Below are 72,089 nucleotides of genomic sequence, written 5' to 3' on the forward strand. Positions count from 1 at the left end.
CTCAAACGTGCTGAGACATGATTGGTCTCTTTTTGAGTCACCATGCATTCTGACACTGTCATGAGTGGAGGCCCACAATCTTGAAAGACTGTCGATCGGGGAGGTACAGTCAGGGGAGGCAGGAGAGGCCGAGCCTCACCAGCACGATGAAGAAGAAAAAACAAATAATTATTAAGTAAAGTTATTTTTAATTTTAGCACTCTGGTCTGTGATTTATGATTATTTTTTGTTTGAATACAATAAACTCCATGATTTAGTCAAGAGTGATGGATTTGCATGCTTTTTTTTCAAATACGTGGGCATGACGTGGACTGTGGCTGCTAGCAACCCAGCCTCACCTCAGATTGCATATTCCTTCACTAGCTGGTTGAAGGGGCTTGTATTGACAAGTGCCTGTGGTTCAAATTTTCATTAGTTGGCCAGTATTTAATGTTCTTCTGTGGCATATTTAGTTTTGACGATGCATAAAACCTCAGAAAATGAGCTTGAGGTGAGGCAGACACTACCCTGCCTCACCAGTGATCAACCAGTTTTGTAACTCTCTTCACTGTTTCAGGCATCACACACACAGTGCCATTGATTGGCTGGCATTGTCATTCTTCTTCTTCATTCAAACTGTCACTGAGTTGGAACTGAACCCATGCTGCCTACACTGAAGTCAGTGACCTTTCATCCATCCATCAAAGCTAGGATGCAGTGCACACTTCGGCCAGTTGATTTTTTCTTGGTATAAAAGATGCCTTTGTTTTCATGTCCATTCTTGCATTGTCTCTGACTAAAGCTATTTTATAACATCAATTGGCTCGTCTACAATTAAATCACCGAAGAGCAGCACCAGTGATTGGCTAGTCTTGTCACACATTATTTATTGGTCGCTCTCCATGTCTACCAATACATGCTACAGCAACGAGTGCCCTCCACACCTGTATACCATTGGTTTGGGTTATTTTATACTTTCACTTAGAAAGATGCTTGAACTGAAACACTGATTTAGCATGAGCGCAAATATGCACATGCCACCATGACCTAGTGCACAAGAGAGGTTGGAAAGGTGCACATATTGCTTTTCTAGCATTGCATAAAGAGTGCCAAAACAATTGTGTATGTGTGTTGGTTGTCGGGGGCAGTTGGAGAGAGTTGGGTCATCCTGTTGCCTGGTAACAAGGACCAGATTGACAAAGGAAGAGCAATTTAGGACTCCTTTCCCCTGGAAATCAATACAACAGGCCTGATGTGATGATGTGAGATTAGCCAAGGGAGAGATGCAACATATTTGGCAAGGCTTACTTCATAATGTACACAGGGCAGAGAGGGGTGTGTGAATGGTGGGAGATTGCATCTAAAACACTGACTATAAAGCTGTAATCTATGGGTACCTTTCCTCTGAACACTCGCTAAAATTAGAGTTTTAGTGCTTCTGTCTCCGCCTCGATAATGAGAACTTTAGTAAAGCTAACAAAGATGGGGAAGATGGAATCTGATTTTAGACTTCTAGTATAATACCACCTGTCATACTGTCTCTAATATAGCCCCCGGCTGAGGGAATATGGGTGAATTCTGCAATATTAGAAAAGTCGGAAGGGAATGCAAGTTGAGTAAATCTTCAGGACAGCTGTAGACATACATTCTTTCTTCATGTATAAAACATGATTGCTGCGATGTGCACTCTTACAATTACAGCACTTTCCCGTTTGCGGTGCTGAATAAAGCTACTATATGTGTATATAGGAACACATTTTAATGGGTAGGACATTGCCAAAAACCCTCTTCTGTAGGTCAGGGTGACAAGATATGCAAACAAAGTAACATTTTGAAAACCAAATGTGCTGTTTTTGGATCTAAAAATAACCACCATGATTTAGAAAACCGGAATTTCATTAACTCATGCAAACATTTGAAATTGTTCTTGTTCAACTGTAAAGAGTATCCACATTGGTCGGTCTACATGCCAATCATTATACAGCGGCAATGATTGGACAGTTATTTCACTCTATATTCAATGGCCATATCTAATGTTCAGTCATAATGTAGAGCACCAGTGTGTCCAGTCAAGCTCAGTCCTTATTGGCCAATCTACTGTACATGTCAGTTAGTCCACACAGCACGAGGGAGTGGCCTGCATGCCAGTTCAGTTTACATTGGACACTCAAGATGCCAATCATAATGCACAGCACCAATGATTAGCAAGTAAAGTCATAATCTTTACTGGTCGATCTCCATCTCAAATATTACACGTAGCACCAGTGGCTGGCTGCTTAGCAGAGGTGAGCAATTTACAAAATGTTGCTGGTCTGTCAATTGTCAACCTTCCGTCATCATCAAGTCTGTCATTTTTTCAAGCCGAACCAAATTGTAATTGTCAGTCCGTCATTTTATTTTATCATTTCGTCACCACTATTTTTGGACAGACAGACAGAGGTGGGCATTTCGTCAATCTGTCATTTGTCAACAGTAAACAAAACTAGCATCCGTCAGTGACGGACAGAGAGATAAAAAAAAACCATTCTGTCAGTGTTTAATTAGTTTTCATAAAGTTTCTCGTCATTCATCATGCATCAGCAAAACGGGTGTCCGTCTGTCAGTGACAGACTGGTAGACCGTCCATCAGTACTGACGCAATGCCCACCTCTGCTGCTTAGATCACTTTCTCTTCATTCATCAGTCTACATGTGATTGGACTTTTTTTTAATCCGTTTTTGGGTCAAAACATTTAATAAAATTAATTGGTAGGGTAACTAACTCTTCGCCGGCAAATGCTCCCAATATTAACACTGCTTCTGAGATTGAAATGTTTGACAGATTCCACACAGAGAGACATAATTGCTTTTAATGAATGCATATATTTCAATTATGTCAAAGAACATCTAATTATCTAATTTGTACAAAAACTATGCTTGGACAGATTCTGAGAAGAGAAAGAACTCTTGTTAAATAGCAATGACACATTACAATGCTACTGTGTGAAAAAGTAACAGAATCCTCATTGACTGCCTCCTTCGATGACTTATCACTACTAATGTGCTGATTACATGATGGTTTTGACAGCAGCACTGAGCACTGATAAGAAAGGTAGAAAGAAGAGAGCCAGTGACTAATCTGGAGGACTGAATGATGAGATGCAGGATTTCAAAACATTCCCACAGGTTTTCCCCCGACAACTTGAGGTCCACTGTAACCAGACCCCTGTGAGGCTGGACGCTGGGAAGCTCTTGATGGGCTGGAATGTGGCTCCACAAAAAGTAGAGAGTAAAGACATGGCCAGGAATTTGTGGAGTCCTGAGCCAGTGGGAACCAAAAACCAGGAGAGGGCTGTTGTTACCTGTGTAGATGGCTCTGTCATCACATGCCCTCTGTCCAGCGGGTTAGAGACAGGAGATGCAGGAGGAGGGGGAATGGGGCGTGAACAGAGAGTGGGTCTTCTCTACACTGACAGTAGGAGGCAGAATGTGTCTATAGATTCCAGAGGACTCATTGTTTATATGCCACCAGAGAGAGGAAAGAAGCGACATCATCAACAAACACGGTGGGTGCAATGCAAAATCGAATCTCCTTCAAATTAAAATCATGACCAGACACATTGAAAGCTGACCTTTCTCTGGCATGCGGTGGGGAAAAAAAAGAATAAGAAGATGAGAAAATAATTCAAAGCCCGACTCACAGCAGTGCAGTTGTGTTTGGTATCTTCTAGATCAGGTCCATAATCAATGCATTGATTTCTAGCCTGGGAAGCAGTCAGGCAGAAACCCAGGAGGAATGAACTCCATAGTATTTCTACTTGTCCATCCCTTACTATGATGAGGCAATCAACCCTAATAAGCTCTATTTCTCTCTCACTCTCGCTCCCTGTCTAACACTGGCCACCATTTACCAGCGTCTGGATCATTAGTCCGCCTGGATCGGCCCTTCTGGACTGATGTCTCAGTGTCAGGACCTGCCGCATTAGAGCGCTGCTCAGGTGCCATAATTCACCTCAGTATGGGCAAGGGGTCAATAGAGAGATGAGGCCCTCTGGCTATTATCTACTCACAGAAAGACAGTGAGTTTGTGTCAGGGTCATTCAGGGTCATCATTGTTAAACAGCAGCAGGGGGAAGTGTTTGTATTAAAATGAAATGAACAAGCGCAAGGAGGTTTATTAGAAGATTTAAATTGGTTTTCTGGAAGGCAGAGAGGGTAGAAAGCTAATGATTTTAGAGCTAAGAGTTGGGTAAATAGTCAATTATCATGACAGAAGATATGAAATGAATGGAATGGAAAATAAGAAATCATACACAATAGAGATGGGATCCAACAGTAATTCAAAAGAAGAAGACAATTAGGAAGCGACTGACCGCGTGCGATGACGTTTGCTTTTGTAATTCTTGATCAACCGTAGCGTTTCTTTGCTGTTTTCCATCTTAAATAGCATTAATATTCATTTCTTTAATTAATTCCAAAAATATTTCTGTTTCGCTGTCCCCCCAAAACATACCATACTTTATCGTCCGCCATTGCTTTGTGACTACAAACGTGACGTAATCCTGTGAAAACGTGCAATGTGTATCCGGTCTTGTCAGTGTTTATTCAGTGTTTATTCGCAAAACCTGTTTCCATAGCCAAATTGGCATTTTCCTTTTTTTCCGCTGCGCTTCAAAATCCACCCCCTCAAGCGTAAAAACTTTTTGGGTGAATGTTGTGCCCTTTTTTGAATTTCTAGCGTTTCCATTCAGTTTTATTTTCGCATTTCTTGAAAATTTGAATAAAATGGGTGGGTGGAAACCTCACTACTGTCACTTGTATTGTGGTATCTCTAAAATGATGTGGAGTTAAAGCTGTTGTGTAGGCTTAGTCCTCAAAAACATGCAGCACAACAATCCTACCAAACAATCAATTGTGTCATCCTTTGATCGTGTATTACTTTTCACGCATGCAAGAAGGTACGTAGTAGTCTCGCATCTGGTTAAATTATTACGGTTTGTCCTCCATCATATTAACCAGTCCAACTTGCTGGCAGCCAGTCAAGTTGGCCGACCATCAGCTTGGTTTGCTCAGACCTTAGGGGTAAAGCTGGGAACAAGTAACGCAACCCGGAAATCTCACCAATGTCACCACCTGTGTAATGTGGGTCAAAACGATGCAGCCCCTGAATCGGAGTACAACCTTTTAAGTGGAGAGTGCAGAGGTTGTGTATTTGGTTATATTTGTGTGTGTGTGTGTGTGTGTTTTTTCGTATTTGGTCAATTACTGCCATTACATGCACACTGCAACTTTGCCTTCAGCTGCCTTTGCAGGCATTCACAACATTTTGATAACAAGGGCGAACCAGAGGGCTCTGGCTGGGGCCCAGTTTTCACTTTGCTTGAGATACAGCAAATGGTCATTCATTCGATTCTGTCGGGAAATTTGATCAATGTCCACAGAGCAGGCATTTAAAAATTGCCCATTGAAGAACACAGTGATTCAGTCTTGGCAGCGCCAGCGACTCAAATATCTGTTAACAGACTGCTTCCTGGCAGAGTTACATCAGCTCTGGCACCAGCCAGGCACACAGAGAGACATTAGTCAGCACTATCCTTGCTATCAGACTACATTGCCTGGTGCTGTATCCGGCCAGGCAGGGGCATGCCGATCAGCTGATAACTCATAGTTTGTGACAGTTATTGTAATCTGGCTCTCTTAAGCGGTCATTATGTATTGTAGCGCTACAATATCATGATCACATGCTCCTGATTTTACGGTGACCCTAATTTTGATAAGCAAGGCCGCGCATAAGCATGTCGTTCTTAAAATACACGTCTTCAGCGGCAATAGTTTGCTCAAGTAGTGTTGTTGTTCCACTCTAAACGGTAGAGTCTGTCTTAATCTCAAAACTCATCTCAAAACCAATCTCAAGGCCATTTTTCTTGAGCGTCTCATTTTGGAATCAAATCTAGTTCAACTCAACCTTGTCTTGAGACTGTATTGTTTTAGCTACATATACATTCATGTTTATACACTTGTCGGACATCTCTTTTTAAACAGTTCCCAGATGAATAATTGTGAAAGTCTTGTTTATGTATTTACCTTTGCTTTATTTATTTTTTATTCATTTATTATTATTATTTTTTTACAACCTTCATTATACATGCCTTAACCTCGTATTAGTCTCGACTTGATCTTATCTTATCGATTGTCTCGCATTGGTCCTGATTAGGTCTCACATCCTCAAAAGCTTATTCTACATTGCCAGTGAGATTTTTCTGCCTTTTTCGGGTTGTTGCCCGGACTGGTTGAATTGGAAGAGTGCAAGAAATAAAAAAAACTTGTGATGATAGGCGATGAAGTAGAGCTTCAGCTTTAAAGCAAAAACTCAGATGACCGCCAAAATAAAATAAAACATCTAACGCAGCGGTCCACCATTGTTGTTAGTGTTGGCGGCGTTAACCCATCGTCACAAAAGAGCTGGGACAGCCATGTCATGGTAATGAAATCACAGTCCTTTCTGTTTGTTGGACAGTTTAAGGAAGTGAAATACATTTCATTTAACAGATTTAATACCTTTGTAGCAAGTGATATGATATTATCTGACAGTATTTTGAAACTATGGTGAAAATATTTCCATGTAATTGATTTAAAAAAAAGTTTGAAGCATTTTCTAGTTATATTTGGTAGTGATCGTAGACCAATTATTCATTTAAAAAAATTAATTTAAGTCCTTTTATTTCTGAAATTCTAATTTAAGACTTTATTTTAGGGCCACGTGGACAGGTGCCAAACAGGGGGCATACAACGAAAAAATTAGGACTTCTAGTCATCACACCAGTGCAATTTATACCAAAACATCTACCAACCCTCCTCAGGCATACCACACTAAAAGTAATTCCCAGTAACATGTTTGCACAGACAGGACCGCTTCTCTCGATAGTGCCCATTATTCTGCCACAAATTGCTAAATGCCCGGCGAGGTGACAGCGAGAAGGCGAGGAATGAATACCGTGCTTGTAATCGGAGGTGAGATGTGTCACGCTGCCGAGTGTTATCACGCAGCACAGCATGGTATGAATTCTGCCATTTCCCTTCCACGGGGCCATGACAGAGCCCTCCTTTCTAAAGGGCCCCCGGGGCGGCAGGAAGGGGAACCCAGAGGAGCGAGCACAAAAGGAGGAGAAGCGGCTCGACTCGAAGCTGTTGATAAACTTTGAGAATAGTTCCCTGTTGGTAATGGCTCGCTGGCCTCATCGTGAAAGACTGAAGACTGAGGGAGTGCAATTGAATGCTATGCTTAATCAGAAGCAGCTGAGAGACGGACAACATTTTGGAGAACAAGTGCTGTTGTTTTTTTTTCTTCTCTCTTTGGCCAGTGGTTCCAATTAGTATTACAATCTATGTGGCCAATGCAGGAACTGGGAGTCCCGCAATTTAATTTAGAATGATACGTCTTCAATAGGCAATAACTTTTACAGCATGCACTTATGTATTATGAGGACCATATTTCCTAAAATGAGCCAACATGTTTTTTTTTGCCTTTCATTAAATCCCTTATTTTTTAACATCCTGACATGGCCTAATAAGTCATCTTCACAAAGTAATGCTTAAATAATTACTAAGCCCAATTTTGATGGCTGAGTACTGTTATGCATTCTCCCCACCCCCCACCTCCACAATACAATTCTCTAATTAACATATTTTCATTATCCTGGTAAATGAATAATTTAGAGGCTCCCTAATAGACATGAATTATTAGACTGTGGTACAGTGATGGATTTAAACAGGCCCTACACTCAATTTGTGCCTCAATCCCTCCCAAGGTGACATGAATAATTAGTAGAAAAGAAGCCGTCCAATTAGTCTTTTTTACAGGTCTACGAAAGTAAATGTTGTGGTGTCAAATGACCAGCACCTTTATAAATGCTTTCAACAAAAGTTGCACACTCACGGTAATGTTTTACATACCACTTTAACACAGGAATCAATAACGAAACATTTATGATATTACACTTAGACCTGTCCAATTTTTGTGTATTCATCCACTTTGCTGTAGCTTGCATTTCGGTTTAAGTCTTGCTTTAGTACACTATTAGACTAGAGGGACAAGATTTTTTTTAAATAAAAACTGGGCGGGACACTACTGTACAATTCAAAATCAGATATAGCCTACAATAAATTCTCACCTGGAACTATTTATAACAAATTTAATCATTAGTCTGTCTGGTTGTGTTATTACTTTAGCTAATGCTAATTCTGTTTGAGAATCTTTTTTTTTTTTAATAGTGTGATTTAAAAAAAAGTAAAATAAAATATTTATTTATTGTCACCACCTATCTGGCAACACTAGCAACGACGGCCCCGGACACAGAGAATGATTGAGACTCGTTGTGCACCAAAGATGATAAATGTTGGATTCAAAGATTATCTTTTTGATGAAATCGTGAAAAAGAGAACAGCAACATGTAAGATTTGAAACGTGAAGATAAGAGACACAAACAACGTCTCAGACTCATCTATCAAACGCAGGTAAGCTAGCTGTGTGAAATGTGAAGCTAAGCTAGCTAGGTTAGCTTAACAGTTAAGTTACTACAATATGTGACCAGCAATTGGTGAACTAAACATAATTAAGGTCAGTTATGCATTTAATGGAGAAGACTTATTTGCTGTATGTTATGAGTAACACAACATTCATTCTTCTAAATGTTTTAAGAGTGTACGTTCATTTAATGAATGAATCCGAATGTTTATCTGTTTTTGATTACCTCATTTGAGCTATAGCCTACTGGCTTTTTCAGTTGTTTTTTTGGGGGTGATTCATTGCTCGTTATGTCTTTGTCCTTGCAGGTGTCATTTCAGAGCTCTCCATCTTTTTTTTCTCAGCTGTCACTTTCACTCTTCAACTTCCACTTTTCTTTGGCGTCCCTCCGCTTCTAAACATACTCTGTCAGTGTAAAATGAAAATAAAATGATTTATGTTGTACCCCCTCCCACTTGTTCGAAGTAATGAGATTCTATATTTCAAATCACTTGACAGACGGATTGGAAATTAAGGTTCCTTAGATAAGTAATGCCTTTTTGATGTTGGACTGTGTGAATAACTCGCAGAGCCTGATTGATTTCAAAACTCTCGTGACAGAGTGTGCTCGGCTGTGGAGGGGAAACAACATGGTCACACCGCCGTATGTCACCATATTAGTTCGTGTGGCGGGTCCATCTCACACAATCTTGTTGCCAGGAAGCCTAATTCTCATTCATTGCAATTTATTAGAATAGTATTGGGTCGATATGTACAGGAGCAATTGTAGCCAAACTAGGAGGAGACCCATGCATAATGTAAGAGTGGGCGTTTCATCTGGAAAATTACGGTCGTGCAGGTTTTGAATTACAAGTTGGACACTGTTTACCGTCTTTTCAAGCCGTTTGCTTGCTGTGGAACACCTTGATGATAAGATCTGCCATAATTGAAACTTTTTTTTACCCACATACTTCTAGGTTTTGGGGGGAAAAATTTGCCTCTTGAGTTGCATTTGGCATGACATTGCGCGAGACTGCTGAGACTTCAGCTACATGAGCATCGAATGGAGCGACTTTTTTTTTTTTATTGCAAAGCGGCATCAACCGACAGTAGAAGTGAAAAAAAGGGCCATTAATGTCATGTGTCACGTGTGTAACATTCACACAACAATTCTGCTGCTCTTCTCGGCTTCAAGCTTAGGCAATAATCGAGAATTAATAAATTATAGGATATTTATTGTATCTTAGGTTAGCTCTGTCAAAGAAGTTTTGTTTTTTCACTTCGAAGATACTGAGGCAAATAGTGCTGCGTCACATGTGTGACTCACAAAAAAATGAATTTTGTAGTCATACTAGAAAAAAGAAAAAAGAAAAAAACACCTGTATCAGCTGTGCGGGTTACGTAATTTCTGCATATGACCTTCATGCCAGGACAGTTCCTCACACTACCTAATACACTTTCATCGCTCTAGCTTACCCACTGCTTGCCCCCCCCCCCCCCACTGCATTCGATTTGTGGGAACAGACAGCTGTCAATTGCTTTAGAGGAGACAGAGTGAAAATATCGAACAGCCGCCTCCCTCACAAGAGACATCGCCGCTGACATAACAGTGATTCATCAGAAAAAGTGCTTGATGAGCACAGTGTCTCCTCACCCATCTCTATTTGTCATCAGATAGAAAAAGTAAAGGCCAGCAGTTGTCGAGTGCAGGTGTCTGAATGAGTGCTGTTAATAGTAATCTATGTTGTCACATGCTGCTAGAAGACGGAATTTTAAAATGAGACTGATTATGCCAGTGTGTGTTTTTTAGAGGTCACATTGATCAAAGGGTGTCAGGGATAAACTCTGGGTTTGCAAATGATGTGAAGCATTGATTTGAATGAACATTTCATTACTTTTTTTTTTCAAGACAATAAGGTTTGTACTGGTTACTCGTCTCAGAAGCTTCTGAGGAAGGTAGCAGCAGACGCTAAAACCAGTAAAAAGGTACCGAAAATACAAACTTAAAACTCTTAAAAATCGTATTATTGTCTAAATTAGAAGACAAGATGGACGTTATAATATAAGCTAGAATATTTGTATTCATAATTATAATTAATCTTTTCTGTAGAATCAGCTACTTATCACAAATAACTGACACGACTTCCTTCTAATTCATCCCTGCAGTTCCACGACACTCTTATTTATTTATTTACACAGTCCGACGCTGCTTCATAGAGTGAGGTGTTACACTGCGCAAAATTGGACGGTCATTAGATAAATGCTGGGCTTTTTCCCGCCCGTCGGACGCTCAGCGTTTCTGGGGGTTATGGAACAGTGGGCCGGCCCATACATTCGGCTACTGTGTGATGATTGGATGATATGTTCGAGGCGTAAAACTGTATGGATGGACACATTTAAAACAACTTTATGTGAGTGGTGTCAGTCATGTCAGCAATGAAGCTGATAAACTGTTGAATTCATTCTACTACATGCTAACCCTATTATCCCAAATAATCATATAGTAAATACTAGGGGTGTTAGAAAAAAATTGATTCTGCAATATATCGCGATATTACAGCTCACAATTCTCGAATCGATTCGATATGCGGCTGAATCGATTTTTTAAAAAAAAAATACGGAAATATTCAACAAAACGTCTTACTTAGGGTTAGGATTCACACATTAAGCAAGGAAGAATGTTATATTAATGGAACATTAAGCCTTAATATTTTATTTCAGTGCTGTTCAAACATGAAACAGACTGCAACCTGTTTGTTAAATGCAGTGGCTCAGTTATAAGCCTGAATTTTCAGATAAATAAATAAATTTTCATACAAATCTTAGTGTACATGTACAAGTTTACTGATTAGTATTTTCTAAATTTGAGTAAAACTTTTTTATTTTTTTTGTCGCAATAATCAATTTATAGATTCTTATTGGGATTAATCGGTATCAAATCGAATCGTGACCTATGAATCGTGATACGAATTGAATCGCCAGGTACGAGGCAATTCACACCACTAGTAAATACATAAGAATGGCTTTTTTCATCACTGTTTCTCTGCAAAACAGTGGGCGATCTCATTAGGCACACATTACATGCTACTTACGTGGGGAGGGCTACTATTAAAACTTTAAAAATCATGAAAGAAATGTATAATGAAGTACAAAAGTAGCAGTTGTAGTGACATAACAGTTCAGGATCACCATTCTGGTGCATGTTATTGCTGTTCAGTTAAAAGTAGCTCTGACCTGACCTCGCTTGACATGCAGCTTGAGTCTCCACCGTGCTGGTTGGCCGGCCTGGCGTGGAGGTGTTAGTCAAACGTGGTGTGACAGTATTGAGTGCCGTCTGTTTACCGAAAGGAGTTCAGAACACGATCCGCTAAACATATATTACGGCGGATCGATGGCAACTCCAGAAGTCTTGATATTTGTCCTGCTTGCTCTGCCACTGCGTACATGGACACCAATAATTGTGCTGAGCATTGATCTAGTGTGAATCTGGTTTGAGGCTGAACGTTTCAAGCAAATGGAAAACAGAGAGAAATAAAAGTGTATTTGTCTCCTGGGTCTCAGCTCAGCGTCATTATAACCTTAGTCATACTTCATACTTTCTTCCCTTTCATCTTTGACACACTCCATCTGTGTCTCATCAAGTGAAACCTCAATATAAATACAGAGCAGTGCACAGGGCGCAATGCATTTGAGACGCAGCCCTGCCGTACGCGTGTTACTTGTGAAGTGTACTTTCTAATCATACGCAGCTTTAAAAAGGTTTCAAGCGTAAAATACATTTCAAAGCGAGCTGCACACCAGAAATCACGGTGCAAATCGAGAAGAATAGGGAAGTAACACGGTATAGGAGCAGAGCGGAGGCGCAAACAAAATGAAACCACAAGATATGGGCGAAAGTATTGGGACAATGTCAAAAATACAGAAAAAAACTGGTTTTGTCTTTGTGAGGTCAGGTTCTTCCACGCACAACTCACGGAACTTGCTTTGTGCAACAGAAAAGGTCCTTCCCCAAACAATAACATTTGAAGCATATAATCATCTTTTCTTGTGTTATTATTATTATTATTATTATGCGGCATGGCTCTGTTTTAGAGTGGTCATCTCCCAAACCATGAGGTTGTGGGTTTGAACCCCGATTTGCTCCCAGTGGACCTGGCAGCACCCTGCATGGCAGCAGCCAACCATTTGTTTATGAATGCGTATGTGAATAGGAGAATGTGAGGCATTGTAATGCACTTTGGGCACCGTATGGTGGAGATAAAGCACTATATATAAAAGCAGTCAATTTACCATTATTATTATTATTATTATTGTTGTTGTTGTTATTATTATTATTATTACAATGCTCGATACATTTTCAAACCAATATAGTATGATTACTTAACTCGAGTAGTCACCGATACCATATACTGATACCACTAGTTATTTTGATAAATAAAATATCCACACAAATTTAAAAAAAGAATAATGGCAAATTTCAATTCTTCTTATTTCTAATTTGTAGTTCCTACCTTGAAAGAAGGCCGGGAATCGGCCAGACGGGTTGGATTCCTGGCTATGGACGGTGGTTGACTTTTGTCAGGAAGAGTATCCAGAGCCGAAGCTAGAGCCAAAATTAGGATTGTTTCTTTGACTGTTTTACACAGTATATTCTGTAGACTCTATAATATGGCTAATATTTACACTTGGAAAAGAGTAAAATAAAGAATTGAAAAAAAAAAGGCAATCACGGGTTGAGGAACGAACTCAGAACCTTCAGCTTGGGAAACAGCCACACTACCACCTGAGCTATGCCCCTCCTACTGTTTGCTTATCTCCAAGAGGAGACCAAAAACATAATTTTCTCTTTCTTCCTCTTGGACATAGGAAGATTCCAGCTGACATGAGCGATATACTAACACACAGCAGGAGCTGCGTGGCTCAGAGAGTGTCTCCCAAGCTGAAGGTCGTGAGTTCGTTCCTCAACCCTATGAGTAGCTTTTATTTTATTTATTTTTAAAATTCTTTATTTTTACTCTCTTCCAAGTGTAAAAAATGCTCTAAAACTGAGTCTATTTTTCCCCACTCTAAATAGAGTCAAATTTCAATACTGTGGCAGGCACTAACACCAGTATTGAACCAGCACTGGCACCAGAGCAGTGTGAAAGGATTATAAGACACCTCGCTTGATTGATTGATTAATTAATAGATGATGCAGATTATATATAGAATATACACTGTAGATGCTGAGGTACAATCACAACAGGTAATGCCCCCATTATGTGGCTACTGCACGTCCGAGCACAGCCGCCACATTGACCTCCTAAGGGGGAGCAGAGTTCAAGACCAGCTGACCCCGAAAAACTCCCCATCAAATGCGAACAACAAAACAAGTGTGCTCCCGTCTGGGTTGTCATTTATGCTGAGCAATGCCCTGACATTCAGTTTGCTCAACCTGCGAGGCGTGTGGGTGGACAAGGGGGTCACTCTGTGGGGAGGGGTCTCTAGAAATGAAGTGTGTCCTAAGGGGCTCTTATCCCTTCTTCATCGATAGTGTGCAACCATAAAGTCAATCAGCATACAAACAGGACATCATTCAGTCAAACTTTTTTTTTTTCCAGGGGAACGGCGCTAGAAGTGGCCAGAATCTAATAAAAACAAATTTCTTTCTTCAGAATCGGCTCCCTTGGCCCCCATTAATACCCCCCCTCCTCCTTCTCCTCCCATTCTATCCCTTCCATCTCATCAGGTCTCTACTTCACAGCTTTTCTCCAATTCTCACCTGTCCAGAAACTCCATCAACACCTCCTCCTCTCCCTCTGTGAAGGGTTCACCGCTTCCGATCTCCCGTTGTTTGCTCCGAATGAGCTTTAACAGCTGTATAATCTGAAATAACATTGCCACAGCCGATTCCTGCGAAAAGAGAAAAGAAAAAGAAGAAGAGGAGGTGGAGGAGGAATGGGGGGGGGGGACGGGACCGAATATGTTCCCAGCTAATGGATGTTCCCTGGATGTGTAATGTAATAATTTTGGTGAAAAGGAGCAGGAGCCGGAGCAGAAGGGTATAAGGGAAGGGGGGGGGGTGAAAAAAGATGAAATGGATGGATGAGTAGGGGAATAGATGAATAGAGGGCAGGGTGAGAGGCGGCCAGTGAGAACGAGGGGAAAGCAGATGGAGCCAGAAAGAGGTTGGGCTGATTTAATCTATTTGCAGGGCCTGTGGTCGCTCTGCTCAGACCTCTCTGACAGGCAGTAGGGGATTTGGCAGAAAAAATTATAATCTCATACGCCTCTCACACCACATTGGCAGATGGCATGCATATGCTTCTTCCTGCCAATAAAACCATAGACTATGAGATACTTGTTAATGATTTTTTTTTGAAGGTGAGCACTCAGTTTGTTTGTTTTTTTCAGGAACAAACCCAAAACAAATTCCCCTCTGCTTACACTCAAAGTGAGCATACGCTGTGCAAATTAAGTCTGTTTCTAGGCCAATTCTGAGATGGCTGACTCACTTTTAAATTTGAGCCATGGGTTTTCACTGATGCCAAATTGTTACTTTTGAAGTATGGTATGTTTTGTAAAATAGTAGTACAAGATAGGGCTGGGCGAAATGGCCCAAAAAATTAAATCCAGATTTTGTTTTCAGTCATTCAGGACGATAACAATTTTAATCGATTTTAATCTAATAAACCCATTTATTTTTTGTTTATTTCAATTTTCAAAATGAAGATGAATCGAATTAATTTGATTGTATTGCCCAGCCCTAGTACAAGGCAAAAGAACCAAGTAAATACATAGATGTTCGCTTTAATGAGCAAAACTGTTTTTTTTTAAGACCTCTGGACTTTCAATATATTATTAGAAATGGTTTTCAAGAGAGCCTAACTGACTGTATGCACATCGTATGAATTTCTGACGTGTTAGATAATGGCTGTTCTCCTGCACAGGTGTGAAATTTGACACTCACTTCTCCCACCCTGCTGTGTTGAAAGCAAGCATTTTATGCGTCACACCACATACTGGTGCTAATGTCGTCGCGCATCTAATTGAGGCAATATCCCACATTCACTGAGTTCTGGCAAATTAATTAGTTAATGTGGCTCAATGCTGAATCTGCTGGTGTTTCTGTTTTGCATGTCTCTATGTACAGTAGAAGAGGTTGAAGAGAGACAGTTACTTTGATGCTTTTGTTGTTTTTAGCATAGCACACCAGACAGCTGAAATTGTCTTCTTCTTCTGAATTCATTCAGTCCCAGCCATTTTCGCTGATGCAACCACTTCCGCTCCCGGGTATTTTACTGGATTTTAACTGATTTTGAAAGGCCCACAGACTATTGTGTTCTATTGCTATAAAAACATGGAACCTACCAAAAGAAAGATTAGAGTCTCTACTTTCATCAGGAAAAACAGTATATTTGTATCTGTTTCCATTTTCAGCAATTAGCATTAGAATATAGCTAAGTTTCATCATTATTCACAAACCTGTTGAAAACACTGGAAAAAAGAGCTTGTTGCAACATGGCCCTGGTAGATCTCGTATACTCTGCTGCCACCTGCTGGCCGTTTTTTTTGGTAATAACTACCATTGCTGTAAGCGACCTCTTCAGGATAGAGGCTGCATCGGAGCCTTCTGCATGCTCTAGCATAAAAAAGCCCTATCGCCCCGCCGGACGGGTCCCATATGCCCGCCGGGGTCCTGGTGGGGTGGGTGGGGGCTTGGTGGGCCGGTGCGCCTCCTGCCCCCGCCCGGTTGGGGGGGGGCCCCGCTGGTCACACCTCTTAACTCACTACACTAGGTTTGCACAATACACTTTTATAGACATATAGGGCACATAACACACTTTGGGGGGTGGGGTAGGGTGGAAACACCGTCTTCACCCTACAACTCCCCTCCAATTTTAATACACCACACAACTTGTGGGTGGGGGGGGGGTCTTGTGGGGGTGCCATCGGTTGTGGGCCGCAGTATAGAGCAGTGCTGCGGTCCCCTGTCCGTGTCGCCACCCGCCCCCCCCCCCGCCCTATCTATTTTTTTTTAATGCACCACATACACTCAGCAACATGCTTGGGTGGCGGGTGGATCGGAGCGTGGGAATATCATTTCCATCGGCTCCGGTTCACCTGCTCCTAATTTTAATGCACCACACACACACACTTGTATATACACTGGGTGGGGTCACATTCACGGTTTAGGGGTAGAGTTCGCCAGTCCGCGAGCTGGCGGACTCAGTAACAGGGGTTAATTTTCACAAAGAACGCTGGGGTGACGACCGGGGCCTTCCCCCGCTGGGCCTGGGGTTCGGGGGTGTCGGCCGCCCTCCGGTGCCCCCATCTCCCCCTTCTGCCCCCGGTGTTCCGTCCTTCCACACGGCGGGGGGTGGGGTGGGCGCGGCTGCCCTCTCCGCTCCGCTGCCCGGCCCCTCTTCGGCGCCGGTGCCTGGGTGCGGGTGGTCCCCGGGGGCTGGGGGTCGGGGGTTGGGGGGCTGCCGGTAGGTCGGGGTGGGGTCGGGGGGGGGGGGCGGCTTTGTTGGGGGGGGGCGGTGGTGGGGGTTGCGGGGTGGGGGGGTGCTGGGGGTGGGGGGTGTCTGGGGGATTGGGGGCATGGGGGCGGCTGGGGCTGGGTTGGGGTGGGTGGCGGGGGTGGATGGGGGGCGGGGGGTTGTGGGGGGGGCGGGGGTTGGGGGCCGGTGGGGTGCCTGGTGGGCCTGCAGTGCCCCGTCCTGCTGCGTTGGGCCGGGGGCGCGGGCCGGGTTGGGGCGGGGGGCGCTCCTGCTCCTGGGTTTGCTCTCCGGCCGGTGGCCCTGGTGGGGCCCGGGGGTCGTCCTTTGGCGCTGCCGCGGCCTGGGGGGCCCTGAGGTGTTGCGCTTGCTCTGTTCCGGCGGGGGTCGACGGCTCCCCTCTTTGGTGGAGATTTTCATGCATGCCAGATCCACCACACCAGCATCTACCGAAACTCAGACACAATCTGTTTCCTCCTCAGGTTATTGAATCGGTGGAGGCTGGTGTCTCGGATCTCACGCGGCTTCGTCTGTCCTTCCTTCCTTTTCTCGGTCTCTCCGTTGGTCTCTTGAGGCCTCCCTGATTTTATGTTTTTTGGATTTGTTGGGGTCTGGATGTTTCTTGGGCTGGGGAGGAGTTCTGGTGGGGGGTGTCTGGTCGGTGCTGGATTTCACCTTCCTTGGTTTTCTTCGGTCCCCTCGGGTCTCCTGGTGTTCGATTTAGGTGAACGGTATGAGATTTTTTTTTTTCTAATAGGTTTTCTGGTGAGCTAACAAACACACGCACGCACGCACGCACGCACGCACGCACACACACATACTCACCCACACACACAAAAAAAAAAATGTATGTATGTATGTATATATGTATATATGTATGTATATATGTGTATATATATATATATATATATATTTAAAAAAAAAAAAAAAAAAAAAAAAAGAGCAATGATGATGACATTTCCGAATGAACAATACTGAGCTCTAAAAAAAAAAAAAGAAAAAAAAAAAAAAAAAAAAAAGGAAAAACAGTATATTTGTATCTGTTTCCATTTTCAGCAATTAGCATTAGAATATAGCTAAGTTTCATCATTATTCACAAACCTGTTGAAAACACTGGAAAAAAGAGCTTGTTGCAACATGGCCCTGGTAGATCTCGTATACTCTGCTGCCACCTGCTGGCCGTTTTTTTTGGTAATAACTACCATTGCTGTAAGCGACCTCTTCAGGATAGAGGCTGCATCGGAGCCTTCTGCATGCTCTAGCATAAAAAAAAAAAGAATACATAAAAAACGTATAAATAGGTTTTTGGGACCATGGCAATATTTAAAATAGAACGTTTTTCAATGTTTTTGGGAGCAAATTAGTTCATATTTTGCCATTTGGCAACAATTTTAAAACCGACCATCTTCTACACAACAGACCAATACAGTCTGCACCACAGTACCATAAACCATAGAATAATTATTCAGGGAAGTCTTTCAGATACATTAACATTGAACCTTTGCTTAATTAAATATAAGCACAATAGCAGACTCATCATTCAGATCTGTACCATACAGGCCTACATACACTCTCTCCAAGCTTTTGGAGATTTTATTATTGGATATGGCAATCTCTGACACTGCAGGCTCCAGGGCATGACTCACCATGCACTCTCTGCCGCCTCCTCGCTGTCCACATCAGGACTAATTCCCACTTCCTTCTTCCTTCTGTACCTAGCGCTAAGTATCCTGGGTGTTGGATGTCACTAACAGCACTTACTGAGACTACAATATAGCAAAGATGCCTGCAGCTGCCTGACTGCCGGTCCCTGGTGTGGTCAGAGTAGGAGGCCGATTGTGGCCGAGCCATTGATCGAAAAGGAGTAATGGATCTGGCTTAGGATGATAATGCATGATGTAATTGTCAGAGGGGTTTAATTATATGCTTATTACATGAGGAACCGAGTATTCACGCTCCATGCCCATTTACGGCGCACAAGGCCATAAGAAAGAGGATCTTTTTAAGTGCTAGTGTACTGTAAGCATCCACAAACTGCTGTGATTAAACTGTTTACCATTTATAAGAGTAGCAACACAGCTACTAATAATGGAAACAATTATTTTGGTCCTGCTTTGTATGTGAAGTTTGATAACATGCTTTTCCATTCCCTGTTCTGACATTAAGCCAAGTGTGAGGGTCCCAGTTAATCTACATTTCTATCATGGCACGCAGCCCCTTTTATCCCTCCATCCCCTCATCCCTGCAGGCCATGCTGAAGCGTAATGGTGGCCTCATCGCATGTCTGAGTGCATACGCTACGCTGAGCAATGCTTTTCAATTACCTGCGCCGGAGCCCCAGACGGAAATACATAGCACACAGAGAAATAAAATATACCTCATGTCATTTAATTTGACAGTTGTCCTTTCCCAGCTATTCAATAGAGGTCATCACATGTACGGCTGGGCTAGCACATTGTGTGTACAGTAAGCGTGCAATTGGGTGTGTTTTTATTTTCGATACAGCTTGGAGAAAAAAATACTTAGTGGGATTCTGTACTCTACTCTTGGAAGAGTACTCTACTTCCGGAATCTGGAGAAAAGCAATATTTAATTTATATTAAAAAAATTGAGTGCATACACTAAAATGGCCCCCCAAAAAATTTCGCACAATATTTCCTGCAAAGCAGACCCTCCAATTATTTGTTCTTAGGGTCAAAATTAAGAGGAAAACAACACAAATGAAAAGTATAACAGACCATGTCAGGTTCAACCCATTTTTGAGACTTTGGCTCCCACACTATCAGGAGGAGTTAAAGGAAAGCAAGAAAACAGAAAATAATGTGAAAAAACTGCAGAGAGGTCAATGTATTCAAAGTTATGCTCACTTAGCAAGTGGCAACGCAAGATGGCCAGCCTCCATACAAGTAGTTCCTGTACTCAAAAGACCAAGATTCCTTGCGGATAGAGCATGCGCAGAGCACAAACCAATGATTCTTTCAAACAAGTTATTCTGATCGTGTTTATATAACCACATTTTCAGGTTAGAAAAGCGGTAACCCAGAGGTCTTATTCAGGTTTAAAAAAAACAAACAAGTAAGAGCATATTTGGGCTTTTGGGCTTTTACATGGCCGTTCAAATGGACGGTTTTGAAAGTGTTATTGATGTAAACGTAGTCGATGACGCAGCAATAAGAAATCTGCTCAACCAATCATTATCCAGTAGGGGTTTCCATCATCCATGCTGAACTAGTACATCTTAGTATACTAGTTTTTTGTTTTCCATTGGAAAAGTGTAGACACCAAGTGAAGCTATGACAATGCAAGTGGGAACCTTAGTGGTATTTAAGCAAAATGTGTTGTAGTTCTGATAAAACTGCTGCTTTGGAAATCACACCCTAAGGAGAAAATTATATTTATTTAAAGGACGGTAACTGGCCATTACTCTTCAACCCCCCCCCCCCCCCCCCCCCCACACACACACACACTTAATTTCATCATGATCCTTGAGAGTAATCCAGTTTCTCATTTAACCCAATCATTAGCAGAAATAGTTGACATCCCAGTTGGTACATGCAGTGCAGTTTAAAAATGGATTGTACATTAAGTAAGTAATCACTACAGTGTTAATTTCCACAGTCTCTGAGTAAGCATGCAAAATGTTTTATCAACAGTAACTCCCTGAGGACATATTTAGAATACAGTCTCATTGGAAAACAGTTAACTGCTTCTCAATTGATTAATAATGTTTGGGACTGAAAAGTGTCATCTGTGCTCTATAAGTCATGACCGATAATGCTCGGGCCAATTTTACCTGCTAAATAAATCTCATTAATCACGTTTTCCTTTTGGGGAGGGTGTTAAAGGAGGAAACATTAAGGGTTGAGGGGTGTGGGTGTTGTAGGAAATCTCCTGGTGTCCACCCATGTTGGAGGTTGCATTAATGAGCTTCAAGTCAAAAAGGGGAGGCTGAAGCCTGATGTTTAATGGCGTCCTTCTGGAATAGACATTTGTGGATGTGCTGATAAGAGAGGGTGGGGTGGAGGGTAGAGACAGAATACATGAGTTGTTTTTGTCAGAGGTGAAACAGGACACCTCTGATCTCTCATGCACACAACATAGAAAAAGATCACTAGCTTCCACTGCCGTCGTCAGCCCTGTGAATCTGCTTCCTGCTACAACGTCCTGCTGGGCTGCAATTGCAGTCTATGAAGTTGGCCGGCCCCCAGCTTGGAAGCTATGCATTTTTTCGGGTTCCTAATTTGGAATCAGCGGCTGTGCAACAAACACAAATACGCCTGATTGCACAGACAAACTTTGTGGGAGCAGATAAGACAACGCGACGTCGCTAACATCCAGTCGCTCGGAGGTTACACTGTGGCCCTATTTGCAGCGTTTAGCAATTATGTGCAAAAGCTCGGATCGAATATGGAACAACAAACACAGGCAGTTATCGTCTTATAATCTCATGTATGGAAATGAGTGTTTGATTTTCTCTTCATGCAAATGAGATTTTCAATTATCTTTAAAAAAGAAAAAAAGGGGATTGGCAGAGGGTTCCAGGTTTGTCTATTGTGCCGTCCCTTCACAGAAATAATTTATGAATACCTAAATAGCATTTCACATTGAAGATAATTATGGCAGTGGGGGAGTGAGGAAAGAGGGGTGGGGGTGTTAGTGAGTAGAGTGAGTGGCTTTTAACATGCAAATAAAATGCACCACTTTGTTTTCTCTTGCAGAGATCAATCATAATTGGGCAGGTACACACAAAAACCGGGGTAATTTGATGACCCGTTTTAGTTTTGGCTCACACACACCCAAAATGAGTGATGGTATGTCCTACAGACCCATCCACCCAGGTAAAACAATACAACAGTGTAATTATTGAATAGTATCCACGCTGGCGGATATATTTTACCGCAAACTTACCTTGACGAGACCAGTGTGTTTTGATTCTACATTCACACTAAATTGACTTATGGTTTGATTGCCATAATTCAATTTTTTTCCACAGCACTAATATATATATATATATATATATATTTCACGTTTTCCCCTTTGCACTGGCATGATTCATATCGGAATTTGACAACTTGGGAGCAAAAAATGTAAAAATTATGTCACTTCAACAATGTAGTGCAAAGCCAGCCTTAGACCTGCAGGGTAAATCCAACCACTGAAACTATCTTGTTCCATTGGGATCTGCTTTTCAAAAAGGTGCAAAAAATAATTGAACGGAGTTGCACTGTGATCCCTTGTCATGGGCAAATCCTTATCACAGGTCGGCTGAGTTAAAAAGATAAAGGTTTACAACAAGGAGCAGCTCCTTGTGTGCCGCTAATGAGCGCTCCAACAGCGCACTGGCAGAGGCGGAAGCCATCAGGTTATTAAGAATGAATAGTGTACACTACCACAAAACAAATGTGTTAGTGCATCACATAACTAGACAGAGGATACAGTGGTTTACTGTACATAGGATGTATCCCATGATTGCCAAGCCAATTAGGCTGCACCAGGGGTTGATGTAAACATCTTAAAGCCTTGGCTTTGTCCTCCCTTAAGGGCTTGCAGGTTGAACACGTGTCTTGGTCTTGGTTGCCTTTTTCACCCTCCCTGTGGATTTTGTGAGCATCTGTGTCTCTAATGTAAGTCCCCCAGGGACGGATCCTTCAAAAAGGACTAGTGAAATACACCGGAGAAGGACATTCAAAGTATACTAGACGACTTGAGGAACTACCATGGCTGATGGATCCCTTCAAACATACCGTGCAGTACACCATCTTGGAGTACAGTTAGGGCCTGTCAGCACGTTTGCACATGCATGTGCACACATCTTGTACAAGGGAACAAGGCTTGAGGGAGTGTTAGAGGGCATTTAAAAGTGCTAAGAGCAAAAGGTGAAAAGATGATAGGAGATGTCTGGATCTCCTGCACTTTAGCAAAGCTATATAGTGAATAAGCGTTCTTAAACTGGGCATACAATCTGAGAATCAAGACTCGAGTTATAAAAACAAGAGATATAAAACAATCAAATGAAAAGACATTTTAAGTACCAACCAAAAAAACAAATTAAGCATACCTTCTTGTGCGAAGTGATGCGCCTTATTAAGCATCATACCGTTGCATGACTGGACCAATAATCCTGTTAGCATTAAAATTTTAGGACCCAAGGGAAGCCTGAAAGATCATTTTCTTGGATTATGGACAAGAGTTTGCAAAACACATTACCATCATCTACAGAAATGGAATCAAACTGTACCAACTGAATTTACTCGAGTCTCAAGTTGAACTCTACATTTTACACTCATCTTTTAATGATGAACGTGCACAGTGAGTAAGATTTGTGTTTACACCTCCATTTGAGCTGCAGGAAGTGTTTACAAGCATATTTCCACTGTAGCAGAGGCTAATTCTGGACGTATCAGCCTTCTTTGACCTGGTTTTGAGGAGCCAAAGATCCCAAAGATTGAAGCAGTTCATCCCTCTCGTACCATCCCTTTGCTTCCTCTACCATCATCTCTGTTTTTCATTCCTCCTCCTGCATCCTATACTCTATCCATCCTTCCTTTGTCTGACCTCATCCCTCTGCTAAATCTCCTTCCTGTCAAGTAAAGCGTCAGGTACACGGAAGTTGTGAACTTGTGAGGAGTGGAATCAATAAAGCAAGGACACGCCGAGCAATGTACACCAGCAGCCGGCGCGAGGACGGTTACCCGCTGGCCATAAATCGGGCCATCCACCGGGCAAAGAGGGTCGTCATCACCCTCCTCGTCACGGGAGTGTGTGTAAACAATAACATCAGCCGTCCCATCCCTGTCAGTGCAACAGATAAATCCATATTAGCAGGATTGAAGAGGGAGACAGCGATATATGAGCAGGATGTGTCATATATGTCATGACATCGCACTGTAGATGGTGTTTCAAATGAGGGAGGCATGAACACAAGCTTCACAAAAGCCTCTGATGCTAATTGGGATGGCCGCTACGCGCAACGTCTGCGAATTTGATCACCTTTTTGACCTTTTGTATGAAGCCTCTGTAATGACCCATGTCATTGTAGATCTACAAGGAGATGGTAAATGTTGTATGCAAATCAAACTACAGTAAACAGACACACAATACAACTCCTTAGGTTCTGCTTAAGAAACTCGACAGCGCTAACCTGGCTAACTTTTAGAGGTACATACCTGCGTATGTGTGTGTCATTGGGTTCTTTTAAATGGCACAAAACATTTTATTTATATTCCATACATAAATAGTAGGCTTGGTCCCGTCCCAACAGTCTTCATATTTTCTGGTGACATTATCAGCTGTCTTCATCGTGTGCACGAGCGGGAAATAAATTGCATTTTTGCTGGTGGTTCTGTGGCGGGCAGACGGCAGGAGGAGCATTATAATATAAAACATGAATAAACAAAATCACTCATGAGCAAATGTGCAGGAGCATGGGGAGGTAATCTGCTTTAGGCATGGTCCTTGAAATTAACTCAAAGAATCTGCACATGAAACGTGTTAAGAAGATTAATCAAATATTTCTCCTTCCAAACCAACAACTCGCTGACTCCTGCTTACAATCAAAGTTTTTTTTTACCACTACCCCTCCTCTCTCTCTTTTTTAATTCAAACATTATGTTAATGGCTTATTATAGTGTTTGCTTTAGTTAGATTGCTTGGCCACAGGTGTATCAGACTGAGGAGAAGGATAACACGGCATGTGTGAAACTGTCGTAGCATTTATTTTCTAATAGGCTGGGCGTGATTTTGCCAAATATGCGTGGCAGAAGAGGCGCAGTGTATCTTGCACTGGGGCAATGGAGCAAGTGAACTAGACAGATAATACTTTTAAAAGTCTAATTGGAAAACTTAAGAGAGGCTTGTGGAATGTTGGCCCACTTTCCATAAGTATTCCCTTTTGCCCTGGATGGTTCCTACTCGGCTCGAGACGACTTTTCACTAATACTATTCCATTGACAAAACAAGGTATCACAGGGTATCGTTTGAGGTACAATGGAATTCCAAGCATATTGGGCCAGTATATGGCCTTCTCCACTGGCCTGAACTGCTGCTGCACTGTTTTCGGCTTTTGGGTCCAATTCGATTTCAGCCACTATATTCTGCCATGTCAAGCTAATCTGCCAAGAGTCTTCAGAATCAGTAGTGCTGTTCTATGTAACTTAAACTAACAATGGGACTGTTCAACTAATCATGTTTCAAATTTGTCCTCACAGGGCAAGCCTGCAAGCAGGCTCCTGGAATGGAGCCTATTCTTATTATTGCATTGGGCAAAAGGCAGGCTATATTCTGGACTGGTCACAAGTCAATTACATTGCACATATACTGTAGAGACAGACTACCATTCACACTCACATTCTCACTGTCACTGAGTAGGAACTGAACACACGCTGTCTACACAGTAGTTAAGTGAGTGAACGATTCCACCGCCACCAGTGACAAAGATAATACCTTTCTCATCTGTTGCTGTTCCGACTAATGCGTTCAATGTGTTGTTTTTGCAATTTTATGCAATACTGTTTTGAACTGGGAATGGTGTATACAGCCCTTCAGTAGTATAAATTCCTAAAAAAAAAATTACCCCCCAAAAATTATTCAAAAAACACTGAGAAAAATTGAATATAACATGGAATGTCTAATTTCACAGAGTCAATCAATGACGTCGATCGATCAGGCAAATTAAGACATTACATTAGATTTTGCATGTACAGCTACTCAGATCGGTGTAAAGTCTATAATAATAATCATAATCATTTTAATGAAGAAGAAGAACTTATCTACAGGAAACATTCAGAAGTTTTTTCGAATCACATGTGAAAGTACTAAATGTGGCATATATCATATCCTATGATGCATCTGTGTCCCTGCAGTGGAAAATAGGAGAGAAACCCTATCTTGAACGTCCTGGTGGTCACACATCAAGTACCGGGGAGCCACGTTGACTACAGTTAAAGAATACGGGATCACGTCCCCACCTCATGCATCTTTCATGTCAAATGGCTGTCACGCACAAGTGCAGGTAAATCACTCATCTGTCCACGTAATCATGCAAATTTGTATTATCCTTCATGTCGCGCACGCCTCTTGGCACTCATTTATGCGTTCCTGTCTTTCGTGCCACATTGCTCACATCATGTTGGACAAATGCTGGTGAGAACCTACGAGCCAAGCGCTTGTAAAATTATGCTCCAAAAGTAGCAAGCAAAAGTAGGAATGTGGATACTTAAACTGTCAGGAACCTGATTTGCAGAACTATCTTTTAGTCTTGGGACAGAAAGTAGACACTTTCACCTTGGTTAAGGCCTATAGCCTTTTTTTTTTATATAAATAAACTATCTATTTATACATACTGTAGATAACAAGAACGAATGTGCTGAAGTATGACATTTATGTTGAAACATAAAAAATAAAATAATCAAAATTATACAGTGTATGTGTAAAAATATATCTGAAATAGCAAATTTTATTTACATGCGACATACACCTATTGCCAACACATCTATATACATACCTAACCAACTATACACTGTCTGTACCTACCCACAATACTTACCAATCTACCGCCTATCTACCTACTTACCTACCTACAGTCAATATTTAAAAAAAAATCACTTCATAGTTCAACAAATTAAAAATCCAATTTGATCAAAAACATTCAATGGTAAATGGAGTGTACTTTTTTTCATCATATGTACGTTTACAAGACCATATTTACTTGTCTCATTCAAATATCTGTGTGTAGCTAGTGTATCAACCCACAGAAAGGTTTTCCATTTCAGCCTAAACTAATTTACGTTAACCAGCATGATCCCGTACACTACACTGGCCAATGACAGAACCCAGGATGTTGTTTTCTCTCTGGTCCCATTTTACATGGTGTGTTGTACAAGCCTCATCCTAGCAAGCGCTAAGCTATTTTGTCTATCAGGCCCGGCCAGTGTCCACGTTTGCAAACTCCCGTTCATTTGTTGCTAGGATGGCGTGAGAGTCCAACAGTCAAATATTCCCGTTGCTAGGTTGGAATTGGCCTGGCAAATATTACCATGTACATAAAACTATTTCTGGGTGTCCCCTTAAATTGAGCACAAAATTAACTCATTGGCTCCCAAAAACGTATAAATACATTCTATTTCAAATGCTGTATGCGTCCCAAAGACGTATTTATACGTTTTAATGTTGTTGTTTTTTAATGCTAGAGCATACATAAAGCTTTAAAGCAGCCTCTCAACTGCAAATAGCAGTTGAAGAAATGGTAGTTATAGAGAGAAGAGCATAGAAAATGAACCAAGCCATGAAAAAACCCTCAGTTACTCAGAATTCTAAATAGATTTGTGAATAATGTTGAAACTTAGCTATATTGAAATGCTAATTGCTGCAAAACGGAAATAGATAGAAATATACTATTTTTTCCTGATGAAAGAAGATATTTTAATCTTTCTTTTGGTAGGTTTTATGTTTTTATAACAATACAACACAATATTCTGTGGGCTTTGCAAAATCAGTCAAAATCCAGTAAAACAGCCGGGAGTGAAGGGGATTGCTTCTGTGAAAATGGCTGGGAGTAATGAGTTAAGTTCCATGCATGTGCATCCCACGTAGAAGGGAGACGGATCACCCCATTGATTCAAACATTCTTTTCTTATAACAATATACTAATGACTCATTCATTTGGGGTTAGTTTTCAACAGCCAAGTCGGTACTCAATCTGAGTGAGCACCGATTGATGACCAGCCCTAATATTACCTCTTTTTTTTTCTTCAATAGTGCACCCCTAGTGAAAATTCTACAAGCCACTATTTTACCTACCTACGTACCTGCCTGCCTGCCTACCTACCTACCTACCTACCTAAGCACCTGAAATATTAGAAAAAGAGAAGTTGCAAAACACAAAACAAACACTATTATTAATTAGATTATGAAAGATTCTGTAAAGTAAACTCAGCTATAAAACCCCATCCTCCGCCGGAGCATATTTAGTATGTAACAAGGGCTTAGCTATTTGACAAACACTGACGTATGCTGCTACCTCTAAACATCACAGCCATAAATAAAAAGTATGAAAATCCATCTTGAGCCAGCAGCCAATGTGACAAAACAAGCTGGTGTGGCCTTCACTTTAATACACAATCTGGGAAGAGTGACAGAATTTTGAAAGGCAAAGTCACAGTCAGACCTTGGAATATGTTATGCCGCGCTTGCAACAGCGAGCGTGTATATTGGTGTGGACAGAGCGGGGGAGCATGGCCCTGCGTTTGCAAACGTCCCCGGTGGCCCGAGAGTGTGCATGCCTGATCAGTCGGCGGCCCGATGGGCTCGCCGATGACTGATGAGTTGGCAGTGGACCTTGGAGGTTTGGGTGATAGCCTTTCAGTGTGTGATTCACGGGGAGCGCCCTGTGCACTGACACCCCCGAGCGCCGTGATTGAGTTCGCAATCCCGCACCATTCCTCCCAAGTATATATGGCGCCCCAAATAAATGAATGGCAGAATTATGGGCCTGCTGCAATACAGTAGCCCTGACAGTCTGGACTGGATGAGATCATCTTTTCCTTATATATATATATATTTTATTACAAATGTATTTTGTGGTGTGAAAAACATCTGCACGATTGTGACTTTAGCTTAGTTAGTTTGATATGGTAAACAATTGACTTCTACAAAGTATATTTGTGGTCATGTCCACATTAAATCAAGACATCATAACAACTCTCAAGTACTGTACTAATAATATTTAGCGCACTTACACTAAACTGTCGCTTTTCTTCAGAAACTAAATGGGCCACAATGTGTTCGCTTTTGTTGGTTCTGTTAGATTTTGTAGCTCTATCGCAACGGTATTGCTTCATATTCCTCCTAAGTCTTTTTGGTGAAATAGTAAAACTGTCCGGCTCCGTTGCTAATGCTGGTTAGCCATGCCACAATTAGCCACAGCTTTTCCGGTGACATCATTGCGCATGCGCGTCGTCACAAAAGGCGGACCAAAGTGACATCTGCGGGAGTCTACTGTGGCACTTTTTAGAGAAAAACAAAGCTTCAAAAAATAAACAGTAACATTGATTAGTAAAGTATTTGTTGACAATTTTGGGTTGGGTTGTGGCGAGTCAGCCAATCTTGATATGTATTTTTATTTGAAATGCAACCTGTCAAATTGGCTGGTAGGAGTGGTTTGGTCACCCACCACAGTTGATTGATATTCACCCGCATCTGGTGGGTTGGCAGTGTTAACATCATTTTTATCACCAGACAAAAATGTATCCAGTCGAATATACATAGATGAAGTTGCAAACTTTGTTGTTGCTATCAGTAGGCTTGCATGCGGCCAGTAATTTATTTAGTGGCATTATTTACAGAGGTGAGGTCAATATTAATAGAAGGTCCGTCAATCCTTCAATGCCAAACGCCCATATTTTGTTGACAATTATCGATTCACGAGAAACTAAGCATTGCTGGAGGTGGGTTTTCGTTAGTCAGTGCAATAGTCAAACCCGCCAGTACTAACGGAAAGAATGCTCATTTTGCTGGTGAATGATGGAAATATTGACGGGTGTACACTTCGAATAACAAAAACTTTGACGGATGCCCATTTTGCAGAGGTGTGACAAAAGACGGATTGACGATTACAATGTGGTTTGGTTTGAAAAATCGACGGATTGACAATGGCGGAAAGATGTCCTAACTGTTCACGACTGATGACTGATGAATGCTCAGAATTTATTAACGAGCCCACTTCTGCATTTTCATCAGCGGAGACCCTCCTTTTCCAGCAGTCTTCGTTTGCTATTTTGGTGTCTACTGGGTTCAAATAATAGCATAAAAACCACTAGAGTATGTTTTGTGTGAACACAGTTAATGTATTGCTTCTCAGATGTTATAGTTGGATGTTGATTAGGATAGTATAAGCTGAAAGAAATGCAAAGAATCAGATATCCTCACATCCAAATCAGAAGATCTGTGTCGTAAACCCTCCTTAATCGATGCAGAGTCCTAATCTGCCCTTTGTTTTTCTCTGATTTCCTGACTGCTGACCTAAGTGCAGTAGGATGATGTCAGCACCTTCATTATCAATCACCCTCTAACTCTTCCTTTAAAGTTGAGTAATTGTACAGTCCCTGAATCATTGTTCTTTGACTGTCTCCTCCGAGTCTCATCCACAGACTTCTGGCGGAGCATTTGCTGTCATGTAAAAAGAGGATTTGCACAAATAAGTCTGTAATCTCTACGAGCCAGCCACAGGGGTGACGTAATTGTTTCTGTGAGTGAATAAGCAAGCAATATGGAGGTGAGTCATTTCTCAGCAAGAATAGGGTCTAAGCCAAAGACTTTAAGCAGATAAGCTTGTTTGGACTAATGAAGGGACAGATTCAAAGATGTCATCAGAGATTTATAACAGGACTCAGGGAGGAAGGGCAAATACTTGCATAAAACCATTAGAGTCAATAAAGAAATGAGAAAATTGACATCATTCATGTTCTGGTGAATCATATTAAGGTGCTCTGGAAACATTGTAATCTACAACGGCATATTAGTAACAGAATAAAATATGACAACAAGAGTAACGTCTATGCATTTTTTTCTTGTAACATACATGTTCTTATCTAAGTCACGAATAGCTTCTTTTTTTTTTGTGTACCGTAATTGTAATATTTCTTGAGTCCACAATAATACACTGCTACAATTGCATGCACATGAAAGCAATCCAGGGGGGACAGCAGGACCATCCTGCTTACATGACACCATAGCTGCCATGTTAGTATCAAAACAGTGCTATCAGCTCAGGGACATTTGTTTTCCACCAGTAAACCCTTATTGAGGGTGAAATTAGTTGTGCTTGAAATGACGCTGCTGCTTGGGACAGAGATGCAAATCGTAAAAGAAAAAAATGATGTTCAGTGTGAGAGCTGTTGGTCTTATCAGTCCCCCGAAATGGTCCTCTAATTGGGGACATGTTTGGATGAAATGTGTAGAAATTGGTGGTAATTGCTTTTATATGCATGGGAATGCAAATTTTCCTCTATAATGGCTATCAAGAGAAACACTCAAACAAGTTCAGTGGGTTACTCTATCATGGGTGAGATAACAATAAATAAAGCCGAGCCATGTGCGCAGTCCTAATGTAAAGCGAATGCAAATTTGAAATAGAACTGGTCTATCTCATTCGTTGGAGTGTCTCTTTTGTAATTACGGACTAAAAAAACTGCACCGACGGCCTACCCTTGCCATGTTTTTTCTCCTCGGCGAATTGAACGCTGACATGAAAAGCGGCATCAGGAGCGCTTTTCCGAGGCAATGCACACACTTCAGATGCTGACTGCTTGTGATAACTCCTGGGTTCAGCATCCCATAGGCAGAGCTTTGGAATAATCCATTCTCCATACAGATTTCGCACACGGAAGCCGCTTTATCCCATTATCGCAGGCGTTATACAAATGTATACCGCTGTAATCCAAACACTTAGAGCGTGTTGCTTTTGGAGAGAGGCGCGTTGTTTCCGACAAACAGCTTGTGATCTGCGGCAACCCTGCGACACGTCAATACAAACGCAGTAGGTAGGCCATCCTTCACAGGAAAGTTTGTTGCGTGGGCGTGCATATGTAAAAATGAGTGCTCCCAATGAACAATTTTCTGAGGGAGCCGTGTGTTGGGAACTGGGGGTGTCAACCGAATGGGGGTGTTTAACATATCCAAGGTCTCCAGCAGAGACACACAGAGGCAAACACAGGTCACGGGGGATGCTGGTAGCTCTGTGAACTCAGCAGGTGGTCGAGCACAAGATGTGATAACAAGATGTTCTCAAGACAACAGTAGAGGAGCCGCTCTGTGTCTTATGTAGCAAAATAGCACAGCAGACAGCAGAGGTCTGAATGTGATGAGGAAGAAAGCCCTGCCCCCTCAACTGTAGACATTCCGGATTATGTGACCCAAGAAATCAAACAGCATCTCTGCTTTGAAGAAGGGAGATAATGCAGAAGATTACAATGTTACTTTAATTGCTGCATACTAGAAATGATCTCAAAGACGGAGCTTGCCATCTAATGGTTGCTATCCATGCTTCAGTGGAGACATTCACTGGCAGATGTGCGCTCTCTGCCACCACTTTAATTGACATCTGCATGTAAGAAAAAGACGGTAGCACCAGTTGCAGCTATGTTTTCTGGGAAATAAGGAAGAACGCCTCCTATGAGGGCACATTGCGCGAGTGCGTCCACATTAATGGGACAACTGTGAAATCATATATTTAAGTTGTTGATCCAATTTGGATGTGGTGTGACTGATTCAACGTTTGGTTTGTGTAACATGATATGAGGGACTTGCTGTACAATACTTCGAGCTGAACATATTTACCAGATGCAAATACACAACTACAGTGAAACAGTGAATAATTCTGCGAGAACAGTATTAATTGCAGCGTCCATTCGTTTCTTAGGTTTGTTTGTCTCCCCATCGGTGCTTCTTGGTTTCGTCTCGTCCAACCTAATAAAGGTCGGTTGCAAACGTATCAGCGGGAGCGGTACAAAACGTTTACTCCAGAGTTTGTGAACTCACAAATACCGCGAGAGTTAAGCTTACTGGCAAGTTTAGCGGATTCCGCCAGCTCCATTATTTTGTCGATTTTTTTATGTAATCTGCAAAACCCTCTGAACAAGCCACTGGATTCCAGGGAGTTAACCCAAAAGCATCTTCTTAAGAATCCAAATTTAACGAATAAAGGTCACACCTACAGTTGTGAGAGATTTAAGGCTTAACTGTAACAGGACAAAGACATCGCAAATGAAACACGCCATGTCTGTGTTACACACCAGAAGGACCTATCTGTTATCTACTGCTATGCTTCTGATGTGTTTTTCCAGAAACTGGGACAAAGTGAGAGTCGGCCTTTCAGGTCCGTCAATATTATTGACTACTAAGTAGGTGCTATGTCAATTGTTGGTATGGCAATGGCAGACTTGCTATTCTCTTCCTAAGCACCATTTTATCAGCTGAGATGTGAAAATATGCTCCAAGCCAACCATGACGCTAATGAGGATATCTTCAACGTTATGTATGATAATAGTGAAAATATTTGTGTTTTAACAACATACAGTATACTGTAGATGTAGGTCATTCTGTGCTTTTTGTGATTGTTTGGTTGCTGACATTGGTTCCAGTATCAACACATTCAAGCAGCATTCTGTTCTTTTTTTCAGTGGTCATAGTAACAAAAATGTTGGGACTCCTTTAAGAGGACAAAGAATAACCTGTACAGTATTACAAACCAATGTACGAAACCACGATAGTTGATATACTCGGGAAAGTCTTATTTACAGCACAGTTGTCTACTAAATTAATAAACATTAACTGTAGAAGGCCTTTTTAGATATACCATGTCTCTGCAGAAAAATCTCATCATAGAACTTCTCATGGAATACATTCTAAAAAAGCAGTTAAAGAAAACAACGCACTAAATTAACTTCTACCTTCAACTTAGATTAAGTACAGCCACCATAACTAATCAGATTTCCACGACGGGGAGGATTCATCGAGATTTACTGTGGGCTCCTCTCCATTTGTGGTTAATGAGTGTCTTCCACAGCTTCCTCACAGCTATTTCATACCTCGGGGATTTGAATAATTCCCATTGATGGTTTTGAAATTTCAAATGAGACGAGATTAATAAAAAAAAAAGCTTGATGAGGATAAAGCCGAGGATGAGGATGTCCCAAGTCATGAAGAGGGTGAGTGATTTCAAGTCGGATCATGTTGATGGCACGTGACAAACATTGTAATGACATTGAGAGTTCAAAGTGTGGCGCCTTTCTTGCAGAAAGGCTCGTTTCGACACATAACAATGATTTATAATTAAAACAAAATGATATCAAACTTTTTTTTTTATCTCCTCAGTTTACTACAGTTCACAAAAGGGTCATTAGTTTGTCTGAAAAGCAGATGGCTGTAGAAGCTTTTCCATAAAACAACTGAAGCAAATCAAAGTTAACAGAAACCGATATAAAACTCCAAATAAGTTTTGCTTGGATGCGTTTCTTTTAGTTCTCGACAAGGTTCAGAGTGTCCAGAAACAAGCGATGTCCTTCTACCCACATCCATTCATTCATCATGGACGTGTCAATTTCATTACACACAACAGGGTGGCTGAAAAGTGTGAAAGTGGAGTGTGCTAGCACTATGCCATGTGGGCATTGGTATTTAAGTTCCCTGGGATAAATCATTCCCGTCAATTCAGTTACTGATGAAGCATGAATACATATAGCGAATTCTGCTCAGACATGATTTATTTTAATTGTCACACAGGGACTCGCTATTACACCACTGTAGAACGGGTCAGTGCATTAGAAAATTAAAGCACAGACTCTAATTTGAAATCTATTTGTACATTCTTGCCTGTGGGATAAAGATGTGCTGAGCGCACGGGAAAAAAAGCTCTCCAAGTCACTTGGGTGCTACCACACTCTGTCTATGGGAACCCGAATGGAGCCACAGCAAAGGCAGGTCTTGCATGAATGAACTTACCTAGTAGGCCTAAGGTGCGTCTGGGGTGCTGTAACAGGGTTGTGAGGTCAGTGACTGTGTGGCAAGCAGGAGGATACTTATACTCTGGATTTCATAGGTTCTATTTCCGTGGATCATTTAATATGTTCCCTCATCAGCTTTTGGGTAGATATCAGGGGAAGCTGTGGTCTGCCAGTAATTCTTGGGATGCACGCCATTAAAGATGCCAGGCGTCTATGTACACCACTCGGGGGGCGCGGGGGGGGGGGGGGGGGGGGGGGGGGGTTGGCTTTTCGACTACATTTCCTTGATTGACCCATGATCTCTCTTTGAATGAGCTAGTGCTATTTCAATGCCAGTGTTGTATTGAGCAGAATAATGTTGGGAGTTTTTGCCATTGTGGAGGTCCGTGTGGCTCCCATAACTAACGTCATGTTGGTTTGTGTTAAGACTGAAACAATAGCATCTGCCACTGAGTAATTCATTACATTTTGCCTACATTATTTCAAAATGAGAGATGAAAACGAATTTGCAGGCTATAATGCATTGTTTTAGCCAATCAGACTCCTGACAGAGAACAACAACCCTTTCCCAGACCTGTTTTTTTTTAGATCAAATATATACATTGAATAATGTTATCTACATGTTTACAAATAAGAATGCTAAGTATCCACTGAGTGTGTTTAAAAAAATTATAATAATTTGTCATAGCACACAGAATAGCCCATCACACAGTATTAGAAGAACATTGTTTTACGTACCATGCTAACGCCGTTCAGCCATTTTGCCAAAAAGTCTGTCTTTAGTTAATACCTAAAAACGTCAGACAGGACATAAAAACAGTCCACATAAAAATATTTGTTCTAAATACTCATATAATTATGAGAACATTTGCATTAGGAAGCAGATCCAGAACAATGGAGGACCTTAGTTAGCAAGATAGCGCTCTAATCTCATTTCAGCTACCACAACCTTAGACTGCATCTTTTCCAACAATATAATGTAACTCTTGCTTCCATTTAGGAAGATAATTTATTGATCCCAAAGGAAATTCCAGCAATTACCCTAGCCTCAATCACAACAAGCTATGGCTCCAGCTTCCATTTTAGCTTGCAAAAACAATTACACTAGCCACCATGTTAGCTAACAATAATCCAAGCTTCCATTTAGTCGGATAATTTATTGATCCCAAAGGATATATTAACAATTATCAGAGTCTCCATCTTAGCTAGCAAGTACCCTAGCCTCAAAATAAGCTAACCAGTACAGTAGTCTCACCAGCTTCCATTTTCTCTCTTCCATTTCATTTAACAGCATAGTCCCTAAGTAAAACAACCCTAATATACCACATTGAGCAACCTTAATGTGTGTATTTATTTTTAGCATTTTTAAATGTAGTCACAATATGTAGCCTACAATCATTTTAGCATGTCCAAAAATCTACAAATTCAACAGGTAACCCCACATCAAGAAGCCATGTTTTTCTCAAAAAACAAAAAAGTTGCCCTCACAATACCCAAAAGTGTCTAGTGTCCTAGCTGACAGGTTGTCACTGTGAAATAATATTTTGTGTGTGACAAGCCCGAAAGGCACAATCCCTAGTGGCATGTCACATCCACTGGAAGACAGGCCAAGGCCCCTAAAACTCAGTGTGACAGGTTAGAGAGCACTGACGTGGTTCAGGCCTTTTTCTTGTCATTCACGTCTTCCCTTGCATTGATGTTTCTCACCGTGTGGGACCCCAGAGTTACACAACCGAAGACACACTTACTTTAAGTGAGGAAACAGAGGTCATGGTTCTTTGCAGACTGTCTGGAAAAAATGACCTTTGTCCTTTATGGCCAACAGTGGCTACATTGTCTTCACTGGCAGCGTCGCTGAGGCAAGACGAGCATACTCTCAATGTGATCCAAAATAAGCAACAGTATTCTAAAGGGGGGGGGGTGTGGGGATGGGGCAAATGGCTTTCCAGGGTCACTATGAAAGCTCCTACCAAGGGACATCACATATTTGAAAGGTTTTAAACAAATGCTGTATTTTAACATTCATACCGAATCAGATTGTTACCATGCATCATTTGCTTATGATCGCTGTTCGATTAAAAGCGTGACTCTCCAAATTTTGGTAGATCTCAGCTCAGGACTCTTTGGGATTTTCACAGCGCTAGCATTTGCATTTCCCTTTTGTGCTTTGACTGTAACACAACATTTGGAAAATGAAGGTTAATTATTGACATATTCATAATCAAAACATGTGTTTCTAATAAGATGCTATGTTTAAAAAAAAAAAACATTTTCTTGGAATACCATCTGGAATAACAGTTACTTTAGCCTAAATCTTCACAAACAATGACATCAGCCCCCATTTTAGTTAAGAATAGCACACTCTTCTTTTATTAAAAATGTTAAGTATTTTAGTCAACATTAATTTTAAAATACAAAAGTCCCCCGCTTAAAAATCCACCTAGAATGGATACAGTGTCATCCAACCAGGAAATGTCTAACAGGATCTTGTTTGAAGCACAGTTCAAAGAGCCCTGATCAATCTGTCTGATGGTTCGGCTCAATGCAGTTCAAGTCAGATATATAAATCATTCAGTGCTCACAGTATGGGGCCACAGCATATGAATGTGGTCACATGGAGGTCCTGCCTTTAACTGCCAAGAATTTACAGTTACTTCCTTTTAGGTTGCTTGGTAGTACTACTGTACAGTATACAGTAGGCTTCTGGAAAGTTCCCGTAAAAGAAAAGAAAAAAAGACCAAACTATCCTGCTAAATTTGAATAATTCACGTATTAGATGAGGCTTCAAAATCATGAAAAATCAAGCCTTTCTTTCTGCTCAGAAATGCTGTGGGCATGCACGTATGTTCACATGCATGAATGCAGTGAAACCACGCACAAGTGATAAATACATACAGAAATATGTGCCTGTTGCACGAAAGACATTTATGCTGCAACTAAGCATTTGCCAACCCTCAGTCAATCAGTGTTGAGGGGCCAGAATTGAAGGATTATGGTGGTTTGGTAGGATGTTAAACTGAGGTTCGCCCAGGGGAAGAGGCTAATGAGGAGGCCCCCCTAAGAGAGTTGACCACTCTGAATTGAATTGCAATGCTGATATTAAATGAAAGTCATGCTGCTTGTTAAGTTAATTTTAAGCAATAAATGTAAACACATTCACACCTGTTTTATTTGGAGATGTTTTTAATGTGTCTTTTTTTTTTAAGTGTGTAAAATAAATTAACTGTTTTATCAACCATTCTATATGACAGAATAAAGGCCTATATGATAAGAGTGACTAAACTAAGAGTAACTAATGAAGGCACATAGCAACTGCATTGCAACTGACCACATAATCACATTATCATCATACGGGACATAGTAACTGCATAATACTAGACAAACTAACATTATCATGGGGGGCATAGTAACTGTATAAGCAACTGACAACATCAACATCATAACACAATAACTCCACGACCCAACCCCAAAACAGTCACATAAGACCCAACTCAAAACACACACACGTATACATCGTTTTTGAATAAACTTTTACTTTCAATACGTGTTGGCCTAAATGTACCAAATGCATTGAAGACATTTTTTTTTTGTTGATGTTTTTTTTTAATTATTATTTTATTTTCCTGGGAAAAAAGAACTGTCATACATATATTTTTTACAATGATTTTAAATAATAATAATACAAATTCCCAGAAGGAACATTTAATTAACTGAAAAGATTTACAATATAATTGGACAAATTAAAATGTTAATCATAAAACTCAGGAGAATAGAATGCATATAGCAAAGTTATGGAGTAAAAGTGTTATTGCTTTTTCTTGTTTCAGCTGTAGTCGTAACTTTTCAGGCAATGACAAAAAAAAGTAATCAGCCTCTCTCCATAAGCACATTTTATGTATATTGGGAATTTGACCGTTTCATTGCAGTGCATGCACAGAAAACAAAGGCTTGTTTGATTGTTTTGTTTTTACAGTTTCTGTCTGAAGCTTAAATCACTTGACACCAAATGAATTTGTTCTCTCATGTACTAATGATCAACGATGAGTGGAGAGAACAGCTAGTCGGGAATATAATGAAATCATAATTTAGCTTTTATTGTCAATGTTGAAGTTTAAATAAAGAGAGATAATGATAGATTGGTTGGAAGAGTTTTGACCCCAAAAAAGGGACAAACCAAACAACTGCATCCACCCAATCAATCTCAGGATGAAATCAATGTCCCCACCAAACCCCACCAACATCTATATCTCAGAAAACTTCACAACAATTACAATTATACCCTGGAATGTCATTCAAGTGTAAAAATGAAAAGGTAGAAACCCTATGATTGTCTTTGCAGCCTACAAATGACATAGTAAGGATACGCAAAGGCGCTCAAAAGTCGGAATGATGCTTATGTGACTGCCTAAATCTCCCAGTTGACATTTTATCTCGTGTGCTGTGTCCCGACATAAACTCACACCTCAGTAGACAGAATGTCATCATTTACATATATATTTGTAGCTTCGTGTTAAACATTTCTTCCTGCCATAAAACCTCTTCAATGTCTCTACATGTGTGTTGATAAGGTGTGTAAGATGATTTTCTTGGCTCACTGTAAACGGAAACTATGCAGATCGATTATTTATTACAGCATAAAGCTACAACAACAAATCAATACATTCGATAAAAATCGATAATGAAAAGTGTTGGCAGCGTTAACAACTACAATAATGTAATTGCACAAGTGTGCACACCCTCATAACTGGGGATGTGGCTTTGTGCAGAATCAACCAATCACATTCAAATTAATGTTAACTAGAAGTCAGCACACACACCTACCACAATTTAAATGAAGAACCCTAAATAAAGTTACAACACAACCCAAAAAAAATGGATGTACCTAATTATAAATGTATCTGTTATGACTGTGTTTTGGGTTGGGTCATAGGGTGAAATGTGAATGTTTTTGGGTTGGTTCATGGGATCATTGTGGTGTTATGGCGTTGATCTTGTCAGTTACTATGCAGCTACTATGTCCCTTGATGATATTTGCGTTGGTCTGAAGTTGCTATGTCCATTAAGATGCCACTCTTGTTTTGCAGTTGCTATGCAGTTGCGATGCCATTTATGATGATTTTTGTTGTCAGTTACTATGCAGTTTATAGGTTCCTATATTAGCCACTGTTAGTTGGGGTTTTAGTCAAGGTGGAGGGATTTATGAATTGCTCCAAATTTTTGTCAGTGTTTAAAATAAAACCCTCAAAAAATGTCTGTAAAATTCTCCTGGAACAGCTTAACTTGATTTGGGGTTATTCAGATACACTTAAAATGGTGGCAGTCGTGTGCTGATTACCATTTAATACATAAGAGGGTGTGCATACTTGAGCAACAATATTATGTCAGTTGTTTATTTTACTTTCTCTAAAATATTTAAAAAAAAATTATAGTGGTGTTGCAAAGGTCATAGGTCACAATGGTGGGAAAAGTTTTGCATTCAATTATCTTGGTCAAATTTTTTATATGACAAAAATCTCGCATTTGAAGAGGGGTGTGCATAATTTTTTACATCCACTGTATCTAAAGTACCTATCTAGCAAAAATCACATTTTGTGCAAGTAGTCTGGCTACGCTACCATTTTTACATATTTTTCAAGTTATTTCAAAAGATAACAGTTGGGTCTTCAGTATTGACAATTTATCTCAACCTTCTCTCTTTTATTAACCACAGATAAGACCCCTGCAGCCAATTTTGCAACAGCAAATAACTTTGAAATGCATGTTTTTCCTTTCTCTCTCACATCTTGTGATATTTTTTTTTCTTATCCAGCCGATGATCCGCACGCCATATATATTTCTAGGTCATAGATGCTCCAATACATGGCCATGTTGTCTGCATGATAATCACTAATTCACTTTGCTCTGGCTCCGATCCGGCCACTGACCCTCACTGACCTCCTTCCAATTGATTTTGCGCTTGAACCTTAAAGCGGCTGCACATTAAGGCGGGATATCACGGGAAGCTACGACAGATGGGAAAGAGAGGAGAAAAAAAAGTGAATGGGACAAAAGAGGAGAACAGAGAAGCATTCTGAGAGGACAGAAAGAAAGTATTTAGCCATGAGGGGAAGATAGATGGTTACTTTAAGGACGCATCTGGATGGGAAAAGTGAGACTAAATGATGAAAGCCGTGTGAAAAGTTAACAGCCTTATTTCCTGCTCGGCCCACTGAAATATCTCTATGACACTGACAAAAACGCACACGGATCTGATTTTCTCCAAAGTGAAGGACAAGTTTGGATCATTTAAATATTTCCACAAGGCCCCCTTCATGGGTGTGCGTGTGTGTGTGTGTGTGTTAGCCATAGCCCCCTACTCCACCCCCAGACTAAAAACAAATTCAGTGATAATTGTTATGTTTGAATTGATGTTTACACACCACTGATTTAAAATGCTGTTGGATTAGTGTTATTTTATTTATGTATTTATTAAAATACATTTTATTGTTTGTTCTATAAAAAACTGCCATAAAGTTCATGCAATTTTGAGGAAAAATGCTATATCCAGATATAAAGGTATTTTTTTTTTTAATTATCTGTTTGTTTGTTTTATTTTATTTTATGTATAAAAAGTACTAATGGTATTGGTGCGTGCGGTATCGGTGACTACCCGAGAGTTAAGTATTCGTTCTGGTATTGGTCTGAAAAAAAAGTGGTATCGAACATCCCTGGAGGCTAATCACATTTTTAGGAAAGCTAAGTTCATTTTCACAAAGCTTTACATGATCATGATTTCTTTGTTTAATCACGGATCAGCGATAAACACATTTAATAAAATGATAACCAATTAAATCAGAAGATGGAGCAGTATATGTATTTAAAATAAAACTTAAAAATTTGCTCTACAGTCGACCTCCACCATTGATATAGACTGGTCTGGCCCACGATTAGCAAAAAAACCCCGTATTAACTGACGTCAATTGAAATGCACGGAGAGAAAAAAATAAATTAAAAAACAAACAAAATATTAAAAAAATGCTAAGAATCATTAATTATAACACGCAATGTCTTAATTATGTGGATTGGTCAAATTAAGACATTACAGCTAATCATCAAATTAGCATAAAATGCTAAATATCATCTGATCCCGATCCAGACGATCAGATCAGTGTAAAGTCTAATATTCACTGACCACACCCGCCTCCAGCCCTTTTCAATCAAGAAATCACTTAAATAGAACTTGCCCGACAAAAACGTTCGCCAACGAAAACATCGAAAATCTGCAAAAAACGCCAGGATCCAAAGAAATTCAACTGTAACTTACTGCACCTGTACATTTACTAAATCTTTTATGATGACGAATATTTCAAATGTTCACTCTGGGGCTGTTTTCAAAATCCAAACATACGAGCGTTCCAAAATTGACCGTCTTTCATTAAGGTTGCGCTGTACTATAATCCCACTTAATGCACAACAGCATATCATGACAATCCCCTCAATTATCATGCAAATATGACCCCTAGGGGTCATACGTATTAGAAGGATGATGCCAGAGCAATCTGATTGGATGAGGGGCTTTAGCAATAGAGATCCAGTACACAGCTGTAGCTTGACAGTGTTAACAGAAAACACATTTCACTTGGCCTTTGTAAATGCAGAATTTCTTAAACAGCTCTTGCATTAGATTGTGTACTTAATATTGTGATGTGTGTGCATGCGCGTCTGTGGAGATGAGTTGTCACGGGATGCATTTAGATTTACCTCATGAAAGTGTCAGAGAATGGCCCAATTATTCAATAGTTCACTTCCAGCCGCGCAGTGTGTCGTTGCAGGCAACAAAGTCTCTATTTATGTAAATCAGATCAATAGGACAGCCATACAAACGGCCCGCAGCTGCGCGCAGCCATCAAGCGCCTCACCTAATGTAATAAGGAACATCAATAGTTGATTTTCGAAGCTAGTGGGGCAGAGACGCCATAAACGACGGCGACGAGATTGGCGCAGCTTGGCTCCGGTGCTCCATTTTATAAACAGTCACAATTAACACGGGGGTGTCATTACGGAGCGAGGGGAGCCGCGAGATGAGTCGCTGAGAGGAGATTAATAACTGCGAGGGGAGTCAAACCGCTGCGATGCTCATTCTGGTTGATCAGAGTTGACGCTGACATTTGGAAATCGGGATGTGATCATTAATCATGCCGAGTTGTTACACTCGCGTGCCTCGACAGGCGGCGGTGTGAGGGGGCCTGCGCGTCTGTTTTGTGTTTTACCTCACCCGGGTTCGGCGCTGCAATTTGATCTACTGCACATAAAACATGTTATATGTGAATTAAGAACTGCTTATATGTCTATCTGGCCATCCACTGAGACACTCAAAGTTAATAGTATTTATCAGAGGTTATCTTAAGGCACTTTACACATGAAGCCGGTCAAGAAGCACACTCATACATTAAATATTGTATATATAAGATAACTAAATTAACCCCGCATGCACTTGGCAAAGGAGGGGAGTAAAAACTATTTGACTATCAGAGACGTTTTTTTTTTCCTTAAATGAGATATACGGCCTTTAACATTCTTTGGTCAAATAACACAAAGGATAAAGAATTACAGCACACACAATATCCACTTGTCGCACTCTTGTTTAAATCACTCGGTTTATAGAGTAAGGGGTTCGTTGCCATGACGACCATTGGCAGAGCTAAGGCATGCAATGAAGCAAGGCTAACTCAGTGTTGCCATCTTTTGTGGCTATGGTTAGCGATTTTTACTAACTGGTTAGCAATAGTTTCCCAGTCTTGTAAATCAATTCATAAAATTATTTGAAACAGTATAATTATGTAAGTTGCTTTTGGAGCAAACAACATTTATTAAATTTGTCATTTTTAAATTAAAAAAAAGGTGCAAATATATACATTTAAACAACTCAAAATTAGTATTAATAATCTTTTATTTTTGTTTACGATTTTGCCAATTTTGTAATTGTGGAGTGTAATAATTGAAATTGTAATTTTGATTAATTGCACAGCCCTATTTTGAACCATTCTAAAGTTTTATTCATAGCCTTAATCTGTAAGGCTACAAATAAATGGTAGGCTACTTCATTTATAAAGCGCTTTTCCACCGGATTGTGATCGTGACTTGAATTAGAATTTATTGTGTATGCTTTGCTGCTTGTGGATGTAAAGAGCCCACTTTTGTGCCCCGCTCAACTTTTCATGTCAGAGACGCCACTGGCTAAATTAACCATCTAGGTCAAAATGTTCACATCCTCTTTAAAGGTGAAATATACGGAAGTGTGCACGCTAAAAAGAGAATTGTTGAACCAATTAAAGATTAAACAGAGAATTGTTGACCAACTTAATAAAAATGCCCCTACCCCTATAATGCCACAGGGCAAGCATTTAGCCTACATTATACCAATACATACAAAAATTAGGTAGATAAACTTTGTTCATTCGTATTTTTTTACGATTTATTATTATGTCATCAGAGCATGATTTCCGTTTTCCACTCTTTTCAATTGGGTTTGCGCGTGTGTAAGTCAATACCCCGATTTTCAAATTTAGTGGTATAATGTAGGTCAAATGCTAAAAATAATTTGCTTTTTTTTTTTACTTGTTAATGCGCAAATCAATAACAGATTAGATTAGATTAGATCAGATTATAGTATGTTATATTATATTAGATTCATTTTTATTGTCATTGCACATCACAAGTACAAGCAACGAAATGAAGATTGCATCCAACGAGAACTGCTTTAAGCAGTGACTATTAAAATTAGGGGTGGGAATCTTTGAATGTCTTTGATTCAATTCCGATTTTTGTGTCTGCAATTCGATTCAGAATCGATTTTCGATTATGAGCGATTTTTGATTCAGAATGATTTGATTGACAATGATTTTTGCTTCAATCTATAGATGTGCAAGGAATTGTAATAATCTACTCTAGTCTGACTCGCTAATGCTAATTAGTGCGCTACTCGCGGCACTTTTATCACTCAAAAGAACGGCTCCACGCTGAAAAAAAAACTTTTATTAGAATAACTTGATCGTGACTGTTTCCTTCTACTCTCTAATGTGGTTACAACAGTGTATTAAGACTGTCAGTGGCCAAACCGGGATTTTTATGAGAATCGATTTTTTGGCACACCCCTGATTAAAATATACATTATTATGTACATGGTGCAAGATAAAAAATGGACATAAAAACTATTGGGGATAAATATGTGTATATACAGGCTACGGCTATTAATAACATGACATTCTCTGCAAATACGTTTTTAGCATTTAGCCTCCAAGTACGTTCAAACTTATTCAAATATGTCTAAACATACTTGTAAATACAATTACTATAAACATATTTGAACTACTCCAAGAAATTTATTTTCATACATTCTTTCTATTTCAACTGAGTTTACCAAACCAGTTTTTCAGACCTGATTTTGAAGCAGGATTCATGAATCTGTATTTATAACAATGGCTATGTGACTTGTTTAACCCCATATTCCTTTAATAAGTGTTTTTTAAAAAAAAAAATTATGTGGACTCAAGTCTCAATGCCTCACCTCATCCTGCCATTCCGACAAAACAGGAGTGGTAAAGTCATGACACTCTTCTCCTCCAGCCAGACGCTGTGTTACGAGTGTTTTACAAGAGAAGGTTGTCTGGAGGAGATGAAGCTCTCATTCTTGGTTGCATTGGATTAGTCTGTCCAGGGTGAATCCGCCGTTTGTCACTGACAGCCTTCCAGTGGCTTTTACAGGCACCAGGTGAAGCAATAAAAGGAAAGCTTTGCTATCCTCTGGCTAATAGAAGGGCAATTCATCCACAGCAAGTGCAAGAACGGGTGGAGGAGAGTGGTGCAAAACATCCAGTCGGTTTTGAAGTTTGCGACTTCATTGCCAACCTAATCCCACCAATTACATAAATGACAAATGACTTCCTAGCAGTGGAATTAAGCACAATTCGTGGGAAAATAATCACCTTGTAAAATGATGCTTTTTTTTTTTTTTTGAATGGTGCACCACAGAAAGTGGCATAAAATACTAAGAGGATGTGTTTTAAAAAATGTTTTTGTAATTGAATATGTTTCTAAAAATTAAATAATAATAGTAATACAGCCAATTCTCATTTATATTCTTATTTGTTTTACATATTTAATGTATCCACACTTAAAGTGCACCTTGTGCTGCCTTACCCTCTGACATCTGGATTTTGGCCTGTTTTACTGCCGCTTCTCATCTCCTCTCCCCCTCCAGCGCTTTATCGGATTAAAAAGACTCTTTTGGCTTAAATTAACATCGTACAGCACCATACCATGTGATGTTACCCAGTTGATATCCATTGTAGCCTGGTCACCCTGAAAGAAAGAATCCATCCATCCATTCCCCAAATGGATTTTTTAGTTTTTCCTTGCTTGGTTGGGGCATTGCGACCAGGGGATATCGGCTATTTTAGTCTCACTTTTGTGATTACGGGCTGTACAAAAAAAAATCTACAAAATATCGTAAATTGGAACAATCCTGGAAATAAGGTACATTGAAGCATGACGGTGGTTAAAACATTCCTAGAAGTTAAAACATTTAAGCAATGGATGCATCATTGGAGTTAAACACTCATTTGCATTGTAATTATACAAAGCAAATACGTTTTCAAAAATTCACTTTTCTTGCATGGGGACTGAGCAAAAGAGCAGTTCAACTGAATAACAAGGTAAATATGCGTATGCAGTTCCATGGGTTAGCGAATGGCCTTGCGGGTTACAGCAGCATCGTATGCTCTCATTGTGTTTTGGTAATGTGTTTTCAAAGCACTGTTATTGCTATTCATGAAATTCAAGCAGTATAGCAAATAGCTCTTGCCGCTCACGGGCACGTCGCCGAGCAGCCTGAGGAGGTTTACTACTGTGTGGAAATAAAGACAGGGCTTTATTTGTGTATTTTTTTGTAAGGACACAAAAAAACAAAAACAAAAAACAGCCAAAGCAATCAGGATACAAAGAACAGAAAGCGACTGGAAAGGGTTCAGCCGTGTGTTTCTAAATTACAATTAACCCTTTACGGCTGCTGAGCTATTCCAACCTAACGGTAGACCGTAGATGCGACTATTGTAGTATTGTGATTATTTCCGTGCACAGACAATAAGCCCATGTTTGAAGTAGCCTTTTTTTGACAACGTGGCCAGAAGAATAATTCACATATTTTAATTAAATATAGCAAGTGGAGAATACACATGCAACAGTTCGATTGTTACACTCAACAAAAATATAAATGCAACTTTTGTTTTTGCTCCCATTTTTTACTTAAAGATCTAAAACCTTTTCCACATACACAATATCACCGACCGCACCTTCCAGAGTGGCCTTTTATTGTGAGTCTAAGGCACACCTGTGCACTAATTATGGTGTCTAATCAGCATCTTTATACGGCACACATATCGGCAAGGAGAAGTGCTCACTATCAAATATTTACACTGTTTTGTAGACAATATTTGAGAGAAATTGTGATATTCTATATGTGGAAAAAGTTTTAGATCCTTTGAGGTCATCTCTTAAAAAATGGGAGCAAAAACAAAAGTGTTGCGTTTATATTTTTGTTGAGTGTATATATTATCACATAGCTCGTGACCATTTCCAATTCAATTCAAAGCTACCAGGCCGAAATTGAATTGTTATTTGCAATTGAATGGTCATCTATTATTTGTGGATTTTCTATAGCAAGGCAGCCTTTCAAAAAGTTATTTACCAGCCTAACCGAAGAGTCACTGTGCAAATTAGATCCTGCTGAGTCAGACAGTGGTCACCACTGGCTTTTCTGTCTATAGTTGGTAGATCATCAAGTGTGCCTGGTTAATGATTCATCAACAGCCACAGAATCAATAGTTTAAAAGATGCTGCAAGTGAGTCATTCCTCGTAAATCCAGCATTCAGTGTTGTTACCTCCGCCAAGCACAAAGCGAGAAGTATGGCTTTTGTGTGCGTGTGTGTTAGCTTCATCGACTTTCAAGGAACTTTGTGGAAAGGTTATACATGTGCGTAGCAGGAATCCAATATGAAAAGACATGTTTATATGATCTCAATGGATCAGGCAACCACTTGCAGAAGGAAAATGTTAAAGTCTCAGTAGCACCCTCCCACGCTGTCCAGCACACCATATTATATGAGATTTTGCATATTTTTGTGGAATTGCTTGCATGTGTGATATATGGCCATTCACCCGTGACCCAAATTTGATAAGACAGAAATGTTGCATATGTCTATACATAGCTTTTTGGGTGAACGGTGTTTCATAATCCGCCTGGAGATGTGTCAGAGTGCCTCCAAATAATTTGTCTTCATGAAGGCATTTTCACTTGAAATTCAAAATAATGTGATTGGAAATGCTAGTTCTTTGCCAGGATTCCTTTGTGTTGCTATGCAGTCCATAACTATTTCACCATGGCAGGCAAGATAAAAAAAAAGAAAAAAAAGAAGTTACCTTTTCTTTTAAGGCCTTCTTTTAAGGTGAGGTCTCCATTCTAATCGCTGACCAGTGAATGTTGAGTGGCGGCCACCTCGTTAATCCTTTCTCCATCTTCTACACAATAAATTATGCATCAAAAAAAAGGAGCCCTTTTCCACCTCAATAGATGTGTCCCTTAATCCCTGGCTCCTAAACCCTGTTTAATCTCAACTAAGTCATTAAAACAGTAAAGGGATATCACAAAGGACTTTCAAGCCAATTGGCTTAACGCTAACATGATTAGATCATTGATCTCTCAGCAAAAAAAAGCTTTGGGCTTCCAGGTGCGAAATGACTCTTTAATGAAATCAGAGAAATCTCGTTACCCGAAAATGACTGATCAAAGTTAAGGCGAGGTGACTGCGGCGGCATTGCTCGCAATGTATCTATGCTAACGGTATTTATTCTCCCCATCCCCTCTTGACATTTCCAAGAATGTATGGCGCTGGAATGAGAAATCATGTCCTTAATCCCTTATCAAGCACTATCCATACCGCCATTGCATCTTTAACACGGATTCCTGCTTTAAGCTTTGATGGCAATCACGGCGGAACAACCTTTTTATTTCCCAGATGCACAGAAAGGAAATGGCCTAATGTTATTATAGCCTGATTAATGCAAGCGGCATCTTTTGGATCCGTTTCCATTGTGTCCTGTAGTCAACAGCGTGAGGATCACGCTTATCGGTCAGCTAAAAAAAACGCATCAGTAAGCGCCGAAGATTTCAGGGATGCCAATTTGCACATGTATGCCGCCTATCTCGACCGAAATAACCCGCATGTAGCAACACCTGAAGTGGAAATTTACCGGATATCACCCAGTGGGGATTACGACGGCCCCGGTTATAAGACGGGAACGCAATAATGATATGGCACAAGGCTTCATTTGTAATTAATAAGAAGCGATGAAATATCACTTCATTTCAGATTTAATCAAGAGTCATAATATTTCCTTCATCGGACCGCCCACCGATGCCGTGCACTTTGCTGAAGCTGATGGATGCACTGCGCATTAACGTTTACAACTCCCCGGAACGCATGTGGAATTTCCCGAGATGGAAACATTCTAGAGAAGGGAGACGCACACAGCGGCGACTAACACCACCAGATAGTAAGGTTAATAAACAGCGGTAATGAAAATTAATGATACAAATCACACAAAGACCTCAACACACTTTTACCTGTTTTAATTGCCTAGTGGGGACCCACTCGTTTTAATTAGCTAGATTGCGGCATTGATGTCCTTCGATGTCAAGATCCAAACTTGTCCACTAGCGATGAAGCCATTATCATAACTACCACAAAGGTATTGACTTGTACCCTCACATGAGTTTTGCTTACGCAATAAGTACCGCCATTAATTGGGGTAATGAGGCTTGCCTACTGACTTTCACCGCTGCCTTTGCTCTCAATCATAGAGTGATGATTTAGCATAAAGGAGACGATGGGCTGAGGTCATCTGTAATGTTTGATTGTCATTTAGCTACTCTCTCAATGAACCCGTTGTCCCTTAGGGTTGCTTTTTATGTGGGTTTTGTCTGAGAAGACATACCAAGAATAAATTGAAACTTTTTTCTTTCTTTCTTTTTTTTACAGCAAGCTGAAGTACCCTCCCTGCTTGACACAATCACAGGTCTGCATAGTTTAATAAGATTTCATTGATGATGGTTTACTTCGGGCATGTACACTTTTTGCATGCCAGTACTCAACTCTTGAGTAGTCACCTATTTTATTTTTTTTTACTGGCCACTGGAATATTTGTTTAATTGTATTTATTAATTTATTTCCAATTCATCTTATTGTGTGTTCTATTCAAAATTTAACTTTTATGAATATATATATATATATATTATATGTATAGGACGTTCTATAAAATTATTGGTCACTGTTTTTTGGGGAAATTTTGATATCTATAAATATATGGTATCTTGAGTACTGAAGAGTTGAGTACTTGTATCGACCCTGGTACAACCGTGGTATACAGGCTTTTCTAATCATAACCTTATATTTAAATGAATCTTAGTGGTTGAAAAATGCACTGAATTGCATTCGAATGCAAGGCATTAAAAACATTCATATCAAATGTCCCTGGCAAGAATATTAAAGTGCCAATTAAAAAATATATATATTTAAGAACAGTATTGCCTGTAAATGTTGCTTGCACAACAGTTGAAAAATTGGGTCACGTCACAATCTGTATTTTCTAACCCTTTACTTTTGTCCAGAAATTGTGGGCTACAGCCTACAGCAGAGGTGCCTTATGCTGCTTTCGACGAAGGTCGGAAGTCTGACTTTTCCCATTTGAAACCAGGAAGTATGTACGGGAAGGCACCCTTGAACTTGGAAGTCCCACTTCATCTCAGCATGCCTGATAACGATCCTGATCTTTAGTATCAGGTGTGTTGCTAGGCGGAAACATCTAAAACCTACAGGACTCCGGACCTCAAGGACCAGAGTTGGTGAACCATGCTCTACAATGTCGACCCCTTTGGGAACACAGACCGTGAATGGTAAAACACAATTTACTCGAGTATTTGATCAAGTTTTGTTTGCTTCAAACTCGGATTGGGACTTTGAGGCCTAAAGTCCGCATCTCACTGAGTCCCAAAAAAAAAAAGAGCCATTTATTTTAATCTGCTGCACTGTTCTTTTCATAGTACATGCATTCGGTTGTGCAGTAAGTGGTTGGACAAACAAATTAACAGCGGAGGTATTTTATGTTATTCTGTTTATGACTGTTTTTAGAGCCAATATGACACCACCAAAATGGTGGCACGTCAGGGATGACATTATTCACCTATGCAAATACTTGACATTATTAATCAAATAACAAGGCTTGGCTTAGTCAGCAAGGTTACAGGATGTCACTCGGCGATCAATACAAGTCGTCTAAAAACGAATTAGCATCTACACGCGAAGGAAGTGGAAATTTTACAAAAGGCTAGTGCTAAATTGTTTATCAATGACCATCTTTGGTTGCCTCTCGGGGGGTATATGGGGTGGGGGTTAATAGAGAAAAATAACATTAAAAAATGCTGATTTGGCACTATGTCGCAAAATAAATAAAGAATAAACTGGAGGCCTGCTGCTGGCTGCATACGGATGATGGATTTGAACAAAACTCAAATTTGATACATTGTCCAACGTGCAGCTCTTCTCTAATTAATGATAATTAATCACAGTGACGTTTTCAAAGGTGTAGTGGGTGATAATGTTGTCTGTTTGATGTATGGCCTGTGTGAAGCCCAGCATGCTCCTCTGTGGGCAGACTTGTTAAGAGTTTGCTTTGTGGCTTCCTTCTCATTCCGCTTGCCACGCCGATGAGATTTCACTTAATTGACAGCTACTTACATCCATTCGTCAACATGACAGGCATAGCAAGGTGCACCACATGCAGTGCGTACTTGGCACGCTGTAGTGTTTTGTGTTTTTGCTCCACGTTTTGTTGTTGTCTTAAATGGGTCAATCTCAGCATCAAGCGGCAATATTTTGTGGTGCACCGGCAGCCCGTGCATTGATCTCCTGGCTTCCCTCTGAAGCGTGGCCTTTGTGCGCCTGGTCTGCTTTTCTTTCCGCTGTCATTTCACGACACGCGGCTCTGACACATCATGAGTGTGGTAGCAGTGGGAGAATAACACATATCGCTGACCTCTTCAACTCCTTCTTCTTTGCAAGCCCTGAAGAAAGAATGATTCAGCTGCCCACGTCTCTTTAAATGTCCACCCAGGGACATGGCTATTGAGACAGGAGGTGTGGGGGGTGGTGGTGAGGGTCATTTCAGAATAGGTATAGATCCTCAGCTGGTGTCAGGTAGAGATATCGAGCAAACCAGCCAAGGATTTATAGCGTGGCCAATTTATGTTTTGTGCATGGGCTGCAGAGAGGCCACTAATAGACAGTATTGTCAGCATTTATTTGCCTGTGAGCTAAGATCTGCAGTCAATTACAGTAAGAAAGCAAATGTTTTTTTTTAGACTACTACAGTTAGATTGGACTGTACTATACGTGCACTCCAAAAAGAGCAAATAGGTTACATACATACATACATATTAATCATTTAGAGACCTTGTTGAATTTAAAATGGTCCAAACTAAATATTCTTAGAATTCTCCATGAAAGCAGACTTATTATCTTTGTCTTGAATCAAAATAATAATATTTGCAAACGTCTGCTTTTACTAGGGTTGTTCCGATACCGTTTTTTTGGTCCCCCGATACCGATTCCGATACCCAGATTTTGAAGGATCATTTATAGCGATCATTTGAAAATGTGAACTCTGGCAGACATTTATAGAAATAAAATGTTGCATATAGAAATTCATCTGTTTCCTGTTTTTTTCTTCCTGAGCCTGATACTGATTCCGATAAATGGCAGAAAAAAAAATCTGCTAATCGATTAATTGGCTGATAAAAAAAAAAACTTACATCAATAAAGATATGACATTTGACTGTTTTACAATACTTTTAGTATGTGTTTGTAAGCATTTGTTTAATTAATTAATTTAGTTAAAATTAATTAATTTAATTACGTTTTTGAACACTGTTATATATAATATGCACAAAAATAAATAAATACAAATCAGCCAATTGCCTTTCTTTTTTGGGGGTTGGGGGGTTGAACGTCACTACATATAATATGTACAAAAATAAATTAAGAAAAATCAACCGATGTCCTTTCTTTTTTGGGAGGGGGGGATACTATGATAAGGGTGAAAGTCAGAGCAAAATATAAGAAAATCATAAAAATCGTGAGGTAATGTTTATGTATTTTTATACGATAAGTGTCGGAAATTATGTAATTATTTTGTATTTTATTTAAATTGCTTCAATTAACACATTTCTAAAGGAAAAAAAAAGGTTATTTAATTATGTTAGATTAAATAAATCCTGCTTTAAAAATATCAAGTAGTGTACATTTCATGCCGTGCACAAGCTTTTTTACAACTAGTGTTGTATTTGTTTTAGAGATGACTTGTACATTTACGCCACATGTCGTGACTGCTTGCACCTCACCACTACCCTGTTTGTGTTCATGTGGCAACAAAAAGGTTATTCCAAAATTGTTTTGTTAACGCCTCAGTTAGTTGATGTGCCGCCACATGTCACATCACAGCCTCATCATTCTGCTCACACTCGGAGCCATAAATAGCCATAAACACAGCCATTGAAAATGTGAGGTGTGTTGTTGGTACGGCAGCCACATAATGTTGTCTTTGGATCGACCCGAGGAAGCGATGTCACCAATCATTCACGGCGCCGCTGGCGTATATATTAAAGGTGGGAGGGGAGAGGATTGGCGGAGGTCTCTCCACAGCAACAGAGGACAGCCTATGGAAAATGGTCCGGCTACCTCCCGAGGATGGTGATGTCATCTGGGGGAACAGGCATTTCCACGCCGTTGTCTGCTGTGTTGCATGTGTGTAAGTTACACACATGCATACGTGCTGCATCACCTTCAGGCTGTCCTCAGATATACCGCAGGGAGCGACTTCTCTCATGTATGTTGAATGAAGCCAACAACAAGCTCATGTTCATGGCTGATTTATCTTGCGCAGGTGCAATCGTGTCAATATATTGATCAATCAAGCGGTGATACAGGACCATATGCTTGGCTGATGATTAACATTGATAACCCAGTGCCACCTCGCACTTGACAATACTAGCACACGTCTGTGCCACAACTAGTGAGGTTGTGTGTGTGTGTGTGTGTGTTTGGATCCATGTTAAAGACAGTTACTGGCAGGAGTGTGTTAGTTTGTATCTCAGCATGAAGCTTCTTGAATCAAAAAAAAAGAAGAAAGAATGATGTTCCATCCATCCAGTCATTTTTGTCATAAGCCACACTGTAGTTATAGTTACCGTGTAACCGATATGCATACCGTATAACCTACGACCAGGGCTAGACTGGCCATCTGGCATGTAAGGCTGATGCCCGGTGGGCTGGCCTCTTTTGGGCTGATGCAGTGCTTTTTAATGATTATTTTCCTACATTTTACCCCAAGAGACACGACCCACAATTCAGAGGGTACCTGTCACGATCTGTCACGGTTGAAGTTGGATGTCACGAAACGGAGTGGAGGACCCAAATGCAGGAAGGTAGGAGAGCCACAGCAGTGATGCTGATAACTTAGTTTTAATCAAAAACAAGGAAACACAAAATCACGCCCGAGGGCGGATAGAACAGCGAGTAGTGTGAGATACAGAGTAGCATCACGGAGTAATAACCCGACACTCCTTGCTGCTTCTGTCAGGCTTTTATCTTGGCCTGACGAGCTAATGGGCAGCAGGTGTGTTTGGCGGGATCCGCCCTCCAGCTGTTTCCCCAGCAACTGCAAGGGAAAACAGAAACAGCTGACCCCAATCATGACAGTACCCCCCCACTAACGAACGCCCCCAGGCGGACCACCTGGCAGAGAAGGGTGCGACGAATGGAAGTCACGGACAAGTGACTGGTCCAGAATCCAGGAGCGGGGGATCCACTGGCGGTCCTCAGGACCGTACCCCTCCCAGTCGACCAGATACTGCATCCCCCTGCCACGCTTTCGAGAGTCCAGTATGGCCCTAACCGTGTAGACAGGCTGCCCGCTGACGACCCGGGGAGGCGGTGGGGGCGCGGCCGGCGGGCACAATGGGCTGGCAGAGACAGGCTTGAGCAAGGACGTGTGGAAGACTGGGTGCACCTTGAGTGTGGGTGGCAGGTTGAGCCGAACTGCCACCGGGTTGATCACGGAGTCGACTTCAAATGGGCCGACAAACCGAGGCCCCAGCTTCTTGGAACTCCCCGCTAACTGCAGGTCCCGAGTGGAGAGCCATACCTTCTGTCCCGGTCGGTAGGATGGTGCTGGGATCCGGTGCCTGTCCGCGAGTCGCCTGTTGCGGGCCCTTGTGCGGCACAGGGCCTTCCTGGCGTCCCGCCAAACCCTGCGAGCCCGGCGGAGGTGGATATGGACCGAGGGAATGGCAACCTCGCCCTCCTGGGAAGGGAACAAAGGGGGTTGATAGCCGTAGGCAGCGTTGAACGGGGACAAACCTGTGGCAGAGCACACGAGGGTGTTGTGGGCATATTCGATCCATGGAAGGTGGGATGCCCACGAGGAAGGATGCTGATGGCACACACATCGGAGCGCCGCCTCCAAGTCCTGGTTAGCTCTCTCCGTCTGCCCATTTGATTGGGGGTGATAGCCCGAAGACAGGCTAGCCGTAGCTCCCAAAGACTTGCAGAAAGCCTTCCACACCCGGGACACAAACTGAGGCCCCCTATCGGAGACGAGGTCGGATGGGATCCCGTTGATCCTGAATATGTCCCTTATCAGGATATCCGCCGTTTGCAACGAGGTGGGCAATCTGGGGAGGGCGATAAAGTGCGCCATCTTGGAAAACCGGTCCACCACCGTAAGGATCACCGACTGCCCGTTGGAATGTGGTAGCCCGGTAACGAAATCCAGCGCCAAGTGCGACCAAGGACGGTGGGGAATGGGCAGGGGGCGGAGCTGACCGGCTGGCATATGGCGAGAGGACTTATTACGAGCACACACCGTACAGGACGTGACATACTCTTTTATGTCCTTGCGTAGCCCTGGCCACCAAAACCTCTGTGCTATTAGGGACAGCGTTCGACCCACCCCAGGATGACATGCCACTTTTGACACATGCCCCCACTGCAGCACCTCTTGACGAAGGTGTGTGGGTACAAACAACTTATTCCCAGGGCATGCTACCGGGGTCTGCGTGTCGCCAGTTGCTTCCACCACCTTTCGCTCTACCTCCCACTGGAGGGCTCCCAACACTCTGTTCTCCGGCACGATCGTTTCGGGTGGAGACCCCTCGGCGGCTGGACCGTGCATGCGGGACAAGGCATCCGGCTTGGTATTCCGAGCTCCTGGTCGGTAAGTGATGATATAATTAAAACGTGTCAGGAACAGGGCCCAACGCGCTTGACGGGGATTTAGTCTCTGAGCGGACCGGAGGTACGACAAGTTCTTGTGGTCCGTGAAGATCTGGAAGGGTTCCGCCGCGCCCTCCAGCCAGTGCCGCCACTCCTGCAACGCAAAAATAATGGCCAGCAGCTCACGGTTGCCCACATCGTAGTTGCGCTCCGCCTGGTTGAGCCGACGTGAGAAGAAGGCACAGGGATGCAGCCTCTGGTCAACCGGGAACCGTTGGGACAACACCGCCCCCACTCCCGTCTCTGAAGCATCCACCTCGACCACAAATGGAAGAGCCTCGTTAGGGTGTGTCAAAAGCGGTGAACGTGAAAATAATAATTTTAATTTAACAAAAGCGGCCTCAGCCTGCTGAGTCCAAATAAACGGAATCTTGGTAGACGTCAGCCTCGTCAGAGGTTCCGCTTTCATGCTATAGTCGCGGATGAACCGACGGTAGAAATTAGCGAACCCCAGGAACCTCTGCAAGTGCTTTCTTGACGTGGGTGTTGGCCACTCGACCACGGCCTGGATCTTGGCCGGGTCGGCTCTCAATTGACCCCTCTCCACAATATAGCCGAGGAACTGGACCGAACTGGTGTGAAACGCACACTTTTCTGCCTTCACGTATAGCCGGTTTTCCAGCAGTCGCTCCAAAACCAGCCGAACGTGTTGTCGATGTTCTGCTAGATTTCTAGAGAAAATCAAAATGTCGTCAAGATAAACAAAACAAAAGTGATTAAGCATGTCACGCAAGACATCATTAATGAAACATTGAAACACTGCGGGAGCGTTTGAGAGGCCAAAAGGCATAACCAAATACTCAAAATGCTCGATGGGTGTTCTAAACGATGTTTTCCATTCGTCGCCCTCCCTTATCCTAACCAGATGGTAGGCACTGCGAAGGTCTAATTTGGTAAACACCGCAGCAGAATGTAATGGAGCAAATGCTGACTCCATTAGCGGTAATGGGTATTTGTTTTTAATTGTTATGTTATTCAGACCACGGAAATCGATGCAAGGGCGTAGAGTCTTGTCTTTTTTCTCAACGAAGAAAAATCCTGCCCCTAGCGGCGACTTGGAAGGCCGAATAAGCCCGGCAGCCAGCGACGTTGTGACATATTCATTAAGGGCTTGGAGTTCCGGCTTGGCTATTCGGTACAGGCGTGTACTAGGCAGTGGTGCGCCAGGAACCAATTCTATCGCGCAATCATAAGGTCGATGCGGAGGGAGAGATAAGGCCCGGTCTTTACTAAAAACTTCCCGTAAGTCGTGGTATTCTACTGGCACATTTTCTAGGTTAATAGATTCCATTATTGCTTTAGCTGGACTACGGTGGTGGTTTACGGCTGACTGCAGGCAATGTGAGTAACAAAACAAGCTCCATCTCTCTAACCTAGGCATGCCCCAGTTTATGTCAGGGTTGTGCCTGGCCAGCCAAGTCAGACCCAGGACCACTGGGGCTGACCTGGAGGGCATAATGAAAAACTGTCTAGTCTCCACGTGATTTCCCGATAAACGCATATGTAGACTCTCTGTTCTATGTGTAATCACCCCCAAGAGGCGCCCGTTGAGGTCATACATCTCCTTGGTTTTCTCGAGTCTAATCACCGGACATTTCAAGATGTTAACAATTTTCGGGTCGACAATACAATCATCAGCCCCAGAGTCCACCAAAGCAGTCATCTTTACATTCACCCCACCCCATGTCATTTCTCCTGACAATTGGAGCCTTTTAGTGTCCAACTGGCCATTTGGGTCACCTGATCCCGTGGACTGGGAGTACTCACACTGGTTGTTGCGTCGGGGTTGAATGGTTGTGGCTGGAACGGGTGCGACGTCCCGACGTCTATCAGGCCGCCTCCAACACGTGGCCGATTGGTGTCCGGGCCGACCACAATATTGGCACGCCTGATTTCTCCACCGGTTCCTGTGTTCCGCTGCAGAGCGCCGTCCTCCCCCCAGCTGCATAGGCTCGATGCCATCTTCCGCAGGAGGACGTCGCCACGAAGCGTCGGAAGGCGAGACGCCGAAGAAGTGCCCTGCGGACGTGGTCGAAACCGGCTGAGCGGCAGTGTCTGCTGCCTTAGGTCGTCGCTCCTCCTCCCGTTCCCGCTGCCGCTCCCGCAACCTGTTGTCCAAGCGGATGACCAGGTTGATGAGTTCCTCCAGGCGGGACGTCTCGTCCCGTGCCGCCAGCTCGTCCTTGATTCGCGGGCTGAGTCCTCGCCGAAAGATCCCACACAGCGCCGCTTCGTCGTAACGGCTCTCGGCCGCCAAAACCCGGAAGGAGATGGAGTATTCTGCCACGGACAAGTCGGCCTGCTGGAGGTCCAGCAAGCGGCTGCCCGCTTCCTTCCCTTTTACTGGGTGGTCGAAAACGTTTCTAAATTCCGCCAGGAAGGTAGGAAATGAAGCTCGGAGCTCTGGATTGGCTTTACTGACTGCCATCGCCCATAATGCCGCCTGGCCGGAAAGTAGGCTCATTACAACGGCGACCTTGGCGCCATCGTTCGGGAAAGTGTGCGGCTGTTGATCGAGAACCAGGCTACACTGGTGAATGAATTGTTCACACCCACCAATTTCGCCAGAGTAGCGTGGAGGATGGGGAATATTGGGTTCCCGAAGAACAAAGTTGCCAGCTGATCGGGACACGGAGGAGACAGGTGACGCCCAGGCTGGTCGTAAGTCTTCCGCGGCCGTGTCTTCCGACCTCCGCTCCACCTTCAAGGTGAGTCGCCCGATCTGGGCGGTTAGCGTCGACATTGCCTCCTTCAGCTCGCTGAAGTATTGCTCGTGCTGTCCGAGTAAACGCCCATGGCTGGCCATGGCCTGGCACAGGCTGTTGGGGTCTGCGGGGTCCATTGTGGTCGGGTTATTCTGTCACGATCTGTCACGGTTGAAGTTGGATGTCACGAAACGGAGTGGAGGACCCAAATGCAGGAAGGTAGGAGAGCCACAGCAGTGATGCTGATAACTTAGTTTTAATCAAAAACAAGGAAACACAAAATCACGCCCGAGGGCGGATAGAACAGCGAGTAGTGTGAGATACAGAGTAGCATCACGGAGTAATAACCCGACACTCCTTGCTGCTTCTGTCAGGCTTTTATCTTGGCCTGACGAGCTAATGGGCAGCAGGTGTGTTTGGCGGGATCCGCCCTCCAGCTGTTTCCCCAGCAACTGCAAGGGAAAACAGAAACAGCTGACCCCAATCATGACAGTACCAGTACGTTAATCCATTTTGAATATAGATAGCAAACTAAAACATTATCAATAAACATCAGTGGCAGAACTGCACACTCTAAAAACAGTTGAGTCAAAAATAACCCAAGTATGGGTAAAAAATGGACCGATCCTCTACTTGGGTCGATGTGACCTAACTTTGAGTCAAGAAATGGGTCTTTCAGCGTAAAACACCTCATAAATATTGGTCAGATCCTTTCCTTGGGTCAAAAAATGGGGTCATTTTTTTTAAAAACAGAGGTCGCTTAAAGAAACGGTACTTATTACAAAAAACGGCCAGCAGGTGGCAGAAGAGTATAAGAGATCAGCCTGGGCCATGTTGCAACAAGCTCTTTTCTCCAGTGTTTTAAACAGGTTTGTGAATAATGATGAAACTTATAACTATACTATATTCAAATGCTAATTGCTACAAAACGGAAACAGATACAAATATACTTCTTTTCCCCCATAAAAGAAGAGACTGTAATCTTTATTTTGGTAGGTTCCATGTTTTTGTAGCAATAGAACATACTATTCTGTGGACCTTGTAAAATCCGGCAAAATGGCCGGGAGTTAAGGGGGTTGCTTCAGTGAAAATTGCTGGGAGTGAATGAGTTAATGCTAATAACAATAATTCCTACACTTTACTTTTTATAGTATAATTAAAATTTTAAAAAAATGCCCACTTGCTTTCTGAGTTTGATTATATGACATGACCAACTGTGCTGTTATTTTTAGTTGACAGCACAAGGCAAAATGGATAAAAACGGCTGGATGTTGCTGCTTACGCAATATTAATTTAATCAGAATGCCGTGTTTTGACTAGTGGGGTCACATACAACATATTATCCTACAGAAAATACTACGTTGACTTCCTCTAATTTGTGAGTGAAGGGGGAACAAAATCAAGGAAGCATGGTATTCAATTGGTATACAGCTTGTATGTTTTTTCACATGTCAACATGGCCAAAATCCAAATTAAAATGATTTTCTAATTGTAAGATTTCAAATATCAAAACAATCATACGAAACCATAAAATAATACCAAATGGCAAAACAGCGGACCCGTTGTTGGTTAATTTGCAAAAGTAATAGCTCGTCCTCCCAGGATGATGATATAACTACATACAGGGGTTTATAAGAATAAACATGAAAACAATAGACATGTTAGCTGTTCATTTTTATACGGAAAATGTCTAAACACCCCATCAAGAGTATCAGATTAAGATAACATCATTTGCACATTTTTGGGCTGTGGGAGCACTAAATAATGTGGTTCCTGCTTTTTTATTCTTCTATTAATTTTTTTTTCCTTCTTTTTTTTTTTTTTTACGGCTCAGTCCGATAATAGTAGAAACAGTGGCAGGGGACAGCTAAGTGTGACCACAATATCGCAGCTCAGATATTATGCACATGAGGAAGTCAGTGGCTGTGTGTGTGCGCGTGTGTTATTGAGCACAGTGTGCATGTCAGAATGCATGATGTCATCCTCTCCCCAGCTCCCTTTGCACATAACAGAAATTTGCTCAAGTTGTACCCATTAGAGTGTTGGCGACACTCTAATCGCGTTAGAGTTTGATTGACGCACGTGGAAGGTTTGTGTTTAATAAAACATCAGCCTGATGCATGTACCGAAAAGTCACACAAAGCCGATGTAAAGCTAATTAGTGTCCTCTCTATTGGCCAGTGCACTAATTCAACAGTGTCAAAGCGTAGCATGTGGTAGAACATGAAAAAGTGTGTGCTTTAAGAGGAGGGTGTCTGAGGGCTATTTGTCAAATGCAGGCTTGAAAGCCACTGTGTTTTCCCGACTCTAAACAAGTGTTTTGCTTCCTTAAGTGAACCAAATTGACATGTCAGACATTATTTTTCAACTGGGGATTTGGTTTGTACAAGTTGTGTTGGCCAAACAACTTTAAAAGAACCTCTAGGAGAAAGTTGTCCAAAATACAAAAGTACATTAAGTGCTGGCCGTTGCTTGTACGCTGGTCAAGCAAGGACAAAGAATCAGACTCTCCACCGCAAATGGATCCGACTTTCTGCTTAAATTACAAACAGGGTGTTGTTTTTACACATTACCCATAATGCAATGGAAAGTTAGGCCATATGGCGAAAAGTCTGCAACATTCTCTCAACATTAGGTACGCTTGCGCAATATAACGTCCAGTACATGAGTTTTACCTTTACAAATGAAATCATTCTCACTTGTGATGTTCATTGCTGTGGATGTATGGTAGTGTGGACGGAGCACCGCACTGCATTATACTGAGAACCCTTTCAACACTTCGAGAAGAGAGATTAACTATTGAAACAGGCCAGTTCAAGAGCACTTCTGCAACAATGCTACATTCACTAACAAATATTTTGATGCATGATTGTAGCTACTGTAGACTGCAGTATATCCAGTTTCGCACTTACTTGCTCAACTTGATTTAGCTGATTAAGCACATTTTAACCCAGCCACCCTTTGATTAAAATTAAGACGAGGTCAGTAAAAATCCACTTCGACTTCACCCCACCCGGGACACCAGCTCCTTCATTCTAAAAACAGTTGGGTCAATTTGATCCATCTTTGGGTCAACGTTGGAGCATTCCTACTACTTGGGTCAATTTGACCCAACTTTATGAGTTGTCTGTAGAAATTTGTACACTACTTGGGTCAATTTGAACCATCTTTGGGTTAACGGTGGAGCATTCCCACTACTTGGGTCAATTTGACCCAACTTTCTCAATTGTCTATGCAAATTTGTACACTACTTTAATCAATTTAATCCAACTTTCTGTTGTTTTGTACAAATTTGTACACTAAATTTAACTCAACACTCTAAAAAAAGTTGGGTCAAAAATAACCCAACTATGGGTCAGAAAAGGACCGATCCTCTACTTGGGTCAATTTGATTCAACTTTTAATCAAGAAATGTGTTATTTAGTGTAAAGCAACTCATAAATATTGGTCAGATCCTTTACTTGGGTCAAAAAAAAGTTGGGTCATTTTGTATAAAACAACCCAGAAAGTTGGGTCAAATTAACCCATAAAGTTGATCGGTAATTAACTCATTCACTGTTATTGATGACTATAAATTATTAAATTTTTTATGTAAACCTAGAAATTTTTGTTATTGTAAATTTATAAAATATATAAAATGTGTGATTAATAGTGAGTCAACTATTGAAGTCATGCGATTAATTACGATTAAAATTTGTAATCGTTTGACGCCTTATTTTTTATTTTATTTTTTTAATTAGGGCCGTCAGGCGATACATTTTTTTAAATTGTAATTAATCACATGACTTCACTAGTTAACTAACGATTAATCAAACATTTTATGTCTGTTCTAAATTCACAATAACAAATTCTAGGTTTTCATACTTTAGTTAGCAAAAGCGGGGGGGGGGAAATTTAAACTAATAGAAATAGCCGTCAATGGCAGTGAATGAGTTAATTGGGTTACTTTTGACCCAACTGTTTTTAGAGTGAACTTTCTGAGTTGTTTGCGTAAATGTGTACACTTGTATATCATTCCCCGGTTTCTGTCGGGTTGTATTGGGTAGCTGAAATTAGAATTTTGATTCTTTCACATGCCTTGTTTGCCTTTTCGATTTTGAAAATGTGTTCTTGAAACACAAAGCAAAAAAACAAAACAAAACCACTGTAGCTGACTCGGGTGATCGCACCCCACACTGAACCACTGGGTGATAGATGTATATATTGTGGACACGAAAAAAACAGTTGAACATTTAAATGTGACGCCAAAAGAGCATCGATCCGTCATTAGTAAGTCCTCCTGAGTTACGTGAGAAAACGGGTTTGACATCATCCGCTCTGTCCAGGCCTGGGCCACGGACAACGCTGGGCGGGCCCACGCTGATTTGTTGCAGCGCATTACACTGACAGATGGACTGACAAACACTTGAATTCAGCGGTGACGCCGCAGCGGTCATCTCCACTCCTCCGCCTGACTGTTTGCTGTTGTGCGTTGATTTGCTGGAGCTCTCCTGCCTGACAGGCCTCGCTTCATCCTTCACTTTCATTGGGCCATAAAAGGCTCCTCTGTGGCGCTGAATGCTGCTGTTTACCGGTTAGTCTTTGTCATCATTACGGTGTCAAAGACACGATAAGCTGGATTGGAGGTGGAGGGGAGTGGGTGGGATTTGTGGAGGACAGTCAGAGGGTAGAGTGTGTGACTGCGGCCAGTCTTGGACCCACCTGACAACAATGACATCATCATCATCCAAAAATTGGATGGATGAATGCCAGCCCTCGGTTGGCCGGCTGACTGCTATATGTGTCGTGGCATCCTGTCTCATACTTGGTGCTCTTAACACAAAAGCAGAATGGAGCAGGCCTTAACCAAGGCCAAACAGCTGTGTCTTGTGGGTGACAATATTCACATTCTTCTGTGGCTGATGTATTTTCACAATGATGCATAAAACTGAAATGTAACATTAAGTCGTAAAATTTGGATTCAAAAATGTTATATTTTTTGGGAAATACTTGCCTTGAAAGTTGCATCAGGTAATCTTGCAAAGATTTGGCTTTTGTGATAAGCTGTTTCTTTGGCTTTTTTTACAAAAACGGATCCAAAGGATGAAGAGGTGGCTAAATCCATGTAATGGACACCTACTGATGACGCAGCATCAGGCAGTACCTTGCTCAAGGATACTTTGTCGTGGTCACAATGGCATGAGATCGAACCCACAACCTCTGGGTTGGGAGACGACCACTCTACCACTAAGCCACGTCACGTGAGCTGGTTGGCTGGCACGCTTTCTCTTTTCATTTACTTTATCATAATGAGCTCTTGTTGAGTTTTTTTTTTCTTCAAATGTTTATTTATTTATTTAAAACACATTAACATATTACAACATAGACAATTAGGGTTTACAAGTGGGGTCTCAAAGTACAGTAATGATTTCAAAGTAATGTTAGGGTTTCAAAATAGGGTTAGGGCTTTTAAGTAGGATTTTAATGTACGGTTGGGGTTTAAAAATAGGGTTATAATGCATGGATATAATTTAAAAGTAGCGTTTCAAAGTAGGGTTAGGTTTAAAAAGTAGTGTCTAATGTCGAGGTTTTTAGGACTTTCAAAGTATGGTTCGGTCAAAGTAAGGTTTCGGTTCATATTAGGTTTTCAAAATACAGTTACGTTTTCAAAGGACGGGTTACTGTTTAAAACTTTTTTTTTTTTTTATCCTAGTCAAAGCAGAAAGTGTTGCATGAGTTGCATACAAAAGCAGCTTCCTTTTGTACTTGCAGGTAAATATTAGCACACTGGGTTATGTTTGTTGTGATTACGACTTCAGGGCACATTGTGGACTTGCACTGCTCACATTGCGATGTTGCCATCCATCAGAATGCCGCAAACCCTATTCAGCCAATGAATGAGAATCTTCTCGTTGGTCAGTGTTTGCACTAAAAGTGAGTCATTCAGAAAGTAAAGGAGGGGAAACGCGCCTGTGAGGCGTTTTCGATTCAAAAAAAGGGTTTGTATGCTCTTTGATCATTCAGCAAACACCCCGGGGGTGTTGCAAGTTCCCGTTTGTACTTTGATTGTATGTGTGTGTGTGTGACATTTTCTTTCTGTTACACCTGAAATGGAGGCTTCACCCGTGGATGAACCTGAGCGGAAGAGTATTTTTTAAGAGACAAACAGCATCTCCCTGACTGTCAAGAGAGGATCTTTAGGTCCTGCGGCAGTGCGCTGTGCTGCTGGGATGACACGAGCGGTGTGTGTGTGTGTGTGTGTGCGTGTGTGTAGCTGTCGGGATGGAAGGAGGCGAGCGGGTTGGCGGTGCCGCCGCTCTGATCTCATCGCGGCACGGCGCTCTTTGCCGGGAAGGATGGGGATGATGTAATGCCGACTTATCAGATGCGCTCGCTCGCGAGAGAGAAACGCTGCAGGAAGCCATCCAATAATAAAATACAGACAGCGGTTTTACGTGGCGTCATCATCTTTACCATAAACACCATTACTGTAAAAGTCATCAGACCTGCACGATACAGCTCAGGTTCGAACTTTATGTGGCTGTCTTTCACTTCCATTTGGAAGCCTATATTATGTGCTTGACAGATCACATATTCCGCATGCGGTGGACGCTGTTAATGGCAAATTTCGATTCAGACTGGACAAAAATATAGTATGAATTACTAAATTAATTTTACGGAGCATTCACATTGCCTTCATATTTCTTCTCGTCTACTGTGAGACTGTCATGCAATGATATGAATGCAGATGTGTATTATAGTGGGGTGAGTGTCTTAAAGCCTACTGTGGATTTTATGCAAGGTAATTAAAGCGATCACTGCTTTATGTCCAATGTAGCCAAGGACCTTCAATGATTCACAGCCGTATTCCTACTCTTGACTATTTCACTTTAATTGCTTATTTCTTCTCCAATTGGCTACTTACTCTTGTTTTACATAAAACGATTGATCCACTGAAGCAAAGCGTCACCTGTCAGAGCGGGTTGATTAGCGTGACTTACTTGACTTTTTTATTTTTTATTTTGACTGTCCAAGGTGGTGAGGTGTGTGTCGTAAGAGCATACGGGATGAGTCAGACGAGTCCAAGCCTGGTGATGTCATCCCCGGCTGACTGCACTGCACTCTGTTGGGGGGCACTGAGGCACATGGCGTAGCACCTGTCTGAGAGCATCTGAGCTCACACAAGACCGCAGGTCTGATGAGGCTCGCTCTTCATAAGATCTTTCATGTGATCAACCGGGCAGGGGAAACAGTGCATTCCCAATTTATTTTTGTTATTGTTGATATTAGACACTAAAGCTGCACATAATATAACATCAATCATCTCACACTTTCGTATTATCACGAGAAGCATGTCTGTGATTTTGCCATGGTAATCGCAGTCCTTATTGTGCACCAGCCAGGACACAACAAAACTGTTACACTTGATAACAATACATTTGCACACAATATTTTTTTCAATATTTCTTGACTTCTTGAGATGTGCAATTACCCCCCCCCCCCCCCCCACCCCCAACCCCCCCAGCCAACTGATACCAGTGCAATTTGTCAACTCTTGAGTAGTCACCAATATTCAGTGTTGCCAACTCACCAGTAAGGAAAGTAGCCTTTGGCTGTCATAAAACTAGCTAGAAGTCATTAAATGATTTTAATTGCCTAATTGGCAATTTGCATGTAAAAGTAATGGAGAGAGGAATAATGTCATGGGAGAGCCAAAAAGTGGGTAAAAAAAAAAAGGAAAAAGAAAAGAGAACACCCTAGAGAACACCAGAAAAAGTAGCTAGGTATGTTGCTAGTTGCTTTGGATGCCAAGAGGCTTTGGAAAGTCGCCAAGTTGTCAACACTGCCAATGTCACATTTTAAACATTTATATATAGAGCTGTCAAAATCAATCAATTAATCAACAAATAAAAGATTATCAAATTAGTCAACAATTATTTTAAAAATTGAGTAATCGTTTGGAGCTATTTTTTAATTTACAAACGTCTAAATCCTTTGATTTCAACATATCAACAGTAATTGTTCACTGATTTGTGTAGTTCTTCATGAAAGAAGATTGATTATATTCTGTGTTAAATCAAAATAAGACATTTACAAACATCAGTTTTTACGTTGGGAAACAATGACCGAACCGGTAACACAGTACAACATCAATCCCCCTATTATTATTTTGTAATCACTATATGAATATGAAGTACGAAATAAGCACCAATTAATAATTGATTAATAAACATTAATCAGGAAAAAAAAAAATTTGTAATACACTTTAATGCTAAATTAAATTAGTTGATTAATCGATTGCATAATCGGAAGATTAATTGATTCTAAAAAAGTTCGATAGTGACGGTAATATATAAATTACTAGTACACAAGTGTTTTTTTCTGTTAGTATAAGCCAAGTTCAAGTGTAGACAGTAGGTAATAAACAGGTGGTACAGTATTCTTAAACTAAATTCCACTTAATGATTCTATAATCAGCTAGACTATTGCGATGCACCTATACACATTTAACGATACAAAAAACACACCCATATTCCGTATTTCAGGTTTAAATGCCGTCCAACCTCTTCCAAATGCCAAAATGATTTGCTCTTTGATGACATCACTCGTGACACATCCACAGTATGCAAGCATGTAGTCATACTGCGTGACATCCTCCACATATGGCTCTTGAATAACCCATGACACATTCCCACTTAAAAGCCGTGCTCAAATATTTCAAAATAAAACTCCGGGAGGTCACTGAACCTACATAGACGCGCTCTCCACCAAAATTAATATTCTTCAAAATTGTTTGACAATTGAAGCATTGATTTAACACAATGTCAGCACTACGCATTACAATAGATCTGCCGTTCACTCATAGTAAATCAAGAAATGTTTCCGCGTAATCGCCATACTTTGTAATAGCCATCGCAGTAGAATAACTCTGATTTAATCTTGCAAGCAATCAATATTTTGTGACAGCAATGATTGATGAGTATTAAGTCGGACTATTAACTGCGAGGGAGGGGGAGAAAGAAAGTCTGAATTCAACTGGCTGCTGCTCAATCAAAGCACTAATGTGTAAAGGCATAATTTGTCAGCTCATTCAAAACTGCTATGGAAGTGCGGACATATTTTCTTAATGAATATGTGAATTAGCCATCCATTGATTTCTATTGTGTGGGAAATGTATAAAGAAGTGTCTGCAGACGCACTTCATTGACGTTTGGCTTTGGGGGTGGGGGTGGGGGGGGGGGCAGAATGAGTGCATATGCTGAAAGCAGCAGAATGTGTATTTAAAGCCTCTGGTAGACCAAGGGCGCGGCGCTGACCCTTTTAGAAGTAGCTTGTCATACATTTAGCAGAGCCGAGGATCATTTCAAACTATACCCCATCACATTATGGCACATCTTAATTGACTGCCCAATACGGTTTTGCTGAGTGGACGAAAAGAAGAAAAAAAATTCTGATTTTAATCTCATCACAGCGATGCACCTGATTGGCTCCAACATTCTGGCCTATTAAAATCTTTGCATTGCATAGATGGTTCAGACATGCACCAATTTCATCAATATTGTTTTCACTTGCATATTCAAAGGGAATGTCAGTGACTGTAGGCTCAACGGTAGTTCGGTTTCTGTGGCGCTAATGTAACCTGAATAAGTCGTCATTAGCACAAACCTACACTAATAAAGGAGACGTTTGGTGTTCCGTAAAGTTGCAGCCTATTGCGATAACACTTGTTGATGGCATCATTGTATCTTCTTAGTAAATACTGCTTAGCTACTAGCTGCCGGTGGCTAGCTAGCACAGAGGAGCTGCTCTTCTAAGTCACTAATCCTCAACTCCATGGAGGCAAATAAAATACACTTTAAAAAGTTGTTACCACTTAAGGAGGACGAGGAGTATTACGTGACACAACAAGCAAGAAAAGACAACAGGTAAAGACGGAGAACTTAGCTAACAGTGAAGTCAACTTGAAAGTACAGTAGCAAAACACCAGAATAAGTGCTTAGTGGTACAGTTGACTTTTGACAGAAGTCTGGCTGGAACGGCATTACAGTTTTACTTTTTAAAGCAGTTAAGCTTTGCTAAAAAGGACTAAATTATCCATTCAGAAATACTTCCATTATCATTTTTACATTTTGTATGTATACCGTTGAAAAGTTGAATTCCTTCATACTAAGGAATTTTAGGCAGTACTGCACAGACCTATGAAAAACACTTCACAGCCATACAAACACAAACATCCACGGAAAAAACGGCATGGCGGTAAATGAGCATGACCTCTAGTGCTGTGTGATGATGTCCATATTGTTCCTAATCTCAAAATTTTGTGTGAGGAGCGTCCGTTCACCCCTGTAAATTGTATACGTTTGTGGGATCAGCCTGAGGGGAGGGCAATTTTCTCTTGCAGCATTACTCTGTCCCAGTGTACAAGACATTCTTGGATAAGTTTGATGCGGAAGAGCAAATGTTCCAGTGGATGAACGACCAAATATTACCACAGACGCTTTCCAACACTGTGCACAAAGTCTTCCCAAAAGAGTGGATCCGAAGCTCAGACTGTAGCTTCAAACTCCAGATGTTTTTTATTTTCACTTCCTGTGTGTGTCCCAATACTTTTGTTCATTCACATAATATTTCTATGAGTTTTAGAGCATCAGCTATAGCGATGAGCTCCTTTCTCACGATCCTCCAAAGTGTCACCAACAAATCAGGAAGCTAACAAACTCAACCCTCGCTCCTCAGGAAGGAGCGAGTCAGCATGACTCTACAGGACAACAAGCTGTGCAAGTGACGTGAGGCTTTGACAGCTGGAACTTGCACTATCGCAGGAAAGAAAAGACCCCTGATTGATTACTCGTGTATTGGCCCCCCTGAGGCGGCCATGTTAGGAAATAAAGACTCTGCGGGGGAAATAACAGTGGTGGAACTATGGGATTTCTTTGTCTTGATGCCGTACTCCAGGAAGCAGGCTAACTTCACATGCCGAGTCAGTGTTGAAGGCTGTACAAAAGCTAATTAACCGGTATAACATCATTATTATTATTATTTTTATACCCCTTCACAAGGGGTATTATATATATATATATATATATATATATATATATATTCATTATTAGGCATGGCTTTTGGCCTGAGCAGCAAATATGAGTTTCAGCAAATAACAGAGGGTAAGTTACCTCCAAACAAATCATTAAATAAGCAAATTTGCAAACGCTGAATGCTAGGGTTCACAATACTACATACAAGCCGTTGTAACAAAAGGGGAGCCCCAATTGATAAAAAGGCAAGAATTAAGTCATAATAGCTCAAGGTAATCATGACAACATCACATGCAACGTTTGCGTAATCGTGGTGAGAAAAATCATAACCTTTTTTTTTTTTCTTTCCCAGTGGTAATTATTCCTTTTGTTTTCATGCAAATCCTCTGTGTCTTAGTTAGCTTCCAGCACTTTCAAGTTGTGTTCATCTGATGCCTCCTCGCCTGGAAAGCCATTCGTCATCCGCTCTATAACGCAACCATTCGTGGAATTGAAGACAAGTTTGAAAGTTTAAAGCGATGAACTTTTGTTGCCCTCTCTCGGCGCTTTCTTATCGCATTCTCTATACACTGTGCCTCTATTTTTGTGCTTCTTTTTTTTTTACCACACAGATGCAGCTCTCCGTCAGCCTGTCTTGCCAGGTTTATCAGTGAACCACATCATTAAGAAGCGCCATGTGGATCCCTGTCTAAACTGCACGCCGACTCGCTGCCGCCGGCTCCCCGGATAAAAAAGCTCAAGGCTGAGCGGGCTGACATTCCCGCCGTACAAAGGTAAATGATGGCAAGGAGGATGGTGGTCCACGGTCCCTCTCAGTGGTCTTGAGGGGAAGAAGACAGGGAAGGAGAATGATGATGGATTGCCCGAAGGAGCGGGCCAAAGCGAACGTGCCCGAAGAGCACCATCTGCTGTCAGCTCGGGCGTCTCATTGATATTTCAAGAGAACGCAGCCATCATGCATTGATAGACATGTAAAAATGGTCTCCCTCTCATTATTTCTTAACACGTTAATTAACTCAATGAGAAGGTTCCAGTCGAGAAAAGAGCACGTGTCAAGGAAAGGCAAATGACACTGTTAAGAGTGGGCTGCAGCATTTATTCCCACAATGAGATTTTCAGTCAGAGCTCTTAACATTTCCCCTAGTGGCAAAGGAGGCTTTGCACACATCCCTCACCAGCAATGTGCACTCGCCTTATAATGGCAATATTTCATCCACAGAGCTCCCACGTGTGCCGCCAGAGTCAAATAACAGGATAGCTTAGGGGCGAGGAAGCAGTCGAGTGCCAGTATCAAATGACCGTGGCTGGCCCTCTTAAAACAATGAGCAGTTTATGGATGATTTTAAGCATCTTAACCATCACTTCTGAGCCATGCAAACCCTAACGGCTTAGGAAAGCAGAGAAATGTTATTACACAGTGCTAAGGGGTGCACATAAGGAAAAGGCCATTCGACATAATGATGATATTTTTCTTAAATATAGACTACAGTAGCCTTAATGAGCTACAATACAAGAGTGGCATACTTAAAATAATGCTTTGTTTAATGTAACACTGTCAAAGACCTTTATATGACTTGGTAATAGCATGCTTACCTTATTTGGCAATTACAATATATATACAGTACAGGCCAACATTTTTGGACACACCTTCTCATGCAATGCATTTACTTTATTTTCATGACTATTTACATTGTAGATTGAAGGCATCAAAACTATGAATGAACACTTGGAATTATTTACTTAAAACAAAGTTGAAATAATTATAAACATGTTTTATATTCTAGTTTCTTCAAAATCTTTGCTCTGATAATTTTTTTGCACTCTTGGCATTCCCTCGATGAGCTTCAAGAGTAGTCACCTGAAATGGTTTTCCAACAGTATTGAAGAATTTCCTAAAGGTGAGAATGCCAAAAGTGTGCAAAGCAGTAATCAGAGCAAAGGGTGGCTATTTTGAAGAAACTAGAATATAAAACATATTTTCAGTCATTTCACCTTTTTTTGTTAAGTACATAATTCCACATGTGCACATTCTTAGTTTTGATCCCTTCAGTGAGAATCTACAGTGTAAATGAGAGTAATGAGAATAAAACGAACACATTGAATAGAATGTGTGTGTGTGTCCAAACCTTTGGCCTTTACTGTATATATACTCTAAAATGTGAAAATCCGAGTGAATGAAATATTTTGGTGCCTTATTTCATCCCAACTTGTCTGAGTAACACGGAAAATAACTATGACCAACAGAGGGAATCAGAATGGGAAGCCTGGCAGTTCGCAACTTAGCGCTCAGAGTTTCTTAGAGGGAGAATAAGGGAAGCATGAGGAAGGAGGGAGGGAAAAACACTATAAATAATACAAATGATTATTATGCCCGTTTCTCGTTAATACCCACAGCATTTTTGACTAGTGTTGTTCCAATACCGTTTTTTTTGGGGCCGATGCCGATACCATATCAATACCTTTTTTTTTCCAACATGAAAAAGGACATCTTGGCTCGGCCTGCAGTGAACA

At 41.3% G+C, this 72,089-nt stretch overlaps 1 long non-coding RNA gene across 1 annotated transcript; it reads left to right on the forward strand.

Annotated features, from left to right (window-relative positions):
• The first annotated feature begins 8,306 nt into the window (after positions 1-8,306).
• Positions 8,307-50,863, forward strand: LOC147162901 (uncharacterized). Its single transcript, XR_015097159.1, has 4 exons — positions 8,307-8,471; positions 25,802-25,950; positions 49,514-49,550; positions 50,143-50,863. It is a non-coding gene; the product is annotated as an uncharacterized LOC147162901 (long non-coding RNA).
• The last annotated feature ends 21,226 nt before the right edge of the window (positions 50,864-72,089 follow it).

The sequence above is a fragment of the Leptonotus elevatus genome, chromosome 14 (genome assembly GCF_054856555.1).
Source record: "Leptonotus elevatus isolate MCC_2025b chromosome 14, RoL_Lele_1.0, whole genome shotgun sequence".
Classification (NCBI taxonomy): domain Eukaryota; kingdom Metazoa; phylum Chordata; class Actinopteri; order Syngnathiformes; family Syngnathidae; genus Leptonotus; species Leptonotus elevatus.